The sequence below is a fragment of the Salvia splendens genome, chromosome 9 (genome assembly GCF_004379255.2).
Source record: "Salvia splendens isolate huo1 chromosome 9, SspV2, whole genome shotgun sequence".
Lineage (NCBI taxonomy): Eukaryota > Viridiplantae > Streptophyta > Magnoliopsida > Lamiales > Lamiaceae > Salvia > Salvia splendens.
The window spans coordinates 4,648,977-4,719,280 of NC_056040.1; the positions used below are offsets into that span (position 1 = coordinate 4,648,977).

General features: G+C 36.2%; 9 protein-coding genes, 1 long non-coding RNA gene, 1 other non-coding gene and 2 pseudogenes across 12 annotated transcripts; 9 read left to right on the top strand and 4 right to left on the bottom strand.

The window, feature by feature from the left end:
• Positions 1–1,887: 1,887 nt before the first annotated feature.
• Positions 1,888–3,269, bottom strand: LOC121747443. The gene is made up of 4 exons (XM_042141479.1): positions 2,940–3,269; positions 2,687–2,872; positions 2,571–2,596; positions 1,888–2,366 (listed from the first exon to the last, which is right to left on the bottom strand). Exons 1-4 carry the CDS (start codon positions 3,231–3,233, stop codon positions 2,288–2,290), a joined length of 585 nt encoding a protein of 194 aa, XP_041997413.1. The 5' UTR covers positions 3,234–3,269; the 3' UTR covers positions 1,888–2,287.
• Positions 3,270–5,666: 2,397 nt separating this feature from the next.
• Positions 5,667–7,563, top strand: LOC121748163 (annotated as a pseudogene).
• Positions 7,564–8,816: 1,253 nt separating this feature from the next.
• On the top strand, positions 8,817–11,095 carry LOC121748457 (SNF1-related protein kinase regulatory subunit gamma-1-like). Its single transcript, XM_042142829.1, has 5 exons — positions 8,817–9,163; positions 9,549–9,721; positions 9,803–10,006; positions 10,097–10,372; positions 10,450–11,095. Exons 1-5 carry the CDS (start codon positions 8,995–8,997, stop codon positions 10,912–10,914), a joined length of 1,287 nt encoding a protein of 428 aa, XP_041998763.1. The 5' UTR covers positions 8,817–8,994; the 3' UTR covers positions 10,915–11,095.
• Positions 11,096–11,920: 825 nt separating this feature from the next.
• LOC121748930 (exocyst complex component EXO70B1-like) lies at positions 11,921–14,356 on the bottom strand. The gene has a single exon (XM_042143511.1). The coding sequence runs from the start codon at positions 14,146–14,148 to the stop codon at positions 12,199–12,201; it is 1,950 nt and encodes a 649-aa protein (XP_041999445.1). The 5' UTR covers positions 14,149–14,356; the 3' UTR covers positions 11,921–12,198.
• A 5,598-nt stretch (positions 14,357–19,954) lies between these two features.
• On the bottom strand, positions 19,955–20,864 carry LOC121747272 (zinc finger protein SHOOT GRAVITROPISM 5-like). The gene has a single exon (XM_042141285.1). It carries the CDS (start codon positions 20,456–20,458, stop codon positions 20,072–20,074), a length of 387 nt encoding a protein of 128 aa, XP_041997219.1. The 5' UTR covers positions 20,459–20,864; the 3' UTR covers positions 19,955–20,071.
• A 4,774-nt stretch (positions 20,865–25,638) lies between these two features.
• Positions 25,639–26,307, top strand: LOC121747544 (peptide-N4-(N-acetyl-beta-glucosaminyl)asparagine amidase A-like). The gene is made up of 2 exons (XM_042141595.1): positions 25,639–25,729; positions 25,845–26,307. The coding sequence occupies exons 1-2, from the start codon at positions 25,725–25,727 to the stop codon at positions 26,305–26,307; spliced, it is 468 nt and encodes a 155-aa protein (XP_041997529.1). The 5' UTR covers positions 25,639–25,724.
• Positions 26,308–26,888: 581 nt separating this feature from the next.
• LOC121747543 lies at positions 26,889–31,497 on the top strand (annotated as a pseudogene).
• Positions 31,498–31,543: 46 nt separating this feature from the next.
• LOC121747546 (probable inactive leucine-rich repeat receptor-like protein kinase At3g03770) lies at positions 31,544–35,064 on the bottom strand. 2 transcript variants are annotated; one of them, XM_042141597.1, is made up of 8 exons: positions 34,909–35,061; positions 33,432–34,807; positions 33,225–33,358; positions 32,780–33,023; positions 32,431–32,642; positions 32,316–32,341; positions 32,114–32,225; positions 31,544–31,941 (listed from the first exon to the last, which is right to left on the bottom strand). In XM_042141597.1, exons 2-8 carry the CDS (start codon positions 34,786–34,788, stop codon positions 31,708–31,710), a joined length of 2,319 nt encoding a protein of 772 aa, XP_041997531.1. In that variant the 5' UTR covers positions 34,789–34,807; positions 34,909–35,061; the 3' UTR covers positions 31,544–31,707. The 2 variants fall into 2 exon arrangements, with proteins under 2 accessions (XP_041997531.1, XP_041997530.1); XM_042141596.1 differs by having other exon boundaries at positions 33,432–35,064.
• Positions 35,065–43,768: 8,704 nt separating this feature from the next.
• On the top strand, positions 43,769–46,917 carry LOC121746673 (adenylate kinase 4-like). Its single transcript, XM_042140588.1, has 6 exons — positions 43,769–43,955; positions 44,826–44,971; positions 45,063–45,182; positions 45,260–45,427; positions 45,640–45,729; positions 46,480–46,917. Exons 1-6 carry the CDS (start codon positions 43,856–43,858, stop codon positions 46,579–46,581), a joined length of 726 nt encoding a protein of 241 aa, XP_041996522.1. The 5' UTR covers positions 43,769–43,855; the 3' UTR covers positions 46,582–46,917.
• Positions 46,918–56,075: 9,158 nt separating this feature from the next.
• On the top strand, positions 56,076–58,230 carry LOC121747880. Its single transcript, XR_006039363.1, has 4 exons — positions 56,076–56,332; positions 56,407–56,474; positions 57,639–57,704; positions 58,172–58,230. It is a non-coding gene; the product is annotated as an uncharacterized LOC121747880 (long non-coding RNA).
• A 139-nt stretch (positions 58,231–58,369) lies between these two features.
• LOC121747879 (ammonium transporter 3 member 1-like) lies at positions 58,370–61,338 on the top strand. Its single transcript, XM_042142022.1, has 3 exons — positions 58,370–58,849; positions 59,276–59,561; positions 60,642–61,338. The coding sequence occupies exons 1-3, from the start codon at positions 58,574–58,576 to the stop codon at positions 61,154–61,156; spliced, it is 1,077 nt and encodes a 358-aa protein (XP_041997956.1). The 5' UTR covers positions 58,370–58,573; the 3' UTR covers positions 61,157–61,338.
• A 774-nt stretch (positions 61,339–62,112) lies between these two features.
• Positions 62,113–62,707, top strand: LOC121748165. The gene is made up of 2 exons (XM_042142389.1): positions 62,113–62,600; positions 62,704–62,707. Exons 1-2 carry the CDS (start codon positions 62,113–62,115, stop codon positions 62,705–62,707), a joined length of 492 nt encoding a protein of 163 aa, XP_041998323.1.
• Positions 62,708–66,745: 4,038 nt separating this feature from the next.
• Positions 66,746–66,817, top strand: TRNAG-UCC. The gene has a single exon. It is a non-coding gene; the product is annotated as a tRNA-Gly (tRNA).
• The last annotated feature ends 3,487 nt before the right edge of the window (positions 66,818–70,304 follow it).

Sequence of the window (70,304 nt, forward strand, 5' to 3'; positions counted from 1 at the left end):
AAAGAGTGGAGATTGGAAAGGGGTGAAAAAATGGAGAAAAATGGGTATACTAATAGAAATAAGGGGAAAAAATTCGAAATTGGGCAGAGCCGCGGCTCTAGCCCAAAAGCCTCGGCCGAGCCATCACCGTGGCGCGCCCATGGACTCCACCCCCCCCCCCCCGCAGCCCTCCGTGTCCTCAGCAATAGGAAGCAGCAGGTCGAGCCACCCCTGCCCGGGAGGCCGCGGCTCCCCTATTATGGATACTTTAAATGATTTTATCTATTTACATAATTTCGAGCAATAGTTCATTACAAAACAGATTAAATCATCTCACGTGCATTTATGATTTACCTATCATGCACTAATAAGATAGATTTATAGTATTCAAGTCATAATGCCCATGCTATATATATACTCTCTCAATCCTATTATAATTGACATTTCTTTTCAACATAAAAAAAATTGTCTTAATAAATTAAATAGTGAAAATATAAAACAGAAAGAACATAAAATAGATGAAGTGAGAATAAAATAAGAAAAGAGAATAAAATAAGAAACATTACTTTATCTAAAAAAATTAACCCAATTATGATAGAACAATTAAAAACATACTGACTTACCTAAGTGAAAAAGAAATAGCACTTCACAGTCATTTATAGTGACAACAATTAAAATAAAAAACAGTGGAGTAAAAAAAGGGCAGTCATTGCCACTAAAATTTTATTGAAACGCAATGGCCATAGTAAGGAATTCCTCATATCAAAGTTACTCCTATAATATTCTAGGCCGAACAATATTCCTAGGCCCAATAGATATTGAATCTGTTAACCAATTTTATAGACTATACTACTCCCTCCATCCACCATTTAAAGGTCATTTTAACTCAACACGGACTTTAAGAAATTATTTAACTTTATGAAAAAAGTAAAGGGATAAAGTGAGTGGAATATGAGACTCATTTAAAGTATTAGTTTTACATGAGATTATGAGTGTAAAAAGTTGATGGGATATAGGATTCGCATACTAAAAATGAAATAAAGTAAATTGTTCTATAAATATGGACAATCCAAAATAGCAAAAGGGTTATTTAAATCGTGGAGGGGGTATATTCTAAAATCAACAGTACTCTATTTAAAAGCTACGACTTGAAAATGAAATCAGTTAATTAAGAAATCAATGAAGCAAATTAATGAAAATGACGTCATTTTACGTCTATCTATAAAATAATGTCATGAAGAATCGGTGTTTTTTCACCAGCAAATTTTACCCAAAAATTAGTCTCACGGGACAACAGTGAATTATAGGTGAGTTATACTCCCTCGGTCCACTTTCCTTTTTAGTTTGTCCAACTATAAATGTCATATTTCTATTTTAAGAAAAAATTCTTTCACAATAATATAAATATTATATTACGTGTCATCCCATAAGTGTGACATCTTTTGTGGGATGGAGGGAGTACTACCTATTACTTACATCTTTTAGAAATAACAAGTATTTCTATTTTGATTCAACCTCTAAAATATGCAATTTAAATTTAGGAAACTTTTGAAAAATATATTAATCCATGCAAATAATTTTATTTACAATTTATAATATTAAAATTAACAATTACTCCATATATATTTTGTGGACTCCACAATGGACTAACATTATAAAAATTAACACTACCATATAATAATGTGGATTCTACAATCTTATCTGATACTCTCTCTTACTCTGTATTTTTAAGGGACGGAGGAAGTAAATTCACCAAAAGTTTTGTTATTAAATACTATTCCCTCCATCCCTCTGTAGTAGAAGTGTTTTTTTGGCACGGGATTCAAGAAATTGTGTTAAAAGTGAGTTAAGTGAAGGAAAGGAAAAAGGTACAGAGATAAAGACAGAATAAAGTAAGAGAGAGTAACGTAAGAGAGAAGAAAAGTTGGTGCTTTTGCTAAAATAATAAATGACTCAGCTACAGTGGGACAAAAAAAAGAATACAACTAAACTACAGAGGTTCGGAGGGAGTAACATTTTCTCTCCACGAGTAAAACAAGTAGCGGGCTACTGAAGCAAAAAATTACATGGAGTTGGAACCACTTAATTCAATCACAAGCTCGAGAAAAATAACAGAGACATGATGTATCTAATGGTATTTACTTGATGTGTATGCATGCACTACATGTCGTTGTACTTGTGTGTATAATGATAGAATACACGAGGTGGTTCATAAACTAGAATCCATCAGTTTTGTTTTGGTTGTCCGAAGTTTGATCTCGATCAGTGGAGTTGAAATTTGGTTTGACCTCAGTGACGCGATCACGGTTCATGGCGAGTTGGCCCGTGTCACAGAGTTGAAACCGAACACAAACGTAGCCAGGTAGCACATTCCGTTTATTATCGTCCTGCCATCAACAACCTCAATTTTGTCCATACACATCCATAAACAAATACATACACGAGTAGTTCTAGTGGAAACTTTTTTAAAATGCCAACTTTAAGAACTAAAAATCCTATCACTTCTTTGATACATTAATATCAGCTGCCATCACAGAACATATCAGTTCCTGATATTATGAATTCAGTCATATTCATATTATGCAAATTACCTAATGGTTATGGTGATCTGGCGCACCTGAAAATATGGCAAAACATAACAATTTAATACAATAAAAATAACATTAATTGTGGTTGTATAATGAGAGAGGATGAAGCAGAGAGTGACCGAGTAATTGGGGGAGAGAGGTTGGCTGTTGAGAGTGTGTTCAACGGAGGTGGTTAATTTGTAAAGTAATATTCCAAATGCAGCGGCTATTAAGCCTCCAAGAAGCGTCTCATCTGCCGATGGCGGCGCCTTCTTCTTCTTGCCTTTCAACTCCAGAGACGGCGCCGCTACCGCTGATCTCAATTTCTGGTTGTATTTTTTTAAATTATAAATTCAAATTGAATGAAAACACAAAGTGTGAATTGAGTGTTACTCTTTGTTGTTTGGCGCGGCGGCGGAAAGTGCGGAAGAGAAAGAGACTGAAAGCGCCGGTTATGAGAAGACTGGCGGCGGTCTGGAGAGACGAGTCGGCGGAGGCAGAGAGGACTGGTGAGGAGGAGATGGCGACGGCGGTGACTTCCTCCGAGAGTTGGGCAGAGCAAAGAGTATAGTGGTTGGTAGTTCTGGCGGAAAAATAGAGGTGGTGTGGCGGTGGTGGACGGGAGGGAAAGATAAAGTTGGCGGCGGAGGAGAGGCGGAGAAGTTGCCGTTGTTGAGATTGCATCATTTTGCACCACCACCACTGCCACTACTATTCTAAGATATTTCACTACTAGTATCATAAATATCAAAAGAGATAACAAAATTGAGTAGTACTCCAGCTATTGACGTCATAATTTTTTTTAAAATTTATATACTACCAAGGACGACTATAATATCGATATATTACTATAGCCTCCTCATTAGATCATGTGCAACAGTTGCTCCTGTTAAAAGTATGCTCGTGCCGCTGGCATGGCAGCGTGTGAACTCGCCGTTGCGCTCGTGCCAATGGTAGGAGCATGCTCTCTGCAGAGAGTTTCGTTCGATGGTATGGCACGACGCGCCCAACTCACGTGACGCACACTCGCCTCTCGCGAGTAGGCGTCGTACTTTATCCGATTAATTTATTTTAAAAAATTCATAAAAATTAAAAAATATATATATCTCACTTCCAGAAATATAACTGGGTTTTTAAAAAAATATTCATTTTTTTTATCTCCAATTCATCCTAATCATCTATAAATCTCATTCATCCCCATTTTTTATACTTGTCACCCATAATTTGGGTGAGAGGATAGAAAAGAGAACATCGATGCGAAACACCAACGCCCACGTCCAAGTATAAGAAGATCTAATCGAACATATTTGGGCGAAATTCAGATACGAGTAGTCGGTTTGATAAATTGTAATTTTATCGCTTTTATTTTTAATTATTAGGATTTAAATTATGCAATTTTAATTTTTTAAGATTTAAATGTATATAATAAAAGGTTTATCCATCTTGGCTAATCCTAAAAACTAAACATCTCGTAAAAATGACACCTTCTTAGTATTATTTAGTAATATGTGAAATTTAAATAGATAGTAACTGACAATGATTCAAACAAGAGTAACAAAACACAGAAAGTAGAGAAGTCTCTAATTTATTTAGAACCTAGACAATTGATTTTTCGCTGTTCTTACACAAGTATGTGAAATTTAAATAGATAGTAACTGACAATGACTTAAACAAGAGTAACAAAACACAGAAAGAAGAGAAGTCTCTAATTTATTTAGAACCTAGGCAATTGATTTTTAGCTGTTCTTACACAAGAGGTTGATAGAAAATTATGCAGATACGTATGTAAATGTAACCATAACATAGAAATTCAATCAAATACAACTGACTTATAAAATGCAAGTATATCCATAATAAGATGAGTTTGTTTGACCTAATTTGTGGTTAGTACAATTTTTTTTAAGTACAATTCATTATTAAATTGTATACGTAGAATTGAAATTGAATTGGAAGATTTATTCTAACTAAATTAAAAATTTTATGTTTGGCAAAGTAAAATAATTGATATGAAATTAAATTTAAAAATTTGTAAACACTATACAAAAACACATACTACACACACTTTACATAAAACACACACTATATACATCATTCACAAAATATACACAATATACATACACTGCACATTCTACACACACAATATACAAAATACATACACTACAAATGGGTGCATATACTAATGTAATAGTGTGTTTTTATAGGTATTTAGAATGTTTCCATTGTTTATATATTTAGTTTGAAGTAGGATTATATTCCCCTCGTCCCATAAAAATATATGCAATTGATATGGCACATGAATTAAGAAAAAATTGGTAAAGTAAGAGAGAATATGAGAAGGGTAGTTAAAGTAATGTTAGTGGATAGTGAGACCCATATTATTAATAGTGTTTAATGGTGGTATATGTTGTAAATAAGTTGATGTATAAGAGTAATAAATTGGAATAACTTTCCAGAAATTGAATGCTCATAATTTTGTTTGGGACGGACGAAAGTGCAAAGTGCACGTATTTTTATGAGACGAGGGAGTATATATTTCAACTTGTCAAAAATTTATCGGTATAAGACACCTACTGCTTGTAGGATAGAACATATAATTAGGGCAGAACATGATAATGAAAACTAATAGAGGCAGAAATTACACAGTCTATTTGAATTAGAGCAGTCCATTTTATTTGAGGTGAATCCAGTTGAGCATGTGCAATTTTTAATTGGGGTCAATTTTTTGGAGCTCGCAAAATTAAATGGGTCTTTCCTGGAAAACAAACAACTAAAAAAAGAGAATAATCCATTAGTCATACTTAGGAGGTGTTCGGTTGGCAAGATTAAATCTCATGATCAAATATGTATCATGTTTGGTTCATAAGATTGAACTCTTTAACTTAATCCTAGATGGATAGTCTCATGATAATTAGTCATAGCCTCCCCTCCAACTAAAATAATCCCACAACTTAATCCTAGATAGATAGTCTCATGATATTAGTCATGGCAACCGAACGTCACCTTAGTATACTGCATTAGTCTCACTCTTACAAGTATAGTATGCAATCGGCAAAGTTGGCTGCTGCGCATAATTGAAATTGAAATTGAAATTGAAAATTCTAACCCATCATTCCATTATATATGGAGCTCTGCAACTCCTGTGCTATGGTACTTTTATCATTCTTACTCTAATTTCTTGTGTATAATATATTCACATGCATTCTTGTAAACTAATGTTTAAAAATATATATAGGCTGCCCAGAAACATTCGAACGCAGTTGAAGCGCTGAAAAAGGACGTTTTGGATATGATAACAGCTGCTGAAAACAATCTGGTTGAAACAATGAACCTTATTGACGTCTTGGAATTTCTTATCACTTTGAAAAGGAGATTGAAGAAAAACTGCACCATTTCTTTAATCTAAATACAGATTATAGTGATGAGTCCTATGATTTGTACACTGTTGCACTTCATTTCCGATTATTCAGGCAACATGGCCACCCTATATCTTCTGGTACGTATCGTTTTTACTCTTAATTTCGTAGCTCTGGAAATATCAAAATACTAATATACGTACTATTGTTGGTGAAGCAGACATTTTTGGTAGATGGATGGATGTGAATGGCAAATTCCTGGAAGGGCTTCGTTATGATGGCAAGGGTTTGCTAAGCCTCGTACTTGAGAAACTGCACTGGACGATGCGCTTGAATTTGCTACTGCCACTCTCAAGTCCATAGCGTCACACCTTAGCGAACAAGTTGAGCATGCTCTAATTCAACCTTTGCACTACGGAAATCCAAGAATCGAAACTCTTAACTTTATCTCCATTTATGAAGAATATCAACGTAAAGATGAATCTCTCTTGAGGTTTGCTAAATTGGACTATAATCTTTTGCAAATGATACACAAGGAGGAGCTCCATGAAGTCTCAAGGTAACATATAGCACGAGTCAAGCCTTGATTACCTATACTTTAATTATACCACAACTAATTAATATTGATGTTGTACATACATATATATGTGTAGGTGGTGGAAAGAATTGGACCTAGTCTCCAAACTTCCATATGCAAGAGATAGAGTGAGTGGTGGAGTGCTTCTTTTGGGCTATGGGAGTATACCATGAGCCAAAATTCTCTCGTGCTCGTGTCATGCTTACTAAAACTATCGCCATGACCTCAATCATAGATGACACTTATGATGCTTATGGTGTCATCGAAGAACTCGACATTTTTACTGAGGCAATAGAGAGGTAGACTTAAACTTACACCTTGTTTCTAGCTCTTGACTAGGAAGGATCACAACATGATCAATTGTGGAACATTGAAGAAATGGATAAACTACCTGAGTATGTGAAGCCATTCTATAAAGCTCTTCTGAAACTCTATGAGCAATTTGAAGAAGAATTGGCTAAGGAAGGAAGATCCTACGCCGCACACTATGCCATAGAATCTGTACGTGCTTAAATTATGGTATGAATTTATATAAACTCATATTATTATTTATATTTTTAAAATAGCTCAAAGAATTGGTGCGAAGCTACCATGTTGAGGCCAAGTCGTTCATACAAGGATATTTACCACCTTTTGAGGAGTATCTAAAGAATGCACTCATTACCTGCACTTATTGTTGGGGGACGAATCTACCATCAAAGAAGACTTCGAATGGCTAAGTGAGAAGCCTAAAATGCTTGTGGTAGGGCTACTCATATGTCGAGTCATTGACGACATAGCTACATATGAGGTCGAAAAAGAAAGAGGCCAGAGCGCCACAGGCATAGAATCGTACATGAGGGACAATGATGCCACAATAGAAGAAACAGTGGCTAAATTCTTCGAAATAGCAACAGATGCATGGAAGGATATAAATAAGGAGTGTATGAGGCCATCTCCATATTCAAGAGATGTTTTGATGCAGATTCTGAATCTTGAACGCATCATTGATGTTCCTTACAAAGACAACCAAGATGGATACACTCAACCTGAGAAGGTTCTCAACCCCCACATTGTTGTTTTGTTTGTCGATCCTATTGATACGTAGATCATTTACTTTTACTTTATTCTAAATGTTGCCATTTTTTTCTTTCTTTGTTTTCATCTATAAGTATTTCTTTTGTTACTCTACAAATCACTCTTTTTGGACATCTCCGTTCCAATAGTTTGTCGCACTTTGACCGGGCACGAGTTTTAAGAAATGTAATGATAAGTGAGTTGAAAAAGTTAGTGGAATGTTAGTCCTACTTTTATATACTTCCTTCGTCCCATAGTAAATGTCACACTTTCCTTTTTAGTTTATCCCACAAAAGATGTCATATTTCCTTTTTTAGAAAAAACTCTCTCTCGCATTAATATATATATATATTCTATTTTCTCTCTCTCCATCTAACACACAAAATAACAACTCCTAAAGTCTCGTGTCAATTCTCAAGTGTTCCATCTATTATGTGACGGAGGGAGTATTAGTTTTATTTTATAATAAAATGTGAGTAGGAATGAGTTAGTGAAATATGAGGTCCACTACCAAAAATGGTAAAAGATAAAATGGGACAAACTATGTAGGACGACTTGAAATGGAAAAATGAGACAAACTATTTGGGATAGAGGAAGTACTTGTTTATTATTCTAATGTAGACTTGTCGCAACATTATGACATTTATCAATAATGTACTCTTTCCGTCTCATGTTACTTGCACTGTTACTTTTCGGCTCGTCACAAACTCCTTACACTATTTATAGTTTAAGTTAGAATTAATGCATTTAATTAATATGTTAGTTTAAGTTAAGAGCTTCTTTATTAAGTGATGTCTCATTACAATTACAATTACAATTCTAAATTAATCACAAATTTATGGCCTAAAATGAAAAATGCGAGTAACGAGAGACGGAGGGAGTATGATATTATTATTCAAATAACAATCATATTCATCATTTGCCCTATGACAATCCCAATTCAATCAATCTTTATTTTTGGATGACTCTAGATATTTTTTGCCTACGTGTCCACTGATATATGTGACCGAAAAGTAACATAAAAAACATTATTACTATTAGTTAAATAATTACAAGTGGCTCTAATCTAATGGATATGGATAAGTGTAAGCCTTCAAAGTAGGGGTTCAATGGATAAGATTAAACAGCGACCCGATTCAGCCGTCTCCATCTTTGACCGCCACGTGTCAGCATTCATCAACCCCTCGGCGACGATCGATCAATCGCTGAAACATCGGTCCACGAAATTAGCCTGCACCGCGCAACACTTGAACAAAAACCCTTTGCATACAAATACATGTCTGAATTATTTTTTGTATGATTGGTTTTCGGTGTGCGGCAACTTTAGTGAAAGTGATAAATTTTTCGACACGCAAGCAACCTAATTTAATTCTTGTCACTTACTACTGGTTAATAGCAGTGAGCGATCCACCGTTGGTGATCAAGCTCTGTGTGTAGTTTTGTAGAGAGAGAGAGAGCAAAGATGGCGGTGGAAGAGGGTGGAACGCCGAGAAGCCCAGAGGCGAAGCTGGGGATGCAGGTGGAGGATTTGTGGGATGTGATGGAGCCGCAGCTGAGCCCCACTGAGAAGCTTAATGCTTGTTTTGAGAGCATCCCTGTATCTTCTTTCCCTTCTGCTCCTTCATCAGAATGTAATTTCTCTCTTTTATTCATATCTAGTCAGCCATAATTTTCTGATCGTTTCTTTTGTCTGTTTGGGGTTTGGACTAAAGATTTGATTTTTATTCGTTTTGTTTCTTTGCTGATTTGGCGATCAAGATTAATATTTTGAATTATATACCGTGAAGGGTTGAATTTGGTGTGTTGATGGAGATTCTTGCATATAGGATACATGTTTCCTTGAAATTTGTATGATCTATCTGATAACTGTAACTAATTCCCCTCACATGTTTCGAAACTGAGAAGCTCTGTTGCTTATTGTTTATTGGACTGGTTTAGGATTCCTTTTTGATAGGATGGCAGTAGTGGTATTTGTTTGATGTTTTTGCCCTCATTCTTTGCATAATCTCTGTGTAGTTATTGAGATAAAGTCGGACACAACTGTGGCAGAAGCCGTCAAGTTACTTGCTCGGCACAGAGTTCTTAGTGCTCCGGTGGTGGATTTTGAGGCGCCCGAAGACGCTAGTTGGATTGACAGATACCTTGGCATTGTGGAATTTGCAGGCATTGTTGTATGGATTTTGCATCAGGTTTGTGCCACTGAGCATTTTGATGGGTGATGATTAGATTGCAACTGATGTTCTTATTCTTGTATTTAACTTGTCTTGCAGTCTGAAAATGTGGAAGGGAGCTCTGTGTTCGAGTCGGCTATGAAAGCCTCAGAGGGCGACATTAGCCCTTCTGTTGCAGCAGCAGCAGCGGCTGCTGGGATGTCTTCTCCGAGATATAAAAGTATTAACCCGGACTCTCCCACAGCAACGTGTGGCAAATTCTTCGAGACACTGACTGCTTCTGATTTGTACAAAAATACAAAGGTTTCTTCTTTGGACCTACTGTCCTAACCATTTGAATGTAGAGCTTTCTTCCTTGCTGAACTAAGATGAATGTGGTCATTTGATAACCAGGTTGGGGATATATCAGGGTCTTTCCGTTGGGCTCCGTTCCTCGCCCTGCAGAAATCCAACTCGTTTTTGACAATGCTGTTGCTGCTATCCAAGTACAGAATGAAGAGCATTCCTGTAGTTGACCTCGGGGAAGCAAAGATCGACAACATAATCTCTCAAAGCGCGGTTATTCACATGCTACAAGAGTGTGCTGGCCTCCACTGGTTCGAAAGCTGGGGTTCCAAGAAGCTGTCTGAATTGGGTCTTCCATTGATGAAGGCCAGCAGCATGATCAAGGTAATGTGGGGGTTATAATATCCAACATGGCTTGATAGAGCTTTTCCGAATGGGGTATGTTGTTTGTGTATATGCAGGTACACGAGGATGAGCCTGTGCTGCAAGCGTTTAAACTTATGAGGCAAAACGGAGTAGGAGGGGTGCCTGTGGTTGGAAACGATGGAAATAAGGCCGTTGGTAATATAAGCATACGAGACATACAGTTCCTTCTTACTGCACCAAAAATCTACAAGAACTACAGATCGATCACTGCCAAGAACTTCCTGACGGCGGTGAGAAGCTATTTGGAGGAGCATCAAAGGGCATCATCGCCTCTGCTGAGTGGGATGGTTACTTGCCGCAGAAATGACACACTGAAGGAGATCATAACGAAGCTGGACGATATGAAGATCCACCGCATCTATGTGGCGGATGAGGGTGGGAATCTCCAAGGAGTCATCACTCTACGAGACATCATCTCCAAACTGGTGCACGAGCCTCGTGGTTACTTTGGCGACTTTTTCGATGGTGTCTTGCCGCTGCCTGCCAATAGCAGGGTCTAACAAACACAACGTTGGTAATGTTTGGAGTAGTGCGATTGCTCTTGGTTTGCTCATTGCTGAATAACTGAGTGGAGTTACCTTTTTTCATGAGAGAGTAAAACTGTTGCTTTTCTTTCTTGCTTATTTGTATAGAGGAGACCTTTATCTTGAGAAATGCCAATAATGATTTCATCTTCTTTCATTTGCGCCCAATATTAGATTTTATTTGAAATGCAAGTTTATAATCTAGAAGACTAAAGTGGGAAAATATTCCCTTTGTTCCACAGTAGTGGAGTTATTTTGCCATTTTGGTACGTTCTATAATAGTGGAGTTATTCTTTTTCTAGTAAAAATCAACACATTTCTTCTATTTTACTTTATTCTTTCATCATCTTTATAACTTTTTCAAATTTTTACTTTATTCTTTATTTATTTAACACAATTTTTCTTAAATCACGTGTTGAAAAGAAACTCTTCCACTGCCGTTGGAGGGAGTATTAGATTTGGAAAACCCAATTTGTAATCTCCCATTTCCTCCTAATCAACACAACAGCCAAATAATACTATAACGCAGTTAACACCAATAGAATTAAATTTAAACTTTTACATACCAATTCCTCTTTTCCCCAAAAAAAAAGCCCCTTAATCCTGATGTTTTGGCATAAATCAGGAGTGTACAAATGATATGCAGAAAGATGGTGGCATATATTCAAGTCCAACTAACTACTATGACTAAATACTACTACAGATCAAGAACCAGAACCCAGTACTAGAAGAATCTAAAACAATAGCAGTCATATTTTATATGCAAGGCATAATGTGAAAGATCAAATCAGTAATTTAAAGATAATTTCCGAATCACACTTTACACTTTAGTAAAGGCAGAAGATGCAAATCTAATGAATCACTTTATGATATGATGATGGCTGGTTTTGTCAATCGAAACAACTAATCAGAAGTAATGTCAATGTATCCATCATCCAAGCAATCAGCAGACTTTATGCAATTAGTAGACAAAGAAAACAAGAAAAAGAAATAAGAGTTTGAACAGCTAATGAAACGGGTTGCTGAATGTACAAATTATTACAGTATAATGTATACCTTCTCCAACCTATGGAGAAAATTACAACACCAAGCAGAAAGTCAAGGTTGCCTTACAACTCGAAAAAGCCAGAAAACATACCTATGAGTGTCCTGTGTTCAATACTTCCAACCTGTGGAGCAGATTACAACACCAAACGGAGAGTCAAAGTTGCATTACATCAAAAAGAAGCCAGTAACCATAACTATAAAGAGTCCTGAGTTTTATGTGCTTTTTCTTCTCATATGGTGAATGATAAGAGGTGTTCCTTCAAATAAGTCCAATAAATAATTCTCCAAATCCTCGGGATTATATTTGATGTATTTTCCCGCATGCCTTCCACTTTCGAGCTGACTCCCAAACCTTCCCATGAATGAGCGATAAGCTGGAATCACTTTTTCAGAAACGGATATCCTAAGCTCTTCACGAAGCTGAGGATCTGGGACTTTCCAAGCTGTCTGGACCCTATAGATTTCTTCGAAGCAAGCATTGAAATTCTTAAACCTTTCCTTCAAAGCAACCTTAGATGCATTACTCGTGCTCCCACCAATCCCTTGATCCTTCAAACAAGATAAGACCTTGCTCCATGATGCTCTGAGGTATTGTGTGGCATGCTGTCTGATCAGTCCCTGCCGCTTCCTAACCCAATTATCACCCAAAAGATTTCTCAGCTCTGAGTCTTTCACCTTTTGCACAATGTAGAGTATGTTATTCATCAAAAATACGTATTGCATGGCAACATCCTCATAAACCTTTGACTTATCCTCAATATTCGACTCCAAAGACATAATCAGAGCAGACAATCGACGAGCAAATGGGGACATGCTTTCCAACTCTGAAGTATTATTCCCCCTATCTGACTCGACCGTCCCGGCCTCCAAATTCTCCAATAATAAGTTGAGAGTATTACTGTAATCCACAAGCAGCTTTGCATAGTTCATCACATATCGAGCAAGCGGATGAATCTCACCATTCTGGATAGGCTTCCTGGAAGATTCTCCCTGAACTGCATTCTCAAACTCCACAAAGGTCCCAATAGCAGCTTCACCCAGACCATCCAACACTCCCTGAGCCTCCCTACACACCATATCACCTGCATCTTCATCCATAAATAATTCCTGCAAATCAGATAGAACCTGGGCTAATGCATCATACATATCAAGAATCCTAAACAATTTCTCCACGGACCTCCTTCCTATCGCAACTGCCTCCCCAAAATTCAACAATTGCATCACACAACCTTTTGCAGTCTCTAGAAAGCAGACTTCCTTAATCAAATCAGACCCAGCAAAAATCTGGTCACATAAATGCTTCTCACTCGACAAAAGACCACGAACAACTATTTTCACAGCTTGAATCCATTTCTTCATCTTTTCATCCAACGATTTCCACTCAATCTTCTGCACCTCCTCTATGCTCAATTTCTCCACTCCGAGAATTGCCATACATTCCTCTAGAACATCACGCCGAACACTACAATAGACCTGACAGCATTCCTTTTCATACCCAGAACGGATCATCCTATCAGCAATCTCTCCCAGTTCAATCACGGCATCAGGGTGAATCAATTCAATTGACATATCGTCCCATCCAAAGCTCACACCCCTACCATGGCTGTGGTGGCTGTACCGCCCACTGCTGACATCTTCAAGGCTCTCACTCGCATCACCATTAAAGAACTCCGTCGCAGCAATCGCGATAGCAGCGGCGGACGACGAAAGCGTCGAGCGGTGGTGGTGCAGGCGGTCCGGGTCAAGAGGAACGGTGTTCCGGATCAGCACGTGACGAAACTCATCCTCCAAGCGCGTCATCGCGAACTGCAGCGCGTTCTCGGCACGGTCCAGCACCTCATCGGAAGAAGCCAGGCTGAACTCTTTGGTCAATTGTATGATCTCATCGACTGCATCCAAGTAGTCATCGGGGAACGAGGAGGAATCGGTGTGGCTCAAAATGATCCGCTCAGCATCGTCGAATCGCGAAGGGGTAGCGGAGGAGTCGCCGTCGGCGGCGGCGGCAGAAGGATTCTCGACGAAGGAGGAGAGAGTGGAGAGGCGGTTGTCGAAGGTGGAGAAGATCAGCAGCATATCGTCGGTGTCGGAGGTGTTGCCGAGAGACTGCACGATGCGCTGTGCGGTGGCGAGCACCTTGTCCTCGCCTTGGATTGCCGCAGCCATGTGCTTCAGTGTGTGAAGAGGGAAATTGATGGAGAAATTAGGGCACAGAAATTGGGAGAAAATCGAGCACCATTTTAATGGGATGTATTGGAAGGTGAAAGGTTGCCATATCCCCAGAAGGTTTGATTGAGAAATTGATTGGGAAATTGAAATTGAAATTGGGATAAGGAAATGATCTGTGTGGGGGCGTTGGTTTGAATGGGAAGAAATCAACTGCCAATGGAGGTCATGCCCGCCTCGATTTCATAAATTATATCCTAAACTCTGATAATTTTCATAATCAAAATAATAAAATTAAAGTATAGTAATATTAAATCTATAAAATAAAATTAAATAATTAAAAAATTAATTTTTAATAAAATCTAAGCATAATATTTTCTTAAAATTCATAAAAAAATTAATTAATATTTTTTAATTAATAAAATTAAAGTATAGTAATTTTTAATTAATTAAAATTAAAGTATAATATTTTTAATTAATTAAAATTAAAATTTAATAATTTTTTAATTAATAAAAAATAATTTTTTTTCTTAACGTATAACCCAAACACGACCCGAACCAACCCAACCCGTTATCTTCGTGTTCTTATTGGGTCGACCCTATAAGGACCCAAATTCTGAACGTGCGTGTTCGTGTCGTGTTATCATGTCGTATAAAAAATTAACAGTCCTACAGTGGAGGTTTAGAGGTTGCCCTGCCACCACCAATTTTTTTAATGAGAAATAAATTAAAGATATACTACCAGATAAAAAGAATTAGTATTATACATTCTTTTTTATATTTACTAAGTACTATTTCATTTCATTACATTGTACTATGTGAGAATTGATTTAACATTAGAAAATTAAATGGCCAACTAAAAAGTTCTCTTGAGTTGTTTGAAAGAATATGTATATACTCCTAAAATATAGTAATCTGACCAATATTTCTCAATATGATGCAAAAAATGCTTGTCGGCATATACATTATTAAAAAATATTGTCGGACCTAATTGTAAAAGAAATCATTTTATCATGTTAGCATTTGTATTGATTTAACATCTAGTAGTACTAATTTATTACGCCATATAACTTCTAAGCAGTTGTCAATGAATGCAATAATGCAGTAGTAGTATTTGTTAATGATGTGATACTCATACCACTACATCTTACCTAACCAATTTTTTTTTTATCGTACATGATAATACACGTGGCATTATCTCTTCGTCAATAGTTATATAATATGCTAACCAACTAGAAGCATTTCCCTTCCCCTTGCCATGGCCATACTCACACATATATGCATGGAGACTGAAGAGTAATTGATAGTATTACAAAGTCAACTATGATAATACATTAATACTACCTCCGTCCCTCAAATATTGTCTCACTTTGACTCGGCATGGGTTTTAAGAAAGGTAACAAAAAATGAGTTGAAAAAGTTAATGGAACCTGAGTCCTATTTTTTTATATTAGTTTTATAATAAAATGTGAGTATGAATGAGTTAGTGGAATATGAAGTCCACTACCAAAAATGGTAAAAAGTGAAATGAAACAAATTTTGTTAGACATATGGAAGTGGAAAAATGAGACAAATATTAAGGGACAGAGGTACTACTAATATCGAATCATAACACAGCAACAATATTAGGAAGATCAACACTCCACAATTTGTCAATGTGAATATATCCGTTTGTCATTTGTTCTACGTTTAAGAATGGTTCTACGTTTAAGAATGGTTCTATCTTGATCACAATCCTATATATATATATATATATATATATATATATTCACATTGTGGAGACTCAATTCTCTGATTTGCTGGAAACTGGTGGTCAGCAGCTGGTGGAATATGGTCCAGCAACGTCGTAAACTTCGTAAAATCGTACTAATATAGAAAAACCAATATGTTAAATAAAATGACTTGTCACGCCAACAGAAAAGGGATTAAATTTAAATCATTGGCAACTTTTTTAGAAGAGCATCCACAATGGTGCCTAGCGCACCGCCTAGCCGAGCGCCGGCGCTAGGCGGTCGCTAGGCGAACCATTGCAGGAGCCGAAAACCGCCGAGCGGTTTTTCGAAAATGAATTTCGCCTAGCGCTAGGCGGTCAAAATCCGCTGGGCTATGCGCTGGGCGATCCGCTCGGCGCCATTGCAGCGCCCGGATCGTCCAGCGCATAAGCGTTTTTTTTTTAATTTTTGAAACACTATATATACGCGATTTGCACTTCATTTTCATTCGCACCACTTGTATTAACGAGTACTCTCTCTATCTTAATTTCTGTACAAGATCAACACCAAGAAATGAGTAACGCGGGTGGTAGTAGTGGAGGTAGTGGGGGGGACGCTGAGGAGTACGAACGTCGAATGGCCGAAGCGTTTGAGGCATATACCAACAGCGGGATAGACCAATGGATGCAAAGAGCCTTGCAGCCGGCGGTACCTCGACCTCGGCCAGTTGTCCATCGCCGACAAGCGATTGATCGTGATCACGTAGCTGCACATCAGCGCCTATACGAAGACTACTTCGCAGAGGAGCCGCGGTTCAACGCCAACCTTTTCAGGCGACGTTTTAGGATGAGCAGAGCCCTGTTTATGCGTATTGTTAACGCCTTGGAGCAGCGATATATGTATTTCCGCTTCATGCACGATGCGCCTGGCAAACCCGGACACACACCTATTCAAAAGTGCACTGCGGCAACCCGGCACGATGCGTATTGTTGAGAAATTATAATTTTATTTTTTGGTAAAAATTGAATTTTAATTAAAATCTATTTTTAAAATCGGGTAAAAGAAGCTCACTTGTGGGGAGAGCAAGTGGGCATCGCCCAATGCCAGACTGCGAGTGTGCCATGTGGGGGGCGCGGGTGGCAAGCTGGCTCGTCACTCTTCCCTCCGCCGCGAGCCTTTAGTCGAGACGAGCCGGCTGCAACGCTGGCTCGCCTTTGGCTCTTCCACTCTGATGTTAACTGCACAATGCATTGTCCCATCCCATGTGAACTTATTATTATTTAGTAGGAGTACATCTTTTCTTTGTCCTGTTCAATGAATTATTTAGTTTTAGATATGGAAATTTTTGAAAAATAAATCCACTTTACATCTTTAAACGTTCTCTAACAAACTCTTAAGACTACACTGTTCCGATATATACACTCTATATAAAGTGGCTATCATATTTAGAATTTGTTGAACTATCAATATGAAACTCTTCAAACTGAGATGGCTTACACAAATTGACATTTTATCCTAAACTATTATTACCAAAACTACATATTGCTTTTTCTTCTTTTCTTTCCTTTTATTTAAAAAAAAGATCTAGCTTACTTTTGTTACTTATATATCTCAAATCCTGGGGCAACAGCAAAAGATCCCAAGAAATTTTCCATTTCTAGTGAAGTGGCCAATAGTTATTTATAGTTAAAAGGAAAAATTATTGTTTTAGCAAAAGCAACAATTTCAATAGTACAGGAAACAAGGGGATGACAGAACTCTGGTGTGTATGGCTTAATAAACGACAATCATTCTGTAAGCATCCAATATTACATATGATCACATGTGTGGAAATTAATTGGAATATTTATACCAAGATTTTCCATCAAACGTGGAGGGCACAATTAACAATCATTCTGCTCTAAACATTGCAAGTGCTACTTTGTAATCATAAGCCCTTAATTTCAAATGGATCAAAATTCTCTATCATTTCAAATGCCATCATCTATATAAATATTATAAAATCAATCACCAACTACTTTATGTATTTTTCTGCACTTTTTTGGTTTGCAGTAATAAAGCAGATCCAGATTGATCACCTCTCTCATTACATGTTCTAGCCATGGTGTTATCCTCATTTCCATTTTGTCAGTGATTGAGTCCCACAAAAAAATGAAAACTCAAACAAGTGATGCTGTCATGTTCTGCACTACCTTTATAAATGGTTCCAATATTATTGAATCATCTAGAAATCATCACCTCTCTTTTCTTAACCAGGAAATTTTCCCTCGGAATTTATTGGCTAAAATTCTTCTTCATAATACTCTTTTCTGCTTAAAATCATGCCATTGCAACGAATATACATGTGACTCCCCCAACTTGGAAATGTTTGTCACATGTAGATTACTTTAAAATAATCTCAAGTTTCGATAATGGAACATACTATTACTCAATAGTTATTGAGATTAAAGCTATGGATAAAAGTTGTTTGGATTATGTGTTATACATATATATATTATGCCAATTTGATAGGACAAAATGTTAAGGATTTGTCATAATTAGTGTGTTGATGATCATACAAGAGCCCATGTCCTACATCTTTTCAAATCACGAGTGTTGCTTTCCTTTCCATCCAAATTTTGGTTCTCTTATTTTCTGAGTCACAAATCAAGTGACAGCACATCATATATAAATATTTACCTTGAGCACGTACTCAGTGAAGATATTGGGCACATATATATGTATGTATGTATGTATATATATGCACTTGTTTATAATCGTTAGGGAGTGTTCGGGTGGAAACCACAACCCACATATATCGGGACATAAGTAAAGGTGCAAACAATATACAAGGATACCCCAATTCCATTACCATGAGACATTTTTCGAAGTGTCCTAAAATCAAAATCGCGAGGGCTTTTTTCTAATCGCACAATACCAACTCCACGTCAAATTGGAGACGCGGAGTTGTTTGAAACATGTGAGATGGGATTGTTTCTGGGGAAGCTATTAGGAATCATCTTATCCATAAATGTTTCTTATTTTGAGTTGGATCCCAGACATTGCTAGTGGCTGTTTGGTTTCTAAGGCTAATTTTAACTAAACTTCAACAGTTAGAATACAAATTCTATACAGCTATCATCTATTATTTGTCTCCTTTTTGTTCTGATTCATTTGCCTTTTCCAAACTTTGACCATCTCTAATTATCGTTCATCACATTTTCATAATTCAATCTACCCATGCTCTTTAAATCAATAGACTATATAGCTTAGGGTTTCAAAATCAGGCCAATATTGAAACTTTATGTGAAGTTCAGTGGTTTAATTTTAAAAGTTTCAACTCCTCCAAAGTTAGTTAAGAGCATATATAAATTAAGTTTGGGTGGATGAATTGATGAATAAGAGTAGGTACAATATCAAAAATTGTCCCACATGACTCGATATACTTTTGAAACTTGGCTCACACTAATCAACTTGCATTACAAAATTATGATCATCATGGGCAGACAAGGCTGCCTCCAAAATTCTGTGTCTTGGACAAGATTGAAAACTGATCATATGATATTGACCAAAAATTCTTAATGTAGGTATGACATTAATGATGTTGCCAAAACATAGTTAGCTACATTTGTACGTTAATCTCTACGTCACCATCAATTTCAGATTTCATGACTACCAATTTACTGGTCTAAATTCTAGTACTAATGTAAGTTTGAACAATATGGGAAAACCACCAAATACTATCAATTGATCTTAAAAAAGACAGTTTGGTAAGGAAGATAAATAAACAAAACATGATAAAAACAAGTATTTTAGGTCATTTTTGGTCATATAACTTCAAGATAGATAAGTTATCTACCGAAATGTGTACAGACTCTAAGATAAAGGAAATTGAGGACCACTCTAGCTAACTGGTTGTTCCTTTTTTACTAGACCAGTAATCAATCTATTGTATTGGTCTCTGAATACCCTTAAATTCAATCTATTTATGCACAGAAGAAGTAGTGCTATTGCCTATGGATTTGTCAGAATTCAGAGCTATGAGAGCATCAACTTTAGCATCTCAAAAGTGATGATGAATTGCAGATACATGGGAAGTAAGAAAATCTAGTACATAATCAATCATGGAGCTTTATTTTTGCACATGAAAAACTGATATTATTATTATTTTCTTCATAGTACATGTGCTGGAATTGATTACAGCAACGAAAATTAAACCTAGTTAGCAGATTTTAAGGTGTAAAGGTGTTGTGTCTGCAGGAGTGGCAGGTGGCAGAGAGGGAATCCATCCTCTCCTTGATCCTCTCGGCTCTCTGCACCTCCTCTCGTGCCCTCTCCCACATGGCGCGTGCGCGTGCGAACTCGCTCTGCGCCATCTCCATCTCCCGCCTCGTCAGCTCCCTCACGCGCTCCGCGTAGGCCTTCTCCATGGCCGCAAGCCGAATCTGCTCCGCTGCCTGCCACTTGAGAGCCTCCACGCCCGCGGCCTTCCGCATCTTCCTCATCGCCACGCGCTCCGGCTTGTTCAGGCTTATGGATAGCTGGAGGTCGAGCGGGGGCGGATTGTGATCGGGAGAAGGGGAGGAGAAGAGCTGCATCTCTTGGTGGCTTCCTTCCATGTGGAGAGAAGGAGGAATGTTGTGTGATGTATGGTTGGTTTATTAGGAAAATGAGGGTGATGCGTTGTGTGTATATATAAGGGTTTGCTAAAAAAGGGCTAAACTTAATTACAGTATTCAGTCCATTTTCCCATGCAGGGAGATAGAGAGAGGGGAGGGGACCAACAATCATTCTAATTCTTGCATCTTCCTATGAATTATAAATGGATCTTAATTCACATCCCCTGCTGTTCATGTTCATGTGTGCGCTTGATCGAGATCTGTGCTAACCTGTGACCTATGTAATTTCAGTTTAAACGGAGATTTGTTGGGATGCAAAGTTGCAATAAACCAGATCTCACGTCCGTAATAACTAAAAATTGCAAACCCTATTGATAGTGTTCCCCAAGAACAAAATCATGTGATTGATGGAGATCTGTGGTAATGTGTGACCTATGTAATTTTAATTTAATGGAAGATTTATTGAGGTGCAAATCACGAATGCTTAATTGTCACTCTTTGATCGGGCACGAGTTCTAAGAAATGTAAATAAAAGTTGGTTGAAAATGTTAGTGGAATGTATGACACTTTTTATATTAGTTTTATAATAAAATGTGAGTGAAGTGAGTTAGTGGAATGTGAGACCTACATACCATTTATGGTAAAAATGAAGTGTGACAATTATTAAGGGACGGACCGAAATGGAAAAGAGTGACAATTAATCGGGAACGGAGGGAGTAATATTCAAATTCACTGCTCCCCTTCTCAAGTAAAAAAAAGAGTTTTGTCTCATTATTAAGTGTTTCCGAATAAATAATTTTGGACATATGGAATAATTAATAACGTGGGGATAAAAAATTGTAAGTATATATTATTGGTTGATTGATTGGACAGCAACTCGTACCTTCAATTTAAGAAATATACTGGTATCTTATATGTGTACAATGGGAATACCCAACATAATCTCGTGCATGATCGGATTAGACTATGTGCTTGACCATATATGTTGATAAAAAAATATTATTGCATGTATATATGGAGCATATACCTTAGTGTACATATGTATGCTTACATTAGAAAACATATAATAGTGGAATAGTACTCATAGTTGCTGTCATGTTGGCAATAATATATTACAAGAGATCATTATAATTCTTATATAGTTTCTTATATAAGGTGGTCCAATCAAATGAATAGAGAAGTACATGACAACTAGTGTACCTCACTGCCTAGAATCCAAAAACTTGCTCATACAATTCAAAAATATCTATTCATCAATTGACCTTCTCCGAATAAAATTATGCCGACAAACATTAATGTCCATATAATTTTGATGATTAATATTAGTCTAGAATCTAGTGATATACTGAAAATCGATTTCATTTTTAAAGTCGTTTAATTATTTGGCCGATGAGAATTGAGGAACCCAACACCATTTTTGGACGTTCAATTCAATATATATGATGGCTTTTCTTTTCAATCGTTTTCATTTGATCTAATTTGTGCTAGTTTGACCATGGTAGAAATTTTAGAATACTTTGTCATATACTACTATAATTATGACAAATTGACAATGGTATTTGATTTGATGAATTAGACAGTATTGAGGCTCATTAATTATGTTCGATGGAATAAATATATATTGCTTGATATTTGAGCTCTTTGCAATGTCACATGGATAAAAAATACACTAACAAAATACTTCTTCTCAGACACAAAAGTCCAAAAATTGGCGAGTGGCGAACATAAAAGGCCCATCATATTAATTTTGTAGTTTGAATATAGTTTGAAGTCTTTGGATCACTCATTTTTATGGTGTAATATCATCAAATCTTTGTTAACATATGCTGCTGCCAGTTTTATTACTAGAATTTTCCAATGCTATGATTTGGGTAGTCTCAGATTTTCATTTGTTTCGTAGAAGTTGAAAGGTAAGTGATAAATAATTATATTTATATTTGCTTGTTTTATTTTAGAGTTAGTTTAGGTTTTTATCCTGTTTTCAAATCTATCTCAATTTTTATAAAATGAGTATCAATTTTATACTAATTATCTATTTTTTCAAACTTTTCTATTAAATTTATTACTGGAGTCAATTTTCGGCATCACATTAGTGATATGGCGTGCCAAAGCTTAAGTGTGTATTCTTCGATGTGTCTAAATAAAAAATAAAACAAAAATGTTTCTGCAGGAATAAAATCATTCTAGACGTATAAAAGCCCATCTAGTCTTTTTCTTGTAAAAGGCTTAGGGGTAAAATCTTCACGTAAAAAAACTATCTATACATTCTTTTCTTGCTTTCAAATATTTAATTAAACCCTAGTTTCTCCAATCCCCAGAAACCTTGCAAATCTTCAAGTAAATTTATTCTAGAAAAAAGGATTCCTCACTACCAAGTACCAACTGCATGAGTTGAAGCCATAGGTTATGTTATGTCCACGTTGTTTGAAGAAAAACTTGTTTATTGTTGTTTTGCAATATTGAAAGGTAATAGGTTATTATCCACATTATCTCAGTGGTGTGTATTTATATAGATATAGTATTATATTAACATTGTGGTTATTTCACGTGCTAACATTTTGAATATGCAGTATGCAGAGTGATGGGTTAATTAGTTAGACTAGAATTTTGGCACGATGGAAAATTTACAGAGAAAAATTTATAGTGATTACTATTTTGAGTACGACGATTTTATCGGTCTATTGGTTGATTTTGATTGTGATTTCACCTATTCCGATCATGCGTCGTCACACTCAAGTACGACGCTTTTTCAAACGCGTTTCTCACAAAGTTGAATTTTTTAAAAAAATAAAAAATAAAAACCTTCTCACTTGGAAAGTTAACATATGCATGTGGCAAATGCTGATATTTGTTTCACCTCATCTAATTAATTAGCTTCATGAATCTAAAATATAGTTTAATATTCTCTTATTTATTTTCATAAATTATTAGGATTTGATATGAGTAGTTTGTTTAGATTTAATTTGTTTTCCTACTTATAAGAGATTATTCTATAGTCTGTCCGTCATTAAATGTCTCATTTTTCCTTTTTTGTCTGTCCGCCATTAAATATCCCATTTCATTTTTACTATATTTGGTAGGTGGACCCCACATTCTACTAATTTTTCTTTTCACTTTTATAAACTTTTGTATTTACTTTTCTTTACAAAGTCAAACAATTTCTTAAAATCCGAGCTGGTCAAATATGAGACATTTATTCATGGACGGATGGAGTATATTTTGAATATATGTGGAGTGTTTGATTATAATTATGAATGAATAAATAATAGGAGTGCTATATTTTATCATTATCTTGCTCCGGGAGAAACCGATCTCTCTTGATTCCTTCACAAAAAAACAGGCTCCTCTTCCAACTCCTCTGCTCTATCCTCCAAATAATTTCTCAGATACGTATTGATTCATAATTAATACTCCATATCAATTGATTTTTTTCATTCCCGAATTCACTTTCATATATTCCTCGTCTCCATCGATTTTCTAGTTTCGATGTCATAGGATGTACTACTATAGAAGTTGAACAATATTTTGATTTTCTTGAGTCTCCTGACATTGTTGGGTTACTCCTTGTGGGTATATTGTTTGACTGTGACGTCGAAATGGTTCCACGACTATCGACGTGTCAATCCTAATTGTTCATGGCAAGATTTTGTCGACGCGGTTATTCAAAAAGTCCATTCCACTATCATCACCAGTGATAAACTTTAATTGGTATCCAATTAAAGAGATGAATGCGCAAGTAAATCTGCACAAGCTTTGCAGGATGATAGCGGTCGGATGAAATTTCTGAATAATAGCATAGAGAAAATCTTGGCATGAACAATTGCAATTAGCAAGTCGATAATCGTGTAACCATTTTGATGTTGGATGATCAAACAGTATATCTGACAGAGACATAAACTTTTACTTCTTCCAGAAGTGAGTTGATATTATGCTTATAATTATTTAGCCTATTATATGATTTATTGTTATAATTGTTAAGATTTGATCTATTTTCCTGGTTCGAATTTGATTTGTTTTTATAATTTATAAGAGATCTTTTTGTATCTGATACGGACCTGCTATTTTATTTTATTCCGGAAGGGAGCTGATAATCTCTCCGTATAATTATTTAGCTTATTTATATTATTTGTTTTCCTAGTTTATAGGAGATCTTTTTGTACCACATATATTATAAATATGTGTAGAGTCTTTTATTATTATTAAGCAGAATGAATTAAATTAATATTTATCATTCTCTCCATTGGTTCTTCTTCTTGAAGAAATCGTCAGTTCTCTCTCACTATTTCATTTAATTTCTTTAGATATTAATTCCTATCAAATTGGTGTTTATTTATCTCCAACGGGAAGAAAACGAGAGAATGATAAATATTTTATTTTATTAATTATTTTTAATAATATTAAATAATTTCACATATATTTATAATATGTGTGGCACAAAAAGATCACCTATAAATTAGGAAAACAAATTAAATCCTAACCTAATCAAATTGGTGCTTATTTATCTCCAACGGGAAGAAAACGAGAGAATGATAAATATTTTATTTTATTAATTATTTTTAATAATATTAAATAATTTCACGTATGTTTATAATATGTGTGGCACAAAAAGATCACCTATAAATTAGGAAAACAAATCAAATGCTAACCTAAATCAAATCCTAACTACTCTCTCCGTCTCAACTAAGTTGAGTCACTTCTTTTTTACACTTTTTTTGAAAAAATCGTAATAAATAGTTAAAGTGGATATATAGTAAAGTAAAAGTGGGAGGTGTGGAGATAAGAAAATCTTTAAAAATTATATGAATAAATTATACTCCCTCCGTCCCGGGCTACTCGCTCATTTCCTTTTCGGCTCGGAGATTAAGGAATGAGTGTATAGGAAAGTCAAAAATGACGGCTGTAGGTGAAATTTTTTACTAAAAATAGAAAGAGTGCAAGTAACTTGGGACGCCCAAAAAGGAAATAAGTGCGAGTAGTGCGGGACGGAGGGAGTATAATAAGTTAAATAATCAGAAAATATCAACTCACCTTAACTAAAGTAAAAGTCTAGATGTTTATCACCGACAACAACATTGTAGTTTGTAGACATCAATATAGGAAAATAGAGGGAACGATGAATATTCATAAGTTATACTCCCTCCGTCCCCCAAAATTCGTCCCAGTTTGACCGGGCACGGGTTTTAAGGAGTTATTTGACTTTGTATTAAATGAAGGAGTGTAGTGGAGTTTGGGTCCTACATGATGCATTTCTTTTATCGTTGTTTAAATGAGGTGTGATTAAATAATTAATGTGATTAACTAATTAATGTGATTAAAGGATTAATGCGAAATTAATTTGGTTAAATAATTAATGTGATTAATTAATTGTGTGATTACAATTAATTAGGCATCATGCTCGAAAAGGGGAACAATCTGCATTCCCTAGGGCTCGAGTCGCCGATGCGCTTCCCTACTGGCTAATCGATGCAAATCTGCACCTCTGGATCGACAGCAACGGAGATAGCGTCACCGCCGGCCCGATCGAGTACAGAGATCCACGGATCCGGCTAGAACGCGAGTCGAAATTCCACGATCTGGACGGAAAATTAAAGGTGGAAGGGGAGACAAAGAGGGAGGCGTCAGGGTGGGTGAAGTCCAGCGCCGGAAATCTGACGACTCGCGTGTACGGTAAAGTGGAATTCGAGAGCAAGCTAGTGCTGAAGCACGGTGGGAGGAAGGTGAGGGTGAGGCAGTCGGTGAGGGCGGTGGACGAGGTGCGCGTGAGATCTGAGGCAGGGCACTCAGTAGCGGAGATGGGGCGTGAGAGGAGGTATCCGCTGCAGGTGAGGGCGACGGTGATGCCGGGATAGGAGAATGAGACGTACTGGATAGCGGCGGAGGTGGAGCACGCGATGAAGAAGGGGAGTGGAGGGGTGGTTTAATGGCATTCAAGGAGGCAGTGGGGTGGTTGTGCATTGATGAAGGAGGCTGTGGGTGGTTGTGTAGAGTGAAGGAGGCGGTGGAGTAATGAGGGAGGCGAAAGGGTGGAATGCAAAATGCATCACCCGATTGTATGTGAGAGAGGGTCAAAATGCAAATAACAATAATGTGGAGGAGTAAATAGATATGTCCATTTTGAGTAAGTTTGAAGTGGGACAAATTTTCATGGACGGACCGAAATGGTAAATTGGGACAAATTTTCAGGGACGGAGGGAGTAAATGAAAGCTCTTTTGAGAATGAAATCATCCACTGTAATTTAATATTGGAGTATAATAGTACGATTAATTAGGAATTTATATGCATCGAGAAATTACTTTAATGGAGTACTACTATATCAAATGAATTGGAAGAAGAATGCCTTTTTTTGCCTATTGAGTGAACGGTGCAATAACTGAAAATCGTAACCGAAAACAAATCGCGACGAAGAAGACCAATCACTCGAATCATCACATTTCTCCAATGGCCACAGATCTGCACTCCCCACTGCCCCGTTCCGCCACAGATTTATTCGGCGACCCCACCGAGGACTCCCACCCGCTCTGGCTCAACTCCTCCAACTTCTCCTTCCCGGAATTCGATCCCGAGTCCTACGCGCTCCGATTCCACCTCGGCACTCTCAAGCACGAGATCGTCGAGCTCATCAACCGCGATTATGCCGATTTCGTCAGCTTCAGCACCAAACTCGCTGACGTGGACGGCGTCGTGGTGCTTGTGCTGGCCCCGCTCCTCGATATCAAGGAGAAGATATTTTCCTTCCTGAAGCACCGCGCTCAGGCGAACGAGGCAAGGGAGGTCTTGGAGTTGTTGCTCGACACCTTTCATGTCGTTTCTAAGGTATACATAATTCCGACTAGGTTCAAACTTCTAGAGATGATGAGGTTGATCCTTTTTGTAACTTACGTATTAAAATTTGATGGGATGATGTTTGATGAAATATGAATGTACAGCATGTGTTTATTTGCTGTGAAATGTAGACATTGATTTTGCCCTAATGAATAGTTTCGAATTCTAGCTATTCTATACTACTTGCTAATATGAGCCTTTAGTCTGAGGCACGGACCACTTTGCTTCCTGTTTTGGAAAGTAATTCCTGTTTTGGAATTGGGCGAATATGATTTGGACTATAAGCATAAGATTACTAAGGGAGCTCGATGGTAATATAGCAGTAAAGAAGTTTTTCCATGCATGTGGCTTTCCTCTGTGGTACATATGTTATGGTTCTTGCATTCCTATATTGCTTGTATGTGATGTAAAACTCATAATGGCTGCTGGTTAGGTTGAAAAATTGATAAAGGAATTATGACAAATGCACTGAAGACTTGTTCCTATGTTTTGATAAAATTGTACTGGATTTTTATCTTTGTGAACTTTTGCTCAACAACTTATTGACTGTATAGTAGTCTGTCTCTTGTGAGCCAGACAACAATAGCAACGTCATATCTTTGGCTGTTGGAAATCGCATTTTACATTAAAAAATATAAACATGTAATACTGATTCTGGTTCTGTATGTGATGGCTCATGGCAGTACAGAACATGCCATTCATAGAGAACATGGTGAAGAGGATTCAGAATGCCAGCTTGTTGCTAGATTCAAGCTTGGGACACTGTTTCATAGATGGGCTGGCGCACAAGGACGCAAGTGCTATATACAATTGTTTACGTGCGTATGCTGCTACCAATAATACGAAGAGTGCAGAAGAAATTTTTTCGCTCAACCATTGTAGCGCCATTCATACAAATTTTTTTCCCTCATGGCTTGTCTGGAACAGTTGGTGGGTCCCCTGGAGATGATCTCGAGCAAGACTATGAAAGGATCAAGCAACATATCGAAGATGACTGTAAATTTCAGTTGGAGCTATCTTCTACAGGTGTTCTTGTTTTTCCTGAAATTATCATGTTAAATTGTGTCAATAACCCAAAAGATCTTTTGTGTCCACATATTATCATTCTTAGTTGTTGCTATTGCTTTGCTTTGTGTTTTTATGTATAATATTTGCATTTATTTGTGGACTTTGTGTAGTGTGTGTGTGTGCATGTGTTATGGACTTGCATCTATTTATGTAATGATTGATGTATCAACAGGACTATAAATTTTTCTGTATACGTTCTGACTGTGTTAATAATCAATTTTTGCAGAAAATTCAGGTCTTCATGTTTTTAGTTTTCTTGCAAATTCTGTTTTTCATTGAGGTATGCAAGACAATTTAACTTCCTACACCTGATGCCAGGCCTACTAAATCGTGGGAAGGTTGGAATTTGAACTCTTGCTCTGCAAACTCAGGTTTCAGGAAATAGCTGGGTCTTTGGACTCTGCACTCATGACTACTACATTTGTACCTTTCCAGAAAACCTTAAACGAGGAAAATTCTCAAAGCTTGGTATTGGAGCAAAGCATCTCTCTTATAGATTGCTTGAGATCATGTTGGAGAGATGATGTTCTCCTGCTTTCTTGTTCTGACAAGTTTCTGAGCCTATTTTTGCAACTTCTTTCAAGGTCAGTATGCTCTATAGTTTCATAAAATTGACTTGAGCATTAGATTACAACCTGAACAAGCATTTTGGCCTGAAATCTAATTGCTTTTGCTGTGCAGATACTCTAATTGGTTGTCAGCTGGACTTAGTGCGTGGAAAGCTGGTAATGCAGCTATCAATTCTGGATCTGAATGGGGAACATCTGCTTCCCCAGAAGATTTTCTCTATGTATGAACCCCACCTCGTTAGATCATGTGTGATTGTTATGTGCAAATTGGTTTTCTTGAGGCCTTATTTTCTTTTTTTCCCTGCATTTAGCTTCGTTTACCTATCAAGACAAGGATATCGATATGCTTTATGACATTCAGATTACTATTTCCCGTCAAGCACTTGAGATGATACGACGGATATGATAGTAGGGTAGATTGCGAGTGAAGTGTGGGTATGTGAGATGCAAATGAGGGCGCCCACAACAGTAGTGTGAGACTTTTAGTAAATAGAGGAAATAGATAAGTAAAATGGAAATATATATGTAATTCTATTCGATTTCGTTTGGTAAAACTACCAAACAGACCAAAAACAAAATAGCCAAATTAACTGAACCAAATTTATTTTATTTATTTATTTTGGCTTGGTTCGATTTGCAGAATGATTTGCTCACCCCTCTAATTCTGAGGCATAGTTCTTCAAATTTTCTTAAGTATTTAAAACATGGAATTATATGGCATTCTGATTGTTTTTATGAAATTTAGAGAAATTTTCAGAATCGAAGATGATATTATGATATTGTGCTGTAGTCATGATGTTCTGTAGTTCCTACGCTGCCTGATAAAATAGGTTTTATGTTGCAGATAATTCATGATTGAAATTATCTCGTGGAGGAACTTCGCAGTGATTATCTTGGCCATGTACTAGGCCTTCTCAAGTCTTGTTCTTCTGAAGTACTTGATCTTGTGAAGCAGAGTATTTTACAGGGTAGCAATTCCCTAAAAGTTCTTCAGCCTCCTGTAGTCCTGTAATCAATTCAATTATAGAAGCTCTTATTGAGAAGTCTGAGGAGGTTAGTGATTTCAATTCCTAATTTTGTGCAGAGTGGATTTTTCTTGGCATTGTTTATGGATACTTTGTTGATGTGACATGAACAATTCACTTCAGCGGAATTACCCTGATGCATGTTTCAAAATTTGTGTAGGATTTGCGACTAATCAAAGGAATAACTGCGACATTTAGGATGACCAACAAACCTCTTCCTGTTAGGCATTATGTATCTGGGATATTGCACCCTTTAAAGGTACAAAGTTGCTTTGGCTCATGAATCTTACACCTTACCAAGAACAAATTTCCATAGATTCTTCTTAGTTATTGGAAGAAATCGACTTGTTAGAAGCATTGTTTTATTAATGTGCATACTCTTCTTTGCCTGTTGATTTTGAAAACATTGGTTTGAGAAACTATAATGTTTTACATCTTGCTTTTTGCAGGTTTTTCTGGAAGGAGAACGGGCTGCTTCTGAGATCACTCGTCAATATTATGAATTAGCTTCTGACATTGTTAGTGTGGTAAGTAAACCTTCCCTAGAATTCCTTTTTCTTAGGTGTTGAATGGAATCATATTATGCGAATCTCTTGTACTTACTTTTGATTCTGAAACTTATTGAAGGTTGTAGAAAAAAACCCCTAATATTAAAGCTACATTGTCTTTTATCATAATAGATTCAATTGAATCTACAAAAATTCTCTTGCACTTTTCTTTAAAAACTACCGGAGATGACTAGAACACAGGAGCCATGTATAAGATTTATTGTACTCACTGCTATTAAGAAGTAAGGTTATTAGCTTCTATAATCTTCTATCCAAATTAGAATAAGAAAACTACTTGCTCAGTCATGCAGGATGCAACTCGCAAGATGATGTTTCATACTTCGCAGTAGTTGTGGCTGCACTTAAAAAATATAGGCATCAATTAAATCTGTGATTCTGTTTCATTTTTGAGGAGATCACCTACAACCTGACACCCCTTGACAGGCCAGGAAAACAGAGTCATCACTTCAGAAAATACGTTTGGGTGCACAAAGATAAGCTGGAGCGAGTTCAGATGTGTCAGACAATAACATCTCTGATACAGACAAGATATGCATGCAGTTGTTTCTTGATATTCAGGTGAGACACAACTTTCATCAAATGATGTGGAAGCCATTGTATCTTGCACTGTTTGGCTCACACAGAGAAGTTTTGTTGGTGTTCAGGAATATGGACGTAACCTTGCTTCCCTTGGGGTTGATGCTACTTCTATACCGGCATATCGTTCCTTGTGGCAGTATGTTGCCCCTTTGTAGAGGCAAAGCACGTACACTTCTAGTTCAGAATTTCGACAAAAGATGCATCTGCTAGAAGAGGAAGCATGGACCATAGCGGCCAAGATATACGAATTTTTGTCCTTCATTTGAGCCCTTTTTTTTCGAGTAGGTTTATATTTTATTTAATCTTCCCACAACATTTTGTGTGTTTTATTAACATCTTATGCTTTTCTGTATAAAACTCAATGAGCAATGGAACGAGCCTTTTTCCGATTCAACAAGTATTTGAGTGTTTTGGAGAAATGGGAACAGAGATTTCTGCTTGAACTTGAAGCATCATAAATTGAACTATTCTTATTAAAACCAAGTATAGCAGCAGCAAAACATGATTTACAGTTGACAAGCTGTCGAAGGCATCTTATACTGATCAAAAGTTATCATATACTAATATCCAAAATCAGATATACATACACCAAACAAGATACAGAATCAAAATTAAGTTATGGAGATACTATTGTTTTCCCTGTTCTTGGATCAACATTTGGCGTCGCCTGAACTTGAGCTGCATACTGCAAGTTCCAGAGAACATCCTCAAAAGAAGGGCGAGTTGATGACTCGGGAGAAATGCAGTTAATCGTCAAGGATATAGCGATGGAAAGTGATTCTTGCGAGCAAGATGCCAGCACGATTGGATCAACTACTCGCCTCTGCCCGTCTGGATTTCCAAGGGAAACCTGTAAATTGCATAAAGCAGTTACTAAGATAACCAAGCCAAAGAGGGAAAAAATGCTTCTCAGTGCAAATTCTAGTTGTCTAAATATGAATGCTTATTGTGATTTCTACATGCATGATTAGGACTTCCTTTTTTAGTTGAAAAGTGATGCAGTTTATATGTGCACATTATACCATTTCATTGAGTAGAAATGACTCCTTTCTTGCACGAACTGACGGCCCAACAAGCGACTCCAGTAGTATGATACCAAAGCTATAAATATCATCATCCAAGCTCTTCGTGTGCCTGCAAACGCAGTTTTAATTTTGGTGACATTCAAAACTAATGCAAGCATGTAACTACATCTCTACCATTCTGATCAAGACGCATTCTTACCATGATTTTAGGGCTACTTCTTTGTCCTGGACAAAGAGATCAAAACAGATTAAACAGTGAGTGGTTACAGTCGGTTGCAATATATTCAACCAACTAATAATGTGGATGTGCATACCATGTCTTTGTCGATATCTTGAGCTACGACAGACAATCCATAATCGCTCAGCTTTCCAATCCTATGCTCGTTTAACAAGATGTTGTTCGCCTTCAACCGGTTGCTATAGAAGCCAGGAATAACTCCAGTATGCAGAAAATGGACGGCCTTAGCAATGCCAATCAATATAGCGAGCCTATCAGACCATTTGAGTACCTTGTCTGGATTCGTTTCTGATAGCGCGATGCAAAAAAGCATAATATTAGTTTTGTTTTCTGATCTTTATGAATACTCAAGTACAATAGTACTTTTAGATCATTGACAGATGTTGCCAATGAGATTTCGAAAGGTATTTGTAGGTGATCCTCACCAGAAAGATGAGCTCGATAATCTCCATTTGGGACATATTCATAGATAAGATAGACATTGTTGGCACCAGACACTTCTTTTCCTTCATTCTCGATGCAATGTCCCAAGAAGCAGACAAGGTGAGGATGCCGGAGCTTAGCCAACAAATCTAGTCTCAGTTTAAGATTCCGGATTGTGTATTTTTTCGACACTACCAGGCACCGTATAGCTACCTGGGTGCAGTTGTCCAGTCTTCCTTTGTATATCTGAGGAGGCAACAAAGGATGCCCCTAGTTCAAGTTTCCAACATTTGGCATATTTCGATACTAAGCAGCAGAGCCATTTCAAATAGTGTCCAAACAATTGTATTCATTAGAGGAAACTAAACACAGCGAGTTGCATATTCATATACGAGAAAGAAAGCCAATTTAGAACAAGTCAAGCATCAACACAAGAAGCGTTTTTACCTTTCCAGTCGAACCTTGGCCCATCAACGCGGAACTGTCAAAGTTGTTGGTAGATGCCTTCAACTCGTCTAGTGAAAAGGGCCGATGAGCTGGTGAGCCCTGCACGCCTAGCTTTGCTGCATCCGAAATATACCCTGTGGAGTAAAATGTAATGCTTGAGAAAGTCTCATGAGGTTCAAAAACAGTGAATTGAGTTAAGCAACGTACTAGCACTGGTCAGAATCTCAGCAGTGTATCCGGTGACAGAATTATCATGAACCGCCTTATGCAGCAAGTGCTGCTCCGACGTCCCTCTAGGGCAATACTGCCGACAGAACACAAGAAAGCCAACGGCCAGAAGCACCACAACTGCAGCAATCCCACCAATGACACCTATCAACACCCCCACACTTTTCTTCTCCTGAGGTTTCGTCTTCTCTTGGATAATAGCAGCACTCGCACAGTATGCTTCAGGGTGCTGATGCTTCGGATCAGTGGCCAAGCAATTTCCACTGAACCGGACGGTTCTATTCTTCACATTGGAGCTCAAACAAGACGGCAACACACCTCTCAGCCTATTATTCGATATATCAACCAACTGAAGCTTGCTCCCACAGCTCAAACGCGATGGAAGCAATCCAGTTAGCATATTCGACCCCAAGTTCAGCGAAGCTATTTCAGGCAACGCAACGAGCCCCACTATACCAGTTGCCTCAGTAAGCGCATTGAAAGAGAGGTCGAGCTGCTGAAGCTGCCTCAGTTTTCCATACTGCTCAGGAATTCTCCCCGAGAAAGAGTTGTTGCTCAGTACAACCATGGCTATGCCTTTTGGCAAGCTTGGAAGGCCGGAATCCAGCTTATTGTTGCTCAAATACATCCAATACAAGCGCGATAAGCCACTTAGATCGATCAGCTTCCCATTGATCACATTGTTGGACAGATTAATATCAGTCAATGAGGTAAGTTTCTGCAGAGAATTAGGCAATGGACCTTCGAGCCGGTTCGCCCTCAAGCTCAAGCTCGTGAGATTCGAAAACGGATTGATCCAATCAGGAAAAGTGCCATTCAAGAAGTTCCCATCAAGCTTAAGCACTTGAAGGCTGAGGATTCTTGGGAAAGTGACAGGAACAGATCCAAACAGAAAGTTCCAGCTCAAATCCAATGATTCAAGAGAATGCAGCCTATGAATCTTGACAGGAATGGGACCCCAGATGCCTAAAGACACAAGCGTTAGAGCTCTCAAACTGTTCAATCTCGACAACGTTGCCACGAGTGAATCCATGGAGAAATTCCCAGACAATGTTTGAGGAGGAGATGGGAATCCATCAAAACTAGGTGGCCTTGTGCTGGCATCACCATATATTTTGATCTCAACCACGATGCTGTCTTGGCATGTGATGTTCACTTGTGGAGTAGAGGCAAAGCAGAGATCAATCCCAGGATTTGCCCAATAATCTAACTGTTTTGGATACTCTAATTGTTTCCTCAGCTGAAGAAGAACTTGGGTTTGAGAGGATTGGAGCTGCTGAGTGCCCCAAATCAAGAAACTCCATGATAGCAAGAGGGAAAGAATGAATCTTGCCATGGGATTTGGTGATGCTTTGCTTCAGTAATTAATTCATGAAAATGACAGTTTCTTGAGGTGATGAAACACAGAATTAAAATGCCAAAAAGCATAGGATTCAGAAGTAAAGCAGAAACTTACATGAAAAGATGTCCAAGAATCCCAGTAAGGTTGAGAACAATAAAATCAGACCAAAAAAGTGAAATAAAAAAATGGAGGATTTTTATTGGGAAAATGAAACGATGATGGCTGGATTGAGGAGTATAGTAATGGTTGAGGCACGTGGTGTTTTTTCTTGAAAATTGTAGACACCCAATAATAGAAAAGGATTTTCGGTGATTAATTAACAAGTTGAGGTAATTTATTGCTGGTGTCTGTAACTGTGAGCTATATGGCGAGTGACACTCAACTTGGTGGGAATTTTTTATCCTACTTTTTAATCAAATTCTTTGTCATCTTGTCTTGGATATTATAGCAAAAAAGAAACTACTCCTACTTTGATAAAGAAATCTGCATGCCATTTAGATAGAATTTAACGTATATAAATAGTATTTTTTTTTATTTGTTATGATTTTAACCTTTTAGAAAGATGGCATGCAGAACGGATTACTTGACAAATGTTGTCCTGACAAAATTATTTTGAGTGAAACTGTGAAACCAATAAATAAAGTGACACTACAAATCAAGCTAAACGATTGCAAGAAAAATCAAATATTATAGTTTTTAGTGGCAAGATGTTCAATTGAATCGGAATCTAGTATATTTATATTAAGTTTTACGAATTTGGGCACTGAAGGCCAGCTTGCTCGAATATATATGTAAATATATTCATAGGTGCCCATTCTTGGGTTGTTGGATAACGAATTTAGGGTTTAGGGTTACATAGTATTTGGCAAGGCATCTGTCTCTCTCTGCCATGATGCAATTGTTGTGATCATCTAATATCAATAAAATGAATATGTATTATGCTTTATTACTTTACTTAAATATCAGATATGATACAATTAGCAATTTTTCCTACTTTCCTAAATTGTCCATGTTCTTACATGTAGTGCTGGACAATATCTACATTGAGATAGAAAATTGACTAGATAAGGTACGAATAGTTAAAAAAACTCAACAATGTACTTTTCATAATTCAACTTTTTCTTCGTTTTGTATTTACTGGACCGATATATGATTGTGAATGGCCTAAAAAAATTGTAGATCCCCAATATCAGTTTGATTAACTATTGTATGGCAATAGAGTTCGAGCTAGATCAATACTATATTTAACCAATCAAAAGTAGTATTTAAAACATACTAAATACATAGAAATAGAACATTTATTAGCTAAATATAATGATAATATGAGATATTTAATTATGGATGGAGTGAATATTTTTTAACAAAGAGATGGTATATTTATAACTGAGAGCTGGAACTTTCACAGTGATCATCAGTTATCTAGATTTTATTTCTTTGTTTCAATGTTGTCAGAATCTTTATGTAATCTTTGAGAGAGTCTCTTTCATATACTAGAATTTAATACTGTCGGTGCAATTGGAATTTGACAATATAAGTATGAACAAAATTAAACCCATTTGAAAGTAAATTCAGTTATATGTTAATTGTCTAGAATAATAAACCCATTTGCAAATATTTATTAAATGTAATTTTGAAAATGATGTAGGAGCAACGAATAGTCAGTTTTATTGAATGCACAGGACTGGCTCGAAAGAATAGTTAATTAGACACAGAGTTGATCAATTATATAGTCTTATATATTACTGCTATATATCCCTTATTTATCAAAGATTGAGACACAATAAATGCAATTATGTATTACTATATATATTTGATAAATAGAGGCATAGACAAACTGTTGTGATCCATAAGGTCCGGCGTAGTTAAAAACATTCATTCATATACATCCTTTTTTAGGTGAGCCTAATTAATTCCAACGCTCTATATCAAAATTTAGTAAAAACCTCCAAATAGAAGATAATGAAGATTTTGGGGTTGTTCGTGCATCATTTTCTACACGTATTGTCTCAAGTGGGAATTAATTTAAGAAAAGTTATATTTAATCTAAAAATATCTTTTAACTCTTAAAAAATGTGCGATTCATCACTTGGCAAATTTAAATTAATATAGTGCTATATTGATAAGATGCTTCATCTCCGATTAATAAATCGAAAGTTTTAATCACTTAATACATGTATGTCTATGATGTCAAGCTAAGTACGTGTCTTAACTAATTTTTCCACCACATATGATTTGCATACTCGAATAATATCTCTAAATTGAGGGTGAATTTATCAAAATTTAGGAGCATTTATAGATACGGGTGAGAGTTGAGGATATCTACTACTAGTAAGTTATAATGCATGGATGTATATATAGTAATGCAAGACGTACAATCAAAATTGAAATCAAGATGCCATTTTCATACGACAATATGAGAACGACGGTGACCCACATGCGTCGTACATAGACATGCCCACGGTTCGTAAACCGGCGGTTTCGGTTCGGAACCGCCGGTTCCGGTTTCGAGAAATGTGGAACCGGAACCGAACCGTGAGGCTATTTCACGGTTCCGGTTTCGGTTCGAAAATCGGTGATTCCGGTTTCGGTTCGAAAACTGGCGGTTCTCCGGCGGTTTTTTACGGTTCCGAACCGGCGGTTTTTCGCGGTTCCAGCTAGATTTCACGGTTTTCCGACGGTTTTTCACTGTTCCGGTTTGGAACCGTCCAGAACCGGCGGTTCCGGCACGGTTTCGGTTCGTAAAATTTGGAACCAGAACCGGCCCTCGGTTCAAAATATGGTGGTTCCGGTTCAAGAAAAAAGTCACGGTTTCGGTTCGGAACCGGAACTAATGGTTCCGGTTCAGCGGTTAACCGCCGGAACCGAAAACCTTGGGCATCTCTAGTCGTACACTCGTACTCAAATAATTCAATTTCATTTTATAACTTCACTTTACAGTAGTAAGATGTATTTTAATAATTCTTCTTTTGACTTTTCTTGTCCTTGTATATTTTGTTTTGCGTCACTACGATCAATATTGAATATATATATGTGGTTATTTTATATACCAAACTAATTTTAAACGCTAAACACTAAACATATCATTATAAAACAATGCGGAGTTCATTACAATTTTATTTGTAGTTCATTATAGGGAATTCAAAGATATAAAAATAATGACATCATCTAACATAATATAAAGATATGAAGTTCATTATAAGTTTGTTATTAGTTCATTATAATGAACTCCATGTTGTCTTATAATGATGTTGTTCGGCATTTAAGGTTTAAGACTGGTTTGGTATTGATCACAGTCCTATATATATCCATATTAATTAAAGTATATGCAACACACACTTATACATAGTTAAGTTATTAATTTGGTTTGGGATACTAAAATAAGTTAGTATGAGATCTTATTCAAGTGAGGGTAGAACACTTCAGTAATAAATTGATAAAATGTAGTAATAGTTAATTTTGTATCGTGTATCTCATGTAGAAGGTGATCAGATGTATAATTTTTAATATTTGAGTTTTAGATAATGAATATTTAAAATATTTATAATTCTTAATCTGAAGCTTAATATCATTATATATATTTCAGTCCAATCTGATTTAAGCTTCTAATGGTGATGAAACATATGACGTTTGGGCATAGGACTGAGAAAGTGAGAAATATTGATGAGATTATAATATCTCACAATGATATGACTTTGGCCGAATGGATATCTCACCCCTCATAATTGCCCTTTTCTAAGTATCAACTCGTTATCATTACATAAATTTCAATAAATATAAATATACTATCCCTAAATTCAATAAATTTATAAATTAATTTAAGCAATTGAAGTGGTTGATATATTGAGTCGGAGAAGAAAATAGTATTCCCCTTCTGTCCTATAAAAATAGTTTTCTTTTTGATTCGCCCACAAAAATAATTTTTCTATATTTGGCAAATTTTTCTCTTTTATAAGATGGGCCTCATTCTCCTCCAATAATACTTCAATAATTTTTTTCTTTTTACATTTCTCCTACTTTACTAATTCTGCATTAAAACTCATGTCGTTTCCCAAGTCCATATTTTTATGGAACGGAGGAAGTACTAATTTTACGTCTTCATTCGTGAATTAGAGGTGCCACAAGTTTTTCACTCTCATATACCTCACCAACAGAAGATTTGAGTGTTATTAGATATTGGAATAGATTTGAGTGTTATTAGAGATTGGAATAAAGACTAAAAATGTGATAAGTATGTCGCTTGGTGAAGTTTGAATGTGTGTTTTCCTAGTTTTTTCTGCAATTCTTGGTAGCTACAATTTGAGTTGGTTTTGTTGTTTGAGTGTTTTTGCTCTTTGTTAATCTTTTGAACTTCTGATTTGTACGTGATCTTTGCTCGTCATTTTTAGCTTTGAGCTTTTCTAAATGCATAAAAAATAAATAGTTCTATTTTCTAATGATTGATATATATTATAAATGAAAAGAATAGCGGGTCATATTTCATATAGTATAAATGGTAAATAAATTAATATATTGAAGGTAATATATTGCTGCAACATTTATAGATTAATAAAATTAATTAATTTTTATAGATATATTAAAATAATAAAATTGAACTATTCATCAGACATACTAATAAAATTGTTGAAAAATAAGGAATTTGAGTGCATTTTAGTTATATGGAAAGCAATGAAATGACATACATGTGTGAATGATAAAATTTGGGAATCGTTGTCACTCATCATGCAACTTTAGCTTTAGAATAAGGCTAAAGACGCATTTATTCTTTATATTCCTAATCGAAAGCCCTAATTAATATTCACACACACATGGTAGGCCTAACTCACTCACCTCTCTCCCTTTTCTTCATAAACCATATAGAATTATTACATATATGGGGTCAGTGTCGAACCCCTAGAGTTCTAAAAATGGACACATAAAATTACAATTTTATAAGTATTAATGATCAAGTTTAAATAGGAGAATTCAGAAAACATATTTTGTATTTCATGAAATTGGAGATTGTATCAACTGATACCACACAGCCAAATTGAAAATGATATGTCAAACTGCCAGAAAATAAATTGTCCTTTCAATAATATTCATATGCATGTTTAATGTATTTTTAATTTTTTATAGAGGCCCCCCCTACTTGGACGTAACACCCAAGAATTTCACCCAATTTGATGCAATAATTAAATTTGGTACCAAAAGTTAGGTTTGTATAGTCGCATACTGTTCCAGAATATAAATAAACTTGCGGCAAGTATTACTCGGCCTATCGAAATGGATAGCGGGTATCGGGTATTTTCCAACCCGACCCGATACCCAACATCGGATACCCGTTACCCGCAAAAATCGGGATCGAGGTCGGGTAGTAAAATTTTCAAAATATCGGGTATCGGTATACCCGACCGGGTATCGGTATACCCGAATAAATACGCGATTAGAATTGTAGAATAGAATATATCCTATATTTATACTGCACAAGTCCTCTATCATTTATCTCACTTTCAATGTGGGACAACTTGGTTAGCCACCACCTCTAGATACTATCTCAAATATCATTCAAATTCAAATAGTAACATATAAATTTGAATCAAGTGAATGTATAATTTGGGACGACTTGATCAAACAAATATAAATTTTTATTATTAATTTTAAATATTTGAAATGAAATAACTATCAAAAGAGTTTACAAAAATAATTGGACTTAAGACTAAAAAATAATGTATCTAAATGCGTAAACAAACATTAAAATTGTAAGATAAAGTCAAAGAACCTATTTCCAAAATATTTATTAAATATAATTGTAAACTGAGAAATTAGATTAATATTCTACATGTAACTATATAGTTTATCAACTTGGTATCTAACTTTTATTAATTACTGTATATAGAAGGTGTATCGTCTTATTTAGTTTCTACTCCATTTCATATTTAAAATTTTGTTAAAATATTAATCAATTGTTACACTTGATTCTCTTGAATTTATGTTGACTATATCTTCGCATGCTAATCTCAGAAAATATAAATAAAAACATGAGTTGTGTATAGATAGATATAAGATGTTAATGGGCTTATTCACAAGGTTTAAAAGCTATCCCACATCGCCTAAGTACTTAATAGTAGTCCATTAACCAAATCTATACAAATATTGGCAGATGCACACTAATTAAATTAACTACGCCTGCCGGTGCGGGTACCCGCAATGCCTTGCGAGTCGGGTATCGGGTAGTATAAAATGTGTTTTCGGGTTTGGGTACCCGTGAAATCGGGTGCGGGTACCTGTTTCGACATCCCTAAGTATTACTACTTCAAGCGTGATTTAAAATTACAAGTACGACCGAATTCCATATTTCATTTTCTAGAGATCATACAAGCATTTTCATAGAGGTTGTGTGGTTATATTTTGAGTTTATCGCATTTTGGTTTTGTTCTCCAAGAGGGCATCTCTGATAAAGAATTCATCTTTACTAGTAGTATTTAATTTAATTATTTTTTATCAATGTTTTGGAAATCAGACCTATAAGCGAGTCGACAGAGTTATCGATTCATGGTTTAACTAATCTGGCCATTAGCTACATAAAATCTTTAATATAGTGAATGATAGTAAAAAAGTTAAAAAGAATTGTATAACACAAATTTCTGATCTTAATAATTATAAATGTTAACAAGTTTACAGATATCAAATACTCCTAATAAAATATCTTAAACATAACAACAAACCGAAAGTAACAAAAAAAAAATGATTTTAAAAACAATAGCAATGATAATATTAATAGTTAAACAATACCTAAAGTACAAAAACATGATTCGCATAATTTTATTTGTTAAATAAAAATTAATTAAGCATTAAGAGTTAAAAACAATTATTTTTATATTTCATACTTCCTCTATCCACGAAAAATATTCTCATTTGGAACGCAAATAGTAAATATGAGATAGAAAGAGAAAAGGCGGGTAAAGTTAAAAAATAATAAAGAAAGAGTGAGAAATTTGTTCATAAATATAAATTATGAGACTAATTTTAATAGACGAACAAATAGAAAATGAGATACTATTCTTTTTGGACGGAGAGGGTGTCACTTTTATCAGCACAAACAGGTAAGAAGTATTCATTTTCCATCTAATTAAACGTATAGTAGATCGGATTTTGGAACAATATTTGCACATCTAATTATTTAAACATGTGATGGCTTTCAAACGACTGAGAAAGAGGTCAGTTGCGTTGTTTTTCCAAACGCCAAGGATCAACCCAAATAAAAATCAATTATCATTAGTCATGTAATGATAGTTCTACCACAATTTTAACTTAATTCATATTATGACTATCCTAATTATTTCTATCAATTTATATTGTTTTAAATTCCTCCTCCTTCCGAATCAATTTCCTAAAAAATAGTCGCATAGGATCATTTTGAATATGCATATTTATTAAATAAATATATACTATATGTAAAATCATCTAATAGTTATATATATGTTTTTTGTAGTTCAAAATATAGATCATATAAATAATCTATCCTCCAATTATAACTTATATCTAATAAAACTTACAAAAAAAATATGGAAAAACTATTGTCTAATATATATTCATAGTTTAATATTACTAATCTAAATAAATGATCCCTTATATCGAGTAAGTACATGGGTTCCAAGTTTGAGATGAAAAGCCCAAATCAGTATTTACAAGAGGCAAGCCCACACATAGCAGTCCAATACTTTATGGAGTACCATTATAATATAGACTAAAGTCCCAATTTGGTCATTAACATATTGCGTTTTTTTTTGTTTTGGTCCAAAACATTATCTTTTGAATGATTCGGTCTCTCACATTTGAAATCAGATCACATTTGGTCCATTTTGGACGGTTCCGTCAAATTTTTGACGGTTTTAATTACCGGGTCACAAATCCGTCACTAACTGAGAGAAACTGATCCGTCACAAATCTGTCACTAGTTATCATTTTAGTCATTTACGTGTAAGTTACATAAATTAGGAGAAAATTGAGGCATGAAGTACTATTATTAGAATAATGATAATTAAATAGTAGTAATATATTAACTAACTAAAATATAGAATATTAAGTGGTACCAAAAAGTAGTACTTCTACATTTTATTGTTGAAAATCGACGGACACGTATTTACACGTTCCTATATGTAGCCTAATAAAATTTGGCTCTTTTTCTATAAGTACACAATTACATACACTTTCGTTTAATTATAAAGTTTAATAAAGTAAATACCTATATTTATATACTTTACAAATACTAATTTTATGCATGTGTACATAGTGACGGATCAGTTTCTCCCAGTTAGTGACGGATTAGTTACGGATTTGTGACCCGGTAATTAAAACCGTCAAAAATTTGACGGAACCGTCCAAAATGGACCAAATGTGATCCGATTTTAAATGTGAGGGACCGAATAATTCAAAAGATAATGTTTTGGACCAAAATCAAAAAGCGCAAAATGTTAAAGACCAAATTGAGACTTTAGTCTATAATATAACCATATATATGGTGCAATTTGCACTATTGCATAGAAAATGAATTAGAAAAACATAGCATGAAATCAAAAGACAATGAAGGTTTTGACCAATCTACCACAACACAACCACCAAAAAAGCATATACCAATATAGTTGGTAGGTTGATCTTTCTATAAAATAAAGCAATTACAGTAAACTAATCAATTAATTATTAATTGAATTTCAATAATGTTATGATTTTTGTAATTACAAACTTTAACGAAACTTCTGTATTATTTATATAAATTCGAAACTTTTGTAAATTTAAAACGTTGGTAAGGCATTTTATAAGAAAAATGTAATTATCCCACAATAAACAATTAATACTCTAATTTATGAATAAATAGGAATTAATAAAAATTATAATTAGAACAAACATGTGTGAGCGTTGGTGGAAAATGAAAATAATGAAAGAAAAAGGACCGGAAATAATAATTAATGTAATTAGAAAAGGAAAAGAGCGGGTGTTATGGTAGAGTCTGCAGCTTTGGAAGGTCCGAAATTTTTCAATTTCTCCCACCCACCAACTACTACCACACACAGAAAGAGAAGCAATGGCGGATCTCGAGGATGTGCCTTCTGTCGATCTCATGACGGAGCTCCTCCGCCGGATGAAATGCGCCACTAAACCAGACAAACGCCTCATCCTCATCGGTGCCTTCTCTTATCCTCATAATTCCCTTCCGCCCTTTGCATTTCTGTTTTCACTACGTGTTTAGGGTTTTGGGGTTGTGGTGGGTGCGTTTTCGATGGATTAAATCAGGCTATTTACGATTGCGTAACTGCGTATGCCGGGCGCGACAACGTTCCCAATTTTTAATTATGTTGATAACTTTCTGGTTTCAGACGGAATTAGGTAAACTTGTTGCTGAATTTTCTAATTTATGGTGCTTCTATTGGTGTGTGATTTTGAAGTTATTTTCTAAGTTTAACCGATAACACTAGTTCCCAATATGAATATGCATTAGATCCCAATAGTTGTATGATTGTATCCTCGTATTGCAGTTATTTTCTAAGGGACATTGAAATTATCAGCTTGTTTGTTTAATAGAATGCAGTGTGGGAGTGGATGGGTATCATTGTTGGATAAAAAATTGACAGGAAATTTGGCCACGGGCTAGTTATGATGTTCTCCTATTTCATTCTTTTATTGTCATGGATTATGTTCACACCAAGAGGTGCTAGCACATATATCAATCTGAAATTGTGCAAACTCAGAGTCTCAGAGCCAGTAGGAGGGCCTGGATGAAAATTATGAGTATGATTAGGTTATATTCTTACTTTAGTAAAATCTTCACTAAGATTGACATATACTATCTTAAATGATCTTATGGTGTATCTGCATTTATAGATCTCGGACACCAAAATTATTAACAATAACTGAAAGTAAATGCCCTCTGATTTCCTCAGAGGCTAAGATGGGTTTAGGCAGCAGTGACACACAACTCACATAACCACGTGCATTCTACAGACTTTCTATTTAACGATTTTCTGATGCTTTGAATCCTTCATGTTAATTTTCAGGTCCACCAGGGTCCGGAAAAGGTACCCAGTCACCAATAATTAAGGACGAATACTGCTTGTGCCATCTGGCCACTGGTGATATGCTTAGAGCAGCTGTTGCTGCCAAGACTCCTCTTGGTGTTAAGGCCAAGGAGGCCATGGAAAAGGTATTCTCAGTTTCTCGCTTTCACGGTGACATGTTGTTATTCCACCTGGAAAGACTGATGAACTTTTATCTGAATTCTTGTGATTTTTCAGGGAGAACTTGTCACTGATGATTTGGTTGTTGGGATAATAGATGATGCATTGAAGAAGCCATCTTGTCAGAAAGGTTTTATTCTTGATGGATTTCCTAGGACAGTTGTCCAAGCGCAAAAGGTAAACTACTTTTAATGCTTCTTTTTTGGTTTTATTACAACAATTATGATCTAATGGAATGATTTTCTTATATCCAGCTTGATGAGATGCTTGATAAACGTGGAGTCAAGGTTGACAAAGTTCTTAATTTTGCAATTGATGATGCTATCCTGGAGGAGAGAATTACTGGTCGTTGGATTCATCCTTCTAGTGGTCGTAGTTACCACTCAAAGTTTGCACCTCCAAAAGTGCCTGGTGTTGATGATGTAATTACTGACCTCATCTCTTTGTGACTTGAACATGATACTGTTCATGTATGCACTATTACTTTGCATTTCTTGATGTGGGTAACATGTCATAATTATTCATTATGTGTCAAAGAAGTATTTCTGCTCTTCAGCCTTCATATTTATGGATACTTCATGTAGTAAGCTTCGCTTCTTAGGAGCTCATACATTCTGTTTGATCGTGGTTGAAGGTATCTGGGGAGCCTTTGATTCAACGGAAAGATGATACAGCTGCGGTTCTCAAGTCGAGGCTCGAAGCTTTCCATAAGCAGACTGAGCCAGTATGTTTACCCTCCATATTCCTATTGTTCTTCATCTGCTTTCAACCAAGTTACACTCGTGCAAATATTCTTAATCTGTTTCTCTAACCAGTTGTCGTAATTAGCATATATTGAAATAGATGCTTTTTGAATATTTACTTGGAATGCTGTTTAAAGTGAACTTTGTGGTCTTTTTTTGCTTGGTCATGTTTTCTATGCTTCTTCTTCCCAAGTGCTGTATTTATTCTACTCAGGTTGCTTGTATAAGTTCTAAGATGACGAGGGACCTGAAATTTTTGTGGTTCATATTATTTTTATTTTCTCATTTTGAGGAAATGGCATGCTACTATGTTTCATCCAATTTTGTTTAACCTGTATGCCCGAAAACTTTCTTGTGGCCATCCAAGAAAATTATAACATTACATTCTTTGTATGGTTAGACTAGGTCATATTCTGTAATGTGGTATAGACTTATAGACAGGACATTGTGGCAAAAGAGACTTAGGATCAGGGTCTAGATCTATCCTTTCATCCCAGAATCTCGAGCTTTGCCAATTGTTTTATGAATATCTGTCACTAGGTAGTCCATGTGGAACCGTGACCTAAATCTGTAGCTTTGTATTGTGGGAGATCATCACCAAGCTGGACATCAAGTATTTTATTAGATATGCTGTCCCAAAGTTTATGACTGCTATTGCCATTTAGTTTCAAATCTTCTGTTCACCAGCTCCATGGACTTAAATTCCTCTGACACTGTTCTTGACTGCACAGGTTATTGATTACTATAGCAAGAAGGGTGTTGTTGCTAACCTTCCGGCAGAGAAACCTCCTCCAGAGGTGACATCAGAGGTGAAGAAGGCACTGGCGTCATGATTGAAGACTCTAGTTTTTTGTCCACCTTCAATAAACATTTTGGTCATATTTTTCCTTGGACATGTCATTGCGACTCATCACCAAAGGTTCATGCACTGTACAATTTGTTCTGCTGAGTCAAAGGAGTAGTCGGCATTAGGTTTCCGATTTACCTATACAAGTTACAAAATTGTTTCAGTTCACATTCTATCTGAGGATGCTAAATACAGTTTTGTGGGTAATGTTGGTGTTTGTGTCTCTGCATATTGTGAAATGTTAGCATGAGTTTCGGATGTGGGGTAAGGGTGCACTTTATTTCCCCTCTACATGCTTGCTAATAAAAACTTCATTGCTATTTGACGGCGGGTAGTTTTTCTTTACTGATGCAATATACTCCAACAGTCCAACTTAATTTAAAATTGTAAACTTTGTATTGTTGGAAACACCCTCCAAAAAGTGGTGTATGTCGTTGAAATTGTGTTTGAGAGAATATTGGAAGGACCGGATTCTAGGCTCTCCAAGAATCTCACCCTGGATCTGCAGAAGCTCCGGTGTAAGCTGTGCTGAGATTCGCACAAGTAGGAAATAACTCAGATTGCAAGGAGAATGTGGATTGAAGGCAGCCTTACGGATAGAGGAGGATGTGTGGGAGAGGACAGGCTATGTCACCGGCTTGGGAGATGAATACGACACCATCATAATCATTGCCAAGGAACGAAGGTGTATTCCCAACTTCCTAACTGATCCCATTGACACGAACCAAGCTGCACGACGCCTTGCTGGACTCTGCCCTCTCAGTGTGATTGATTAATCATTGTTTTGATCAAAGAAAAATATGACTAACCACACTACTTTACCACTCATGGATGAGTTCCACAATGTCGCGACAAAGGAGACGTTGGCATGAGGAGGATATCTCAATACCTCAACCGCTCCTCCAACGACATTTGCTAACTGGTCCACCCGATCGGTTATCTTCTATATAACTTGATCAATCTATACACATCGCCCAGCTCCAACCAATCCTCGTCGTAAAAGCTAGCCGCCCTCGGTCCTTCGTCGGCTATAATCTTGTTGTGTAAAATAATACACGTGTACATGATGTCGGCGATATTTTTCACGTACCACAGCCGAGACGGGGCCTTCACAATGTTGAATCGGACTTGAAGGACCCCAAAGGCTCTTTCGACGTCTTTCCGCGCGGACTCTTGACGCTGCGCAAAAAGAACCCGTCTCGGATCTTGCGGGTTGCTGAGCGTCTTCACGAAAGTCGACCACCTTGGGTAGATACTATCGGCGAGATAGTAACCCATGTGGTATATATTTTCGTTGACGGTGAAGTCGATCGCCGGTGCTACACCATTCAACACATCATTGAAGAGAGGTGAAGAATAGAGCACGTTCAAGTCGGTGTTGGATCCGGCAACACCGAAATATGCATGCCAAATCCATAGGCGGTAGTCGGCGACCGCTTCAAGGATAAGTGTTGGGCCGCCGCCTTTGTGGCCGCTTAAGTGTTGCCCCCTCCAAGCAGTCGGGCAATTCTTCCACCTCCAATGCATGCAGTCAATGCTGCCAAGCATACCGGGAAAGCCATGGACTGTTTCGTGAAGATGAAGCAACCGTTGGCAATCATCGGTGGTGGGTACCCAAAGGAATTCATCACCGAAAGCTGTACGAACGCCCTCGCAAAAATTTTTAAGACAAAGGATTCCAGTGGACTCACCGACATGCAAATACTCGTCGAAGAGGTCGGCCGTTTGCCCAGTAGCGAGTTGTCGGATGGCACACGTACACTTCTGCAACGCCGAGAGACTTTGCCGACCGGCTGCATCTGGACCTGTTTGGAAGAATTCAACACGGGCGGACAATGTGTTGACAATACGCATAAACAAGCGCTTTGACATGCGAAAACGGCGCCTAAAGTAATCTTCCAGAAACCGCGGCGGGTCGGCAAAATAGTCGGCAACGAGCCTTTTGTGGGCTCCCTCCCGGTCACGATGGATGTAGCGGCGAGTTGATCTAGTTGGTTGAGGAGGATGGGCGGGGGTATTCGCTGCGACATATGCTTCATAAGCGGCACGGTGTTGTTCGTAGTATTCTTGTTTTTCGCGCTCCGCTTCTGCAATGAGATGGGTGAAATCCATTTGAGGTTTTGAGTGAGAGATGAAGGTGTAGATATTAAGTTGTATGAAAAATATGAATGAGAGATGAATGAGAGATGATTTGATGTGAAAAATGGATGATGTATGTGTGTATTTATAGATGATTTTGGGGGAAAAAAAAACAGAAAACGGGCAAAAAACGGCCATTTTTTTGGGATTGGGATTTTTTTTTTGGTATTATTTTCGATTTTAAAAAAAATAAAAAAAATGAATTTCAAACGGATATGCCGTTGGCCAATCACACGCTGCCACGTCGCCTGCTCGCTGGCACGGACGTGCTCGATGCATCGAGCAGCGCCGTGCTAGCGGCAAGAGCGCAGCGGCGGACAGCTCCTCCGCGCCGCTGGCACGAACGGACGGACGAGCACATGCTCTCCGTTGTGGATGCTCTTAGCCCTAGATAAAATGAAAATTGCCGAGGTTTATACTTTATATTCGTATGTTTATATTGTTCCAAATGTGGATTATTTAATCCGATTCGAATCGCAAATGTTAGTCTTAAGAGATACCTGACATATTATAAAAATAATCAAATAGAGAGCTGCCCAGGCATGGTTCTATTGCAGCGCCGGAGTCGAGACAGCAACCCCATTTCGAGCCCCGCTAGCGGTGGTTCCCACGGTACTATTGTGGGGCTTGTGGCGACAGCTGCTTTTCAATATTTTTATGATTTTAATATTCTAATTTCATCTATAAATACATTCTCTTTCAACTTCAAAATATAGTAGCTCTTTTTAACACTTTCTATTTTATTCCTCTACAAGACGGAAATGAAACCAAGTGATCAGGTAACTTTCGTGGCCTGCACCTATGCAATAGGATGGGATCCCAACGATTCAATGACTTGGATCCTTCCGCCGAATCGGATCTCAACATGAAGTATGTAGGTGACATGATCATGCTTAAGACGTACAAGTCTGCGATTTTTGAGGATTTTTTGACGTTGAATGAAGCTGAGCGTCGTAACCGTGAACACATGATCCAGATGGTCGTAAAAATATTGGGAATTCGGATTATATTGTTGCAGTTATTTTATGTTATTATTGAAAGTTAATACTTATATTTTTGGTTAATCTTAAATAGTTTATGATATTATCCTTTTGTTGTTATTCTCTTGTCTGAGACGCCGTTACATGTGACTGTAAACATAAGATCGAACTACAGAAGGCAATAAAAAACTTTGAATACGTGACTTTCTACATATAGTTCTATTTCGTTTAGTATTAATTTAAACAGTTAATTTGTTTGAAGTTAGATGAAATGACATGTGGAAAGCATAATCCAAAAATGTTGATTTCACTTGTCAGCTCATCATTTTTTTTTTCCAAATTAGGCTTCAGTCAACACGGGACAAAAAGAAACATAAGAGTCAAAATCACGAAATTAACCAATCTTTATTGTACCTCCTGCAATTAAATAATCACATTATAGCAATTCTTTCATAGAGGACCTTTGTTTTATTTCCCTTCAAATCCTAAAGATTTACTCTTACCATAAAGAGATATAGCTAATCGATTTTCTTGTTACATATTTCTTTCTTTCTTCATTAATCAATAGTTTCCATTTTTGAGAAGATCGCGATCATGCAATAGAAGGGTTTCGAATTTTCAAAGTAACATGCTTTTGCCTACTGCGAAAAATTCACCATGGTTGCCAAATGCCAGTTGTTGGAATTTAGACGGATCATCCTCTCAGACGAGCTACAGAACATCCACGAAATTACCTAAGCAAATACCTCTTACTAATTACAAGGTTTCATTATCTTTCGCCAGTGGCGGAACTAGAACCCAAATACGTAGGGGATGAAATTAAATATAATTTTTATTAACAAATTAAGTAATACTACTCTTATATTAATTAAAATATAAAATAATATTGATCAAATAAGTTAACATAAATATTTGAAATACTTGTTTTGAGGGTTATGATCAATTGCTAACTAATTAGCAATTATAAATTAAGACCAAATCTTAGCCATTAGATTAGGTGATCTAGTGGTTGAAATGACACTTGGATTATATTTTAAATTTAAAAAATTTATTAAATAAACGTAATGAGTATTAATGTCAATTCTTATCTATGGTAGTTAAAATTAACCACTTTATCTCTCCTTAAAATCATCTTAAAATTTTAAACCTACGTAACTCTCTCGATTTAAATAATTTTTTCGTAAAAAGTATATCAAATTAAAGGTAATTTTCATAAGGATTCTAACGAGATCTAAATTGCATATGGTCCGACGATGATCGTATGATGATATTTTATATTTTTTTTCAATTTTCGTGTATGTTGAAAACCAGATTTTATATCAATAAATACATCAAGCAATCTCAATATAATGCATGTACAATATCAATAAAACTGTGTTGATATTTTCTGGTACTTGTATTTAGATTCTCATGTTACTGTGTTGATATTTGTAATACACTATGTTGATATAAAAAATCGTAAAAAATCTTATGTTATAACACATTAACTATTTTACCATTTTCTTGATATTTTATCTACTTTTTATTGAAATACGTGAGCTTTAATCTCATCCACTTAATTTAACATCTAATGGTGTAGGATTGGTCTTAGTTGAGGATAGGATACTATATGCATTTTAAAATGACCCTTTTTGTATCCATATAATAAGATGCAATATTAATTGCATAAAATAAGTACTCCACTGTAACAAAATAATATTTGTAAACTATTAAAAATATAGATTCATAAATTATTTTAAGGGTTTGCTTTGGTAATAAGAAGTAATATAAATTGATAATAGAAAGAAAGGATAATGAAGATTATCTTAGTTAAAAAACTAACAACTCAACTACTAAGCTACTTGATTTAATATGGCATTTATAGGAAATTGACGTTTTTCTAGTATAAAAGGGGCGGATATGCTATTTCTGGTTCGACCCTAAGGGATATTTAGGCTCTCCGAATAGCCGGGAGAAGGCAGAACACCCCTCCCCTCCTAAATCTGCTACTGTTCTTAGGCTCTCACAAGTAAATTGAATTTATAGAAAAATTACATTATGGAAATGTTGAACTCAAAAATTTAAAAACACAAAATTGGAGTATAATACTCCCTCCGTCTATCAATATTTTTCCATTTTCGTTCATCCATTAATAAACTTTCCATTTATTTTTTACTACTATTTTTGGTAATAGACCTCACATTCCACTAACTTTATCTCACTCACATTTTATTATAAAACTAATATTCTACTCCCCCCGTCCCATAATAGATGTCACAATTTCCTTATTAGTTTGTCCCACAAAAGATGTCACATTTCCATTTTTAGAAAAAATTTCTCACATTAATATAAATATATTATTTTCTCTCTCCATAAAACACATAAAATAACATTTTCTAAAATCTCATGCCATTACCCAAGTGTGTCATCTGTTATGGGACGAAGAGAGTATATAAAAATAGGACCTACCTTCTGCTAATCGTTTCAACTAATTTTTTATTACTGCATTTCTTAAAACCTGTATTGTATCAAAACTCGCCTTAAATTGGTGCATGGAGGTAGTAATTAGGCACAAAAGATATTAGATTCCTTAGAGCATCGTTAACGCACTAGGCCAGGCCGCAAAACGCGAGTCCCAGCCCGTCCTAAGCGTTGGAGGGGAGGAAGTTCCGGCCCAGGCCGGTCCCGGGGCCGCATTTGCGGCCCGGTGACGCTCCCGGGGTCCGGCCCGGCCTAGGGTTAATTGCTTCGGGACGGGCAGCAAACCCAAAAAAAAATATTTTTCTTTTTTTTTTATTTTATTTTGCCTATTTTTACCCATTTCTTCAACATTCTTCCACCAATTTCTCCATTTCTATCCTCTAAATTATTTCAATATTTTTTCTAGGAATTGTAATTTTTATTTTCTAGGGTTTAATAAATTTTTTTTCTAGGATTTGTAAATTTCTTTTTTCGACTGAACAATGTATTTTCCCGACTTGAATTGTTCAACGTATTGCATTTACGAGTAAAATATGTTGAAGTTGTGAATAGTGTCATTTATTAGTTGCGGCCCGGGTTGGGGCCTGCAGGGTTAGAGCAGTTGGGGCCTGGGCCGCAACCAGTGGCAGAGCCACATTGGAACAAGGGGGTACCACTGTACCCCCAAAATTTACCGTTATAATTAATTTAGATATATTCATTAGCAATTCTCACACTTGGTCCAGCGGTAATCGTCTCTTCTTCCACAGGAGAGGCCCGAGTTCGACACCAAGCGACGCCACCCCGTGTTTATTTGTTTCTTTCAATCTTATATTTTATTCTTTTTAAATATATTAAATATGGATTCCATTGTTAAAATCTTTTTTATGCTTTTTAAATATGTATTCCAAAATAGAAATCCATCCAATGCACACATCTTTATTTGTTGTTTTATTGTATATTAGAATTTTTATTTTTTCAATCCATTTGAAATCTACACAATTCACTATATATTTATTTTTTCTATTTTTCAAATCTTTTAAAGTAGTTTTATCTTCATCATTTTAGCTTTTAAAAAAATATTCTAATGTATTTTAATTCAATATCGTTTCGGCATGATATATAATTAGTTTTTATTTTCCGAATTCTCTTCTAGTGCACATCTTTAAGGTGTTTTTAATAAAAATAAATAGAATCATAAATTTTGATTGAAAAAACAAAATAAAGAAATAAAAAGAATAGGTTAAATTTTAACGCTTGAAGTGCGATAATTAATTATCATACCCCAAATAAAAAATTCTGGATCCGCCACTGGCCACAATTGTAGAGGAATGATAACGTGTAGGGGACTTGGGACCTGAAATGGAGACTGGGTTAATGATGCCCTTGGTCAAATAAAGTTAGGAGCATTAGAAAATAGCAGTAAAGGAAAACGAAAGCCTCAAAATGGTAAGAGTCGTAGAAAGCGATTGATTGATTTTTGACTGTGATAAGCAAAGAGGGCTGTATTAGGGGTCCAACATATGTGATACTGACTTCATTCATTAATGCTAATTTCAAAATGTTTGGTGCTTGGTTTGTGACACAAATAATTGCCCTCTCACTTTCGTCGTCAACTATTCTTACGCAACTTTCAAGGGCACGTCATTTATTAATACGACATATCAATCTATTTTCTACTTTATAATTGGTTACACACTTACATCCAACTTTATCTTATTTTAAAATATGTCAAGTTTTTCTATTATACTCAGTATTTTAATAGTATAATATACTTTCACTAAAAATTCCGTAAAATTATTTCAGTTAGAAATGTCAAAGTTCGAATTTATACTCAGTATTTTAATAGTATATGGCTGAAAAATCATGAAATTTGGTTGAGCTATGTTTTATCTTGCAATTTTAGAACCAATCGGAAAAATAAAAAATTGAATTTGTTTTAATTTGATTAATGCATGAAAAAAAATTTGGGCAAAATTATATCTGATGTGGAAGCCGAGAAATCATATGTATATGTCACCGCCAGTGAGTTAGATTACGTCATCTATTTATAAACCAAACTGGCTCGTTAGTTTGGAAACATCATCATTAATATGTTATATGGTGATCATATCCTTTGGTTTTGGGATAATTGTGTACACATCCACGACTGATTTCTGAAGTTGTGAAATGGAACATAATTTCATGGTCAATTTTTTAAAATAAATATCTGAATTTGAAGCTTCAACCATCTCTCAATACTTTCGATAATATAAGAACATAACTCATCTGACAATGGATCAACCAGGCATGAAACATCATATGCGATGAATGGGCCGCTAGTTTCAGGCTGGGCCTCTAAACCCGATCCGTTATTGTTAATTGATGATTGGGCCGCTAGTTTAGCCCAATTATTTATCCCCTCTCTCTCACATATCAAAATTACATTTAACATGACAAATCATCACATAAGCATGTTGTTTTATGTTATTAAGATAAATTCAATCACATATATAAGCATCTTGGATAAATATTAGTGAGATTATATCACAAAATTAATTTACTAAAAGTTATTTAAATTAATCTTTTTTTATTATTTTATACTATCAAAGTAGGATATGAATATCTCAATAATATTAAATTAATCCCAGTTGATATTTTGAGCTTCTGCGTTTTGTCAACTTCCAGATGATACCATTCCTTAGAGCTTAGAAACCTTAACTTCCAGAGCAGGGGAATCATATGTACAGATTCATGCGACATCAAACATATAAAATATTACTAAAAAAAATATACCCCAGCTCAGATACATCTGTCAATTGTATGATGTAAACGTTTAAGGTAATAATTAAATAGTAGTAATAAAAAAGAAACAAACACAAAAATCAGCATTAACGATCATGTAAATGTTAGATGATAGTAAGAGAAGTTACCTAGTCGTTTTCTAAAATAAAATATTGTTATTTCTTATTCCTCATTTTCATTTCAAAGAAATATAATTTCACGACCCAATAAAAGTCACTCTATCTATAATATACATAGGGTTGTGTCATGGTTCATTCATCTTATGATCAGTATCAAACATATTGCACATAAAATGTTACTAATAAACTAAAAACAAACCACTAATAATGAATTTTGTGTAGTCTTACAATGATTTTCCGTGTTTTGGTCTACATTCTGCATTTTAAATTAGTTCTGCATTGATTATATTCAAACTAATGGAGTCATGTAGATTATATTCATAATATACAAACTACCATATGAGAAACAAATTTGTTTCAAATAAAACTATTTAATCCTAATGTGTTGCATTTATTAAAAGAAATGACTATACCTGTATAAATTTACAAGTTGTATTTGATTCATTAAATTAGTCGAGACTCAAAGGGGCGACATAAAAGGTGACAAGTAATTTTATTACGATTACCATAAATAAGTCCCTATAAATTCCATAAGCAGTCAACGAAAAAAATTGTACCGTGACAAAAAAATTGTGATTGCCGTGAACGCCTCCGCAGTGCCGCTAGCCTACCAAGCTTACACCAGCGCCGCCGTGCCGGAGTGGCTGAACAAAGGCGACAACGCATGGCAGATGACGGCAGCCACCCTCGTTGGCCTGCAGAGCGTGCCGGGCTTAGTAATCCTCTACGGCAGCATCGTTAAAAAGAAATGGGCCGTCAACTCCGCATTCATGGCCCTCTACGCCTTCGCGGCGGTAGTTATATGCTGGGTGGTGTGGGCCTACAAGATGTCCTTCGGGGAGAGGCTCCTCCCCTTCTGGGGCAAGGCTGGCCCGGCCCTGGGACAGAAGTGTAACGCCCGACTTTTCCCTATTCCTTTAAGTTGTTTTTGGATTACTGTCGAAATTTTTTTAGCCAACCGTTTTATTTTGAGAGCCTATGGAATTTATTTTTTTAAGAAGCCGAAATATTAAATAAAGATTCTATAGAGTTTTTTCTCCTCCGTCATCTGCAATTAAATATTAAACAAATTCAATTTAATTAAAAAAAAGTAAGAATTCGAAATTTTTCTCCTTCCCCACATTGGACAAACGTTCCCCTCTCTCCCCAAATCTCTCTCACATCCAAACCACTCATCCCTCTATTTTAAATCTCCAATTCAGTTTATCTTCCCTATTCTACACGCTCTCCGCAAGCAAGAAGAACCAAGACCCATTCTGCTCAATTTCAATTCGAGGTAAACAATTCTCCCATCGATTTGTACCTAAATTACTCCTATTTCAGAATCTAACATCAGATTGCTATAAACAGAAATCGAAACTCTCGTGTTCAAAGGACCTCCCTCTTGTGAACTCCACAACCAAGTCCTACTCACGAAGGTATAATTTCTAAAGCCTGAAATTTTTTTTAGCATTTTTTTTTCACAACATATCATCCTACACCACCAATCGAACTCCCCTCTAACCTTACAAGCTTTAAAACGCAAGAAAAGTTAATGTTGATTGAACACACAATTGTTAGAACTTATCGTCGGGGCTGTTTCGGGGTTGATATCGGGGTGGTTTCGGGGCTGCACGACCACCGACGGAGCAGCGGCTCCCGGCGGACCGCAGCGGCTGGCGAAGCTACAGCAGCGCCGTTAACTCCGTCGAGCAGTAGCCGGCGGCTTTGTGCAGCGGCGTCGGAGCTACTGATGCGGCGAAGGCTGGACAACGGCAGCGACGAATCAGCGACGGCGACGGTGGGTACGCGACAGCAGCGGCGGCTGGCGGCGTGGAGTGAATCGGAGATTCAACGGTTTCTGTTTTGGGGCTTTCTCTTTAATTGGGAGTTTTCGTTTTCTTGTGAGAAAAATCGAAAGAGAGGGAGGTGAAATTGGAACTTCGTTTCGCCAGTAGCTGCAAGTTGGAGAAGAATACAGTAGAGAGAGAGGGAGGGAAGCCGACGTTTTGTTTAGAGAAGGAGAGTTGATATGTTTTGTTACTTTTGCAGTAAGGTGGATAAATTGTTGTTGGTGTATGTGGGGCCATTAGGGAGGGAGTATACGTGTAAAAAAAGGGATTTCTTGGGCCTGCCCTTTTGTTTTTAAAAGCTAATTGGGCCACATTAATAAATTGGATGTTTTGTTAGTTGGGCTCCCTTATATTTTTGGTTTGGGGCTTTAAAATTTTAATTTGAAAATATAAGGTGGGAAACAATTAAGTCTTGGGCTTTTAAATAAATCTTTGGGCCGATAATTAATAATGACGAACTATTTAATTAATTTCGGAATATTTCGACGAATGAATAATTTTATCCTAAGTCCGAAATAAATATAATTCGTGGGGAAATGGTTGCGATAGTTTAATTATACACTTTTATAATTTTGGAGATTTTATTTCGACATCGTGGTGGAAATACGAGGAGCCAACAGAGGAACTTTAGGCGGCCGCCGAATAATCGAAAAACGAGAAACGAGATAAACGATTTTAATTAGGGTGCATGTATCTTATTTATTTACTTGATTCATTGTGTATGATTTATGTGTTATTTAAATGCTAAAGGTGATTCCTTGCAAGCGAGACGTGATAATCAAGGGAAAGGAAATCATTTCAGATTAAGAACTTGAGGTGGGATTTCTTTTTAAATAAGGGCAATGCCCTAAGTATATTTTTATGTGAAAATGATATGAATATTTGTCATGCCGTTTTTGTTTTATTCTATGGAACCTATCTGATGTGGCTTTTGCCATCAATGGATAATCGAATTCGGGTCTGTCTAGGGAGTGAGTCCCTATTCAGGCTAGTGTACACCTATGGAGATCGTGAGCCGTCTTTTGGGTCGGCCGGTCTAGTGACTTGGAATGTGGCCACATTTCTCGTCATCAATGGATCAGATTTGGTAGACATCTATGGGAAAATGACTGCAGTCACGAGTTTTACGATGGAAATGATTTTAGTGTCTTGGGCGATTTCTAAAGTTAAAACCCCAAGGTCACTCAATAGTGGCATGATAAATACTTTTTATAAAATATTTTCGGCATGAGTCCACTGAGTGCATCAAGTACTCAGCCCTGCTTTTCTTTTAAAAATTTCAGGTTGAGCGTGACGGGTGCGGTGGGTGTTGAGCAAGACCGTTGAAGAAATTTAAGTGTTTAGAATGTGTCATGTCTTCACACGTGGCATATTCCTTCTCACAAATGCTTCCACTGAGTAGTTGTCCTTCTTTTGAGTTCTTGTATCGCTGAGATAATATTCATTTTTGAGTTGTTGATTGTTGAGATACTCTGATTTTATTCGAGCTATTCCCATTTGTTTCGAGCTATGGTCGAGTTGTGTTGTTTTCCCTTTTCATCCTCGCTTCTTTAATCCTCCCCTAGTTGCGATCAACCGTGTTTTCTATCCTTAGAAAATACGGGCGTGACAAGAAGTTCCTTATTGGCCAGGCCAGCCTCCCCGCCACCCAGCACTACTACCGCAACGGCACAGTGGAGACCGCCATGGCGACGCCCTTCTACCCGATGGCGTCGCTTGTGTGGTACCAGGGCGTGTTTGCTGCCATCACAGTTATACTGGTGGCGGGGTCGTTGTTGGGGAGGATGAATATCGGAGCGTGGATGATGTTCGTCCCGCTCTGGCTCACCTTCTCCTACACCGTAGGAGCTTTCAGCCTCTGGGGTGGAGGCTTTCTCTACCACTGGGGTGTCATGGATTACTCTGGTGGATATGTCATCCACCTCTCCTCCGGTGTCGCCGGCATCACGACTGCTTTTTGGGTCACTCCTTCTCTCTATTTATTTATTTTAGGATTAATTACCTATAAAATTAAGTTTCTTAGTCTCATAGTGATGTCGTTTAACTATCCATATTGGCATGTTAATAGACGTTCGTGACACTATTCATCCACATCACTAATTTGTACACATGTGCGCCTCAATTTGCCTAAATAATTTGTTAAGAATAATTGCAAATTGTTGAAATTTCGTTATTTGTCATTCATATTTTAAGAAGTTTTGGACAGACCAAAATCTGATCAAATTTTATAATTTTACATTCAATTACCCTTTATTTTACGTGGACTTGTATGAATTATGTAGGTTATAGAGTCAATGAATACTTATATGTGACTTTTAAGGTTTAATTTATGACTTGTTTGTTGAAAGAAATTGAAATTGTTAATGAAATGGGATTTGGTGGTGCAGGTAGGTCCTAGAACGAAGATTGATAGAGAGAGATTTCCCCCAAACAATGTGCTATTAATGCTGGCGGGGGCAGGGATGCTGTGGATGGGGTGGTCGGGGTTCAACGGCGGTGGGCCCTACAGCGCCAACATAGACTCGTCGATGGCGGTGATCAACACCAACATCTGCGCCGCCACCAGCCTCCTCGTGTGGACGTGGCTCGACGTCATCTTCTTCGGGAAGCCCTCCGTCATCGGCGCAGTTCAGGGGATGATCACCGGCCTTGTTTGCATCACTCCGGGTGCAGGTATACATTTTCTTTTTAATACTAGTATAATCTTCTTTTGTTATTTTAACAAATATTTATGATAGTACTAGTCTCCGATGATAAATAAAAAACAGGAATTTCTCTTTCGGAGTAATTTAAGTCATATTCAAGGTATGTATAATCAAAGTGTCTTAACCAGAATCATTAATTAAGTGTTTTGATTTCGACTAAGTAACGACGTACATGGCATTATAAGATGTATACTGATTAATCTAAGTTTGCTGATCACATTTATCAGATGAAGGTGGTGTAAAAGACAAATTCCATTGACTTAATTAGTGGTTAAATAATGCAATTTGAGTTTCTATGACTAGGATTAGTTAGTTAATTAATGCAATTTGGTTAATTAGAATATCTTCGAACTGGGATTAGTTCGAATTACGAGATATATATTGAAGAAACAAAAATTCAAACATTGACCCAATTCATGACTAAAACACAATACAAAAACCATATTTCTCTTAATTTCTTTGAAAAAAAGTTAGACCACGTTACATTTTGTAAGTATTAAAAACGAATGGATCAATTAAATTAAGAGAAATATGATTTTGATAAAAATACAAAATATAATCTAAATACTCCACCCGTCTCTTAAACCAGAGACTTTTGGGACAATAATGAGTTACTCCCTCGGTCTCTCATTACGTGTCTCTGTTTTCCATTTTGGCCTGTCGCATATTAATTGTCCCATTTTATTTTTTTACCACTTTTGGTAGTAGACCATATTCCACTAACTCATTTATACTTAAATTTTATTATAAAACTAATATATTAAAGTAGAATTCACATTCCACTAACTATTTCCAGCCACTTTTTATTAACTTCTTAAAACCCCTGTCAAGTCAAAGTGAGACATATATTGGAGGACGGAGAGAGTATAATGCAAAATTAGTAAAATTTTAAGAGCAATAAAAAAAAGTGATTAGAGTATAACCGGAAGAATGAGGATAAAAACTTGTCAAAAATGAAAATAGTCTAATGTTGTGAAAAAAAGAGTCTATTTGGGAGAGAGTAAAAAACATGAATGTTACTTGTGTCTTATAAATTCTAGATTTATAGGGCTTGTTCAAGGGTGGGCAGCCATAGCAATGGGAGTGCTCTCCGGCAGCGTGCCGTGGTTCACAATGATGGTTATCCACAAGAAGTGGTGGCTCCTCCAGTCCATCGACGACACCCTCGGCGTCTTCCACACCCACGCCGTTGCCGGCTACCTCGGCGGCATCCTCACCGGCTTCTTCGCCGAGCCCGTCCTCTGCTCCCTCTTCTTGCCCGTCACCAACTCCCGTGGCGGCGTCTACGGCGGCGTTCAGATCCTCAAGCAGATCATTGGTGGCGCATTCGTCATCGGCTGGAACATCGTCGTCACCTCCATTATCTGCGTTGCGATCGGCCTCATCATCCCGTTGCGCATGCCCGAGGAGGAGCTGCTCATCGGTGATGACGCCGTGCACGGGGAGGAGGCCTATGCTTTGTGGGGCGACGGGGAAAAGTACGACAACACCAAGCACAGTGGCACGTCGGACGATCTCACGCCGCCGCACAAGGCGTCTAGCGATGCTACGCAGGTGGTTTGACAAAGAGGTTTATGTATCAATTTTATACTTATGCTTTGCTTCATGTGTGTATATGAACCTTTTCGTTTCTTGGGTCATATTTATGCCATAGGTTTTTTTACACAATTGTTAATCCGTTCTTTAATTGAATTGTATCCATTTTATACTTCAGCCTCATTATACTTCAGCCTCAAATACCAAAATAGTGGAGCAAAATTTAAGAGGTTTGAGGTTTGGTTCGTTTAATACTTTATAGAAATGGTCCAAATATATCTGTCTACAAATATCCTTTTTAAACTACTTGAGATGTTACTGTAAGTTTATCTTTTGCTCCGCAATAGTATGTTGATCTGAATTCCACATTTCAGGAGATAAAGTTTAGGTTCGTATACAGAGAGAGAGAGTAAGGTCAAGCATTCGCACAATTGAAGGTTGAATGGTGGACAGATTGATATACAGAGAAGTTATACAATTGGAAAACATAAATTTCTTTTTACCTTTTTTGGGAAATACAGTTTGCATCTATAAAATAAGAAAACATAAATTACAAGTGGGGTAGCTCATGGTACCTTAAAATTAAATTAAATTAAATTATAGAAGTAACGCTACAAACTTTCCTAAACCCCATGAAGGATAGGAGAGTTAAAATGGAGTTACAAAATTTAAATTTAAAAAAAACGATTAATGGCATACACATGCGAATAAAAAAATTGTGGGGAACGTTATTCGGCTTACTTTCAATTTAATAAATGGTTAAGGTGTTATAACGAAAATGGAAACCGGTTTAATTAATAAATACCTCCATAAATAGATATCCAATTCTTCTACCGTAAGGTTTGGCTTTCCTCCGTTGAAGCGGCGGAGCCCAAGAAGAAGAACCACATTTTATCCCAACTCCTTCTCTGTTCGATTCGATTGATTAATTTCAGGCATCGCCATATCCCCGTTTTCTTCCAGATCTGAAAAAAGAAGAAGAAATGGATATATTCCGGAAGGCAAAATCAATCAGGATGGTGAGCTACCGCGACAAATACCTAACCGCGGATGAGGACGTGGAGAGCGTGATCCAAGGCGAATATCAGCACCCACAATCGGTGTGGACAGTCGAATTGGTGGAATATCGCGACGCGATTCGTCTGCGGAGCTGTTTCGGAACGTATTTGACAGCCTCAAACATCCCGCTCCTCCCGGGGGTGACGGCGAGGAAGGCGGTGCAGACGATGTCGCCGCCGCCAGATCCAGCGATCGAGTGGGAGCCCCTGCGCGACGGGATGCAGGTGAAGCTCCGGTCGTGCTGCGGCAACTTCCTCCGCCCTAAGGGCGGCCTGCCGCCGGGGAGGAACATCGTGACGCACGACGTGCCGCACCTCCCCAATTCGGGGAACAAGCTCCTCTGGGATGTCCACGTCGTCGAGAAACAGGCTGGATCCTTCTCGGAGACCATGGATTCCATCATAGAATACAGGTAATTAATTCGCTATGGATATAACACAATTGAATGTTGCATATACATACACAGAGATTGAATGTTGGAAATTTTGAAAATCCACCAAATATTGTGTTATCAGGTAGGTTAGCTTCAATCTAGCAACCTGTCCTTTTGTTGTTCGTCCAAATATTAACACAATTTGCTTAAAACAGATTTGCTTGAGGAACATTTAATCAATAACAACATAATTTTGGAGATTGAATTATGTTTTTTTTACATTATTATTCCACGTCTTCTTGACACTTATGCCTACAGAAGTCTAATTTAACCCACCCAAACGGTGGTTTACGGCATCCTCTTGATCGTTTCAGATGCATGATCATTCTACGATTGAACTTAAACGCCGATTACTCTTGAGTAGGTCATCGAAACAAGTTTTTGGTTGTGGCTGTAATAATTCATCACTTTTCAACCCCGACAATTTTAGCCAACCAAGAAAATTATATGTGAATTACTAAGTTTCAAGCTATTTAACGAAGTCATTTCAAAGTAGAAAATGAATGTGTGTCCACTCTATTCGATATGGATAAAATCTAGTCATATTGATGTTTAATGTGTCAGATTTAATTCTCTTTAGTCCTAGAAAATAATAAGGGCCCACACTGCTGAGTGCTGCCTACTCCCTCCGTTCTATTATCGCATACACATTTCTTTTCGGCGCGAAAATTAAGAAAAATGTGTGTAATGTATTAAATAAAAAGATAATAAGGTAGGAGAGAGGAAAAAGTAGAGAGAGTAAAGTAGGGGAAAGGAAAAAGATAGTGAAAAGAAATGTGTTGACTTTTAAAAGAAAATGACTCTATTACAATGGAACTAGAGAGTAGTATAGAGTGAAATGAGTTCTTACAGTAGAGGTGGTTTATGAAATTGCCTTGATATTCGTTTCGAGAAATGAACAGAAGATTACACTTCTACCCCCCTCATTCTCAATTTCCCCCAATTTTGCAGCTTCTTCTCCTATTGTATTCTACCCAAATTGTAGTACACGGTTTTCGATGGTGTTTTAGTCCACCCACAAAGGACACAGAAATAATTAATTAATTTAGAAATTCCAAAAGGTAGAAAGTTGTCTCATTTCTTGCATACTGAACGTGGGATTTGGTTTATAAATCGGTGGGAACGTGGGATCTATAATTAATACTGTATATAAATTCCAAAAGGTAGAAAGTTGCCTTATTTCTTGCAGACTGAACGTGGGATTTGGTCTATAAATCGGTGGGAATGTTCGATCTATAACTATAAATCTAATCATGTTCTGTTTCTTGGCTTTCCACATCAAAGAATGTGAACAAAAACCCTTAGCATGGACTTTGTTTTATGTTTTATATACGCATTCGAATACGAATTTTTGTTGAGAAAGACTGTTGACGCCCTATAGCTTTGTGGTATCTTCCAACCTCGCTTGTGTTTATGACAAGGTCATCGTGATTCATCCATAGGTTACACTGTTTTTATGAATAAAAGTTACTGTGAGTAAAAGTTACACTATTTATATGAATAAAAGAGCATTTTTGTGTAAAAGGTCATTCTTATTGCAAATAAAAGTTACTATTTTGTAAATAAAAGTTAATGTTCACACAAAGGAAATTTATTGTTATTACGAATAAAAATTAATGTTCTCGTAAAATAAATATAATGTTCTTATGAATAAAATTTAATATTCTTGCTAATAAGAATGATGTTCTTGTGCATAAAAATTATTATTCCTGAATAAACGTTATTATTCGAATAAATAAAAGTTTGAATATAAGTTATTGTGTCAATAAATTAAAGTTACTATTCTTGTGAATAAAAATTATTATGTTAAAGAAAATTTATTGTTGTAATATAAAAATTATTATTCTAATTAATAAATGTAATTATTCTTTTGAAAAGGAGATGATTTTAATAAATAATAAAAGAATTATTCTTATTAATTTTTAATAAATAAAAAATAGTTTAATAAATTAAATTAAAAAACTTCAACCCATTGCTACTATTGGGCTTTACTTCAACAAGATTTATTAAATAATGAGGCGGGGAATATATTTGGCGAGCAATTATTTAGATCGATTTTTACTAGGGCTGCCAATTTTCGACACGACACGATAATCCGACACGAATCCGTACGAAATTATTGGGTTGAGGTCAAGTCTTATTGGGTCCGAGTCCTTATCGGGTTGACCCATTAAGAACCCGATAATTTCGGGTTGGGTTCGGGTCGGATGCAGGTCGGATACGGGAACCCATTAAGAAATAATATTATTATTTTTATTATTACTTTAATTTTTTAATTTCTTATAAATTAAGTTTAAATAGTATAAAACAAATTTTAATTGTGTAAATTAGGTTAAAAATTATGGTTTAATCATGTAATATCATATTTAATCGTATAATATCATGTTCGGGTCGTTATCGTGTCGTGTCAACCCATATTATATCGTGTCGATAACGGGTTCGTGTCGGGTGCGGGTCGTGTTAAGATTTGAAGGTAGCAGGCCGGGTTCGTGTTCGGATTTACGGTTTCCTTAACAGGTCGAGTTCGGGTTAGACCTTATTGGGTTGGGTCGTTATCAGGTTGACCCGATAACGACCCAATCCGCACGATTTGCCAGCCATAGTCTTTCCTAATAATCAATATTTTGCTTACATACTTACCGAAATCGGAGTGAAGTCAGAAAATTTTAATTATCAGTTAACTATTTCGGGTAAAAGCCCACTACAATCGATGAGCAAAACCCAATCCATCAAGTCCGTTCTATTTCTTTTGTGGGCTGGACTTGGCCCGGCTTAATAAGTTAGGAACTTAGGATGGAGTTGGGTGTAGGCTAGGGTAGGCTTAAGCCCATCCCCATTTTTTAGTTCTTAGAATTCAATGGTGTGTGGAAATCACTTCTCTTAACATACACCAACGTCAGTGAGTACTGAGAGCACCCGCATCGCTTCTCGATGCGGGCTCTATCTCGTCTCGGAGAGACGAGACCGCATCGAGACAGCGATGCGGGCTCCGTCTCGTCCCCATCCCGTCCCTTGTCTCACCGCGGAGAGGCAGCGAGCCAGACAGCTCGCCATGCGCGTTGGCCACGTGGCGAGCATTGGTTCGTCCGTGACGTCCACTCGCCAGCCCGCGAATAGGCGTCTTTAATTTCCGTTGAAAATGTTTTTTGTTTTTTTTAAAAAATTCAGGAAAATTTTGAAAAATTAAAAAAAAAATCACAAAAATATACTAGCCGTTTATAGCCGTTATTTACAGATTTTTTATTTTTTATTTTTGTATTTTTTTAAGCCCCCAATCACTTCTATAAATATCAAATCATTCCCACAAATTAATCCATCATAAAAAAAACTATCTATTCTCACTCAAACACTCTACATTCATCATCTCAAAACATTATTCTTCTTCCAAATTTAATCCATTCATGGATCCATTTGAGCAAATGCGTCGAATAATGGAAGAATTGCTAGAAGAAGATCGACGTAGGGAGGAGGAGGAAGCCGCGGCGCCTCAAAGGCGATCCCGGATTTACATCCATCATAACCGGGAGGAAGCCGCCGCAAGGTTGGTACGCGATTACTTCTGTGAGAACCTAGTTTGGGGAGAGATCCTACTTCCGTCGCTGCTTCCGCATGTGGAAACCGCTATTTAGGATTTTAATTATGTGTTTTTTTTAGAATTTTAAGTTGTAATTTTATTTTATTTAAGAGCATCCACATTGGGGCGCCCTAAAGCCCGCCCTATGCACCGCCACGTCAACATTTTTATCCTCCTACCATTCCACCTGCAGTGGGGCGCCCTAAGCATTTTCTTTTATTTGAATATTTAAATAACTACAAAAATTGAGAAAACCCTTTATTTCATCTATAAAATTAATCATCTTAATAACTCGAAGAAATAAATTCTCGTTTCACCGAATTCTACTTTTTAATCATAATTTTATTTATTCATTTCGTTTCATCGAATTCTACTTTTTAATCATAATTTTATTTATTCATTTTCCCAATCATACTAATTAAATATAACCTTATTGCGAATAAATTCGTGTAAATCTAAAACTATTTAGGGGCCTACTTTAACGAAGCTAACAAATAATTAATAATGCCCTAAGCATTTTTAATAATTAGTTTTTAAAATATCTCAACTAGCGTTTGTGGTCCAATGGTTAGGATAATTGCCTTCCAAGCAATTGACCCGAGTTTGACTCCCGGCAAACACATTTTTTAAGGAAAATGTGTTGCATCGTCCGCGGCGCCTACAATGGGCGGACGGTGTTGTCTCTTAGTTAAGAGATGGGGTGAAAAGTACAGTGGGTTCCATGAATAGTGAAGAGATGAGACGGTTAAGAGACGGATAAGAGACATGGATGCAGATGGCATGAATCATAACTCTTAGAATTTGATCATGAAAAATAAAAAGTATACTAATAAACAACTCATACCTAAAGAAAATAATATCATATACTTGCTAACTATTTTTATTAAAATTAATTTAGGTTGATCATATATTAATTCCTTTTGTGAAAGTTTTGTTATTAGGAGGTAGCAGATGTACCAAATGATTTGGTTGAAAGATTCATGTTCCGCAAATTTACTAGTAATTGTTCTTACGAAAAACCGACCCATACCTACCAAACTTTTGGTGATGAAACAATTAGAAGTCAATATAAAAGAATCTATTCGAATGCAACTCTAACAAAATATCCCGCGTTCATAATTAATACACCTATTTTTTTGGATTGTCCACAAAAATTAGTTGCTTTCAAAATTTGCCAAGTTTTTTTCTTTAATAAAATAATATTATATATTTTTCACTAAAAACATTTCAATTAAATTTTTTCTCACTCTCTCGTACAATAAATTTTGCATTAAAATATATATGTAGCTCACTATCAATATTATTGATAATAGACAAATTAACGTTGGTATATTTTTGTCCAAGATAAAATAGCACAACAACATACTAATATAACAATATATGAATGCAACTCTAAAAAATTACTAGTACTATATTTTTGCCCACCTAATGAGACATGAAAAACAGTGGGAGGTGGGTCACCTAACAATAGGATTATGTCGTCCTTGCTAAATTATTAATGTGGATTATCATAAAATACTAAAGCCTTCTAGAAGCAGGATGTATTAACTATAGCATGCTCTTGTCCGCGCGTGACAAATCTTGCTTCTTTACTAGTAAATGATTACTATATCTAGTGGACATGGACATATACATCTGCCTGAAAGTTGGTGAGTTTTTATGATACTTAACAAATGAAAAAAGTAGTGTCAAGTGACATACGGCAAACATGCATGGTTCCTATTAATTTTTTCTGTTGAAACAAATTTGATACATATATTTAGATGAATGTTCAATTGGGATTGGCAAATTGATAATGTATTGACAAGACCATAAAAGCTAATTAATAAAATTACACAAAGTCTCTTGTAGTACATAATTAGATTATCCTCAACAATATGTACAGATACAAGTAGTCCATCTCATAAAATTAATATATCATCTCATCATTTTTAATAGTAGTATGTCGACAATTCATTTGTGATGCCTTGACTTGATTATTTTATATTATATGGTTACCCACTTATGGTGGTAATAGAAGTTGTTGGAGAGATGATGAAATACATGAAGGTGATGATGGTGTTTGTTGCAATAATGATTAATACTAATATATTTTATCGTCCTTTTTTTTCAACGGGTGTAGTGTAATTAATATCCACTGATTTGTTCTAATTGTATTATTTTCCCGACAATCTAAATGTATTTACACTGATGGAAATTTCAAAAGAGAAATTAATCACAAACAATAATCAACAGAATTATTAAAGATGACTTGTCAAATGTCATACTCATGATTGATCATCCCAATCGTTTCCTTATCTTTACTACTACTATATATAATGCCTCTAAAAGCGAACAAGTAATAATAGAATAGTCAAACAATTAAAAATAGTCTAATTGTACAAGAAATAAAAAGAAAGTGACAATTGTAAGTGGAGTAAGTGACCACAATCTTCTAGAAACATTAAGACAAAGAGTACAAGTGGAAACTAGCTAGAAAATGCGGAAGACGCTTCAACGAAAACTACTCCTCCATCTTAAATTATTAATTACAAGGCATATATAGCTCTCAAGCTAAACAATTCAAAATTTTCGAAAAAATTAGACAGCGAAAGTTTCTTATTAATTTTCAAGACACTAAAAATTGAATTGGAAAATAGTAAATTATTACAAAAAGAGGGAAAATCGCGTGTGACTGCACATAATAAAATAATACTAGTACTAATATAAACACTGGTAAACAAGGTTTGGTGGGATTCAAAATGTTCTTTTGCAGAATATTTGGAGTCTGTAACAACCCACCACATAAAAAATAAGGCTCCAACAACTTGTATTTTTAATTCTGCCCATCACCCAAAATTGCACCCACTTATCCACAAATAGATTTTAAATTAATTAGTACTACATAATTATAGCCTAATAGAAATGAAACGTGACTCCGCAATAGAATAAGTGCATGGGAGTTTTGACCCAGTTGCAGATTTTGGAGTTCCATAAATAAAACTTTAGCCAACGCTTTTAATCAAACGGATAGAAATCCATATCAACTAAGTAGTATACATTTTTAATTAAATCAAATGTCAATTTAATCTAAAGTATGAACTACTTTAAAATTAAATACAATCAAACTCAAAGATAATGAAATTTTAAAAGTAATATTCTAATTAATGTTGTATGCAAAAAGTTTTGCATATAGCATTAAGAAAGAAAAGGTAAAAAAGACACAAAATTCAAAAGCAACGAAAAACGAATCTAAGCAAAAATAAATGAATGAATACAATACGAACTAATAAAAATTCAATATAATTTTTTTAAAAAAGAAAAGACAAAATATTTTAGTTAAGCTTTGTTTCTTGTTTTTTTAGATTTCATTTGGTGTTTTAGTTTGAAAGATTCCAAAGAAAATGTCAAAAACATTAAAGCATCTTTTGATTTCGTGTTTAGCTTCTTAATTTTTGTGGCATTTTATATAATTGATCTTCGTGTTCATCTTAGTAATTTCAGTTGCATGGTTTAATTATGTTGATTCAAAAACTCCATTGCTAAGTATTGAAGATTAAGTTATTGTTTAGGTAATTTTAGCTTTGGTAGCTTCGTATCTTGATTAAAAGAAAAGTTAGTAAAAATTACAATAATTCCTTTGTTGTATCCTTGGGAGTGTAGTAGCAACCATCGTAATTTTTTCCTTTTTAATTAGCTATCACTTTGGTAGGATAAAGGAAAGAATCGCCTTTTAATTTTCATATACTCCCTCTATTCCATAAAAATATGTCATATTTTCCTTTTTGTCCGTCCCATATAAATAGCTCTTTTACTTTATCATTACGGATTCCACCGTCCACTACACAATTTCAACTATTTATTCTCTTTCTTTTTTACTTATCAATTACACATTAAAACTTATGACAAATCTAAATGGCCTATTTCTATGGGATAGAGGGAGTAGTCTATAAGTAGCTAACTTACATTTTTCTTATGCAACATTATTAGGCACTGTTATTACTCCCACCAATTTTTACTTTAGACCTTTTTTTCGTTCATTAGTAGATTTGCTTAAAAGAACTTCCGATAAAAAAAAATTGAGAATGCAATTATTAGCGTTTGGAAAATTTTAAAAATAATCATAATCT

Excerpts from the sequence above, each read along its gene's own strand:
- LOC121747443 (XM_042141479.1), bottom strand. The coding sequence starts at position 3,233 with ATGATGCAATCTCAACAACGGCAACTTCTCCGCCTCTCCTCCGCCGCC. Across the intron at positions 2,597-2,686 it reads CTCTCTCCCCCAATTACTCG|GTGCGCCAGATCACCATAAC; the intron begins GTCACTCTCTGC and ends CCATATTTTCAG. Across the intron at positions 2,367-2,570 it reads CAGATCACCATAACCATTAG|GACGATAATAAACGGAATGT; the intron begins GTAATTTGCATA and ends TGTTGATGGCAG.
- LOC121748457 (XM_042142829.1), top strand. The coding sequence starts at position 8,995 with ATGGCGGTGGAAGAGGGTGGAACGCCGAGAAGCCCAGAGGCGAAGCTG. Across the intron at positions 9,722-9,802 it reads TTGTATGGATTTTGCATCAG|TCTGAAAATGTGGAAGGGAG; the intron begins GTTTGTGCCACT and ends CTTGTCTTGCAG. Across the intron at positions 10,373-10,449 it reads AGGCCAGCAGCATGATCAAG|GTACACGAGGATGAGCCTGT; the intron begins GTAATGTGGGGG and ends GTGTATATGCAG.
- LOC121748930 (XM_042143511.1), bottom strand. The coding sequence starts at position 14,148 with ATGGCTGCGGCAATCCAAGGCGAGGACAAGGTGCTCGCCACCGCACAG.
- LOC121747272 (XM_042141285.1), bottom strand. The coding sequence starts at position 20,458 with ATGGAAGGAAGCCACCAAGAGATGCAGCTCTTCTCCTCCCCTTCTCCC.
- LOC121747546 (XM_042141596.1), bottom strand. The coding sequence starts at position 34,788 with ATGGCAAGATTCATTCTTTCCCTCTTGCTATCATGGAGTTTCTTGATT. Across the intron at positions 32,643-32,779 it reads TTATCGAGCTCATCTTTCTG|AAACGAATCCAGACAAGGTA; the intron begins GTGAGGATCACC and ends TCGCGCTATCAG. Across the intron at positions 32,226-32,315 it reads GAAGTAGCCCTAAAATCATG|GCACACGAAGAGCTTGGATG; the intron begins GTAAGAATGCGT and ends CTGCGTTTGCAG.
- LOC121746673 (XM_042140588.1), top strand. The coding sequence starts at position 43,856 with ATGGCGGATCTCGAGGATGTGCCTTCTGTCGATCTCATGACGGAGCTC. Across the intron at positions 45,183-45,259 it reads CAGTTGTCCAAGCGCAAAAG|CTTGATGAGATGCTTGATAA; the intron begins GTAAACTACTTT and ends TCTTATATCCAG. Across the intron at positions 45,428-45,639 it reads AAGTGCCTGGTGTTGATGAT|GTATCTGGGGAGCCTTTGAT; the intron begins GTAATTACTGAC and ends TCGTGGTTGAAG.
- LOC121747879 (XM_042142022.1), top strand. The coding sequence starts at position 58,574 with ATGGCGACGCCCTTCTACCCGATGGCGTCGCTTGTGTGGTACCAGGGC. Across the intron at positions 58,850-59,275 it reads GCATCACGACTGCTTTTTGG|GTAGGTCCTAGAACGAAGAT; the intron begins GTCACTCCTTCT and ends TTGGTGGTGCAG. Across the intron at positions 59,562-60,641 it reads TTGCATCACTCCGGGTGCAG|GGCTTGTTCAAGGGTGGGCA; the intron begins GTATACATTTTC and ends CTAGATTTATAG.
- LOC121748165 (XM_042142389.1), top strand. The coding sequence starts at position 62,113 with ATGGATATATTCCGGAAGGCAAAATCAATCAGGATGGTGAGCTACCGC.